This window comes from Vicia villosa, linkage group LG4, assembly GCF_029867415.1.
Source record: "Vicia villosa cultivar HV-30 ecotype Madison, WI linkage group LG4, Vvil1.0, whole genome shotgun sequence".
Lineage (NCBI taxonomy): Eukaryota > Viridiplantae > Streptophyta > Magnoliopsida > Fabales > Fabaceae > Vicia > Vicia villosa.
In genome coordinates this window covers 48,181,190-48,253,278 of record NC_081183.1, presented here as the reverse complement: position 1 = coordinate 48,253,278, position 72,089 = coordinate 48,181,190, and the positions used below count along the sequence as shown (strand labels likewise).

The 72,089-nt window shown below is 38.5% G+C and overlaps 2 protein-coding genes across 3 annotated transcripts; both read right to left on the bottom strand.

The window, feature by feature from the left end:
- Positions 1–41,335: 41,335 nt before the first annotated feature.
- On the bottom strand, positions 41,336–42,691 carry LOC131594787 (uncharacterized). The gene has a single exon (XM_058866990.1). The coding sequence runs from the start codon at positions 42,281–42,283 to the stop codon at positions 41,858–41,860; it is 426 nt and encodes a 141-aa protein (XP_058722973.1). The 5' UTR covers positions 42,284–42,691; the 3' UTR covers positions 41,336–41,857.
- A 141-nt stretch (positions 42,692–42,832) lies between these two features.
- LOC131594786 (uncharacterized) lies at positions 42,833–52,383 on the bottom strand. Of its 2 annotated transcripts, none has more exons than XM_058866988.1 (11): positions 52,225–52,383; positions 51,952–52,091; positions 48,687–51,849; positions 48,408–48,574; positions 48,185–48,253; positions 47,949–48,101; positions 47,676–47,839; positions 47,413–47,560; positions 43,656–43,778; positions 43,468–43,555; positions 42,833–43,380 (listed from the first exon to the last, which is right to left on the bottom strand). In XM_058866988.1, exons 3-11 carry the CDS (start codon positions 51,724–51,726, stop codon positions 43,163–43,165), a joined length of 4,170 nt encoding a protein of 1,389 aa, XP_058722971.1. In that variant the 5' UTR covers positions 51,727–51,849; positions 51,952–52,091; positions 52,225–52,383; the 3' UTR covers positions 42,833–43,162. The 2 variants fall into 2 exon arrangements, with proteins under 2 accessions (XP_058722971.1, XP_058722972.1); XM_058866989.1 differs by having other exon boundaries at positions 51,952–52,088; positions 52,225–52,381.
- Between the last annotated feature and the right edge of the window lie 19,706 nt (positions 52,384–72,089).

The following is a 72,089-nucleotide window of genomic DNA, read 5'->3' as shown; positions in this document are numbered from 1 at the left end:
TGAGTGTTTTTTTCTTTCTCAAACTTTTAGAATTTGTTCTTCACAAATATTGTTAAAGAGATCTAGCTCAAAGTTCTTTGTTAAGGTTCTTGAAAATTGATCTTGCATGATCCTGCAATGAAGTCTTTGTTATATATAATAATTTGATTGGGCCATGCATAAGATAGTCTATGACACAAGTGTGCAAGGTGTCAACCCGTATAACCGCACGAGTTTTGGTGTGGATTGTGGATTTATCACCAGTTAGATTTTGAAATTTAAATAAAATATAAAATATTTAAATTTAATTGTAAAAAAAGGAAAAATAGAAAAAAAATAGTTATATAAATTAATTAAATCAATCATTGTTTAATTAAATGATCAATAATTAAATATTAAGAAAAATGACAAATTGAAAAAGGAAAAATAATAAATAAATGAAATACCAAAAAGACAAAATTTTCTAATAAAAATAGTTTATTATTTTTAAAAGAGAAAATAAAATGGTTTTAATATTTTCTTCCAAAGATAAATATATTTTAATCAATAATATAATTATTTTAAAATGTAAATCAGAAAAATAAAACTTTTTAACAACAAAATTTATTATTTGTAAAAGAAATGTAAAAAAATATAATAACTCATGTGTTTGCATTGATTTTGAAATATTACTCGTGCGTTCACACGGTATTGATGTGTTACTCGTGCGTTCGCATGGGTACTGATGTGATGCGCATTATAATATATGATAATAGCCTATATCGCAGTTGTATTTTAATATATTTTGAACAATCTTGTAATTGCTAAGATAAAGATCGCAACTTCCATTCATGTCTGTTTCTTTTTTCTTATACCTTTAATATATGGCTGCTGCATTTTAAAAATATGTCTATTTTTATAATGTTAAAATCTCTAACAATGAATATCCAAGTTAATGAATATCAAAATTACTTTTTTAATCTATAAAAATTTAGTTTGAAATTGTTTCTACTATAAAAAATAAAATCTTTTTTTTAAAAAATTTGTTTTACAATAAACATGCCCATATTTGTATTGCATCAATCTATTCGTCATTCATACTATACCAGTACATCACTCCATCACATAAAAAAACATTTAAATAATAGCAGATAATTATTCAATAAAAGCCAATCAAAAACTACAAAATTCAGAAAGTGCCTTCAAGATTCAATTCAAAATGTTGGATAGATTAAAACTATATATTAGATTCACAGTTGGATAAATTTGAATTTAATGCTTGCAAGAACACAGATGCACTGTAACATCTCGAAAATTTTTATTTAATTAATTTAATTGAGTTTTAAATTAATTATTAAAAATAAATATTTTATCAAATTATGTGGAAAAATATAAATGTTAAGTTATTGGGCCATGCGGTGGAAATAGTAAAGTGGGGGTGTAATTGTGTAGGAGCCCATTTCTAATTTTATGTTTTTCATAAAATAAGGGAAAACAAGAGGAGAAGGAAAATTAGAACGTGAAAACCAGAAGCTGTGAGAAGAGGAACTGAAGAACGTGAAGGAGAACCAAAGAGGAAGAGGAAACAATTTAAGAATTTGGCTAAGGTAAGGGGGGACTTATCTGATTAGCATCTATTATCGGGTTAGGGGTTGATAATACTGAATAGATGTAGAACTCGGGCCGATTGAGTCATATGATAGATTTAGGGATTGAGTCAAATTGTATGATGTTTGATCCCTATGTTTGAATCCATGATGTTTGTGTTGTTATGGTCTCAATTGATGCGTAATTAGTGTGTTATGAGGTGTAATTCGTGTTGTTTGTGCATTCCATTTCCGTAAGTTCGTACTGGTATGAATTGAGTGAGTTTGCAATGTGTAGAATGCTGTTTTCTGCAGGTTAGGGTTTCTGAAATTACCGGTTCGCGCCGCGTACGTAGGTTGCGCCGCGAACAGATGGGCAGAAAGCCAGGAAGTTGTGATACGCACAGGTCGCGCCGCGTACCAGTGTTGGCGCCGCGAAGGCGTAACTTTTTCTCGTTTCGCGCCGCGTGCATAGGTTTGCGCCGCGAACAGCTTGGCAGAGAGCCAAGGATTTTTGAGACGCTCAGTTCGCGCCGCGAACTAAGATGGCGCCGCGTGCTGTTAGTGTTTGGGATATTTTAAGAAAAGTTCATAGATGCCTAACTTTTTAACCGTTGGTCCGTTTGAGGTGTCGTTTCGAGCTAAACGAACCTTATAAAATAATCTATATGATGATGAGTGATTGAATTTAGATTGATGAAAATACATGTATGCTATTTCTTATTGATGATGATGATTGGTGTAAATACGTGTATGTTTTCTATATGATGATGATGGAATTGTGATTGAATGATGTTAATATATATATGAACATACTTGATGATGATGATGATATTGATGATGATGATGATGATGATATAAGTATGTTGTATATGTTGCATTCATTCATGTTCATTGATGATACTGTATCCATGATGATGTGTTGGATCAGTGAAGGGCATGATTCCCATTGTGTGGAATCTGTGCTGGCAGGGCCGTATCTTGATGATGTTGGATCGGTCATGGGTTATTCCCATTTGATGATGTTAGTACCACATGAATAGTGTCAGTTCATACATATGCATAATTTTATAACATGATTGGATGTATTCCAGTGTTGTAAATTTGATGATGTGTTGGTTATTTGTTTGCGATGATGAGTGTAATACCCCAATTTTTACAAAAGCTTGCCTATTGGATTTTTGTGGAAATTGGAAGAAGACATCTTGATTAGTGATCTTAAGGGAGGTTAAGTTACTAATTTCACAAGTGGCTTAATTAGTAACTTAACATAAGTTGCAAGGGCAAAAGGGTGTTTTCACCCAAAAGCTGTATTTTGTATTTTAGTGGAATGGTAATATCTCATCACATCTTCTTCTCATTCTACTTATTAAAAACCAGAATTTAGAATATGAAGATAGAGTAAAAGAGAGGAGAAAAATTTGAATTGAAGAGGAAAGGAAGCAAGAAGGTTCAAGCTCACCATCATCATGCATGTGCAAAAGTGGTTGAAGATATTAAGGATTTGGCTTCAAGAAACAAGTTGGCTTAATCATCATCAACAATTCCAGTTTCTTCATCTTCATCAATTTCAGAATATGCTGCATCATCTTCACCAAGTTCAGATTTTGAGGTGAGTTCCATAGTTAGAACTTGGGATAGAATTTGGGAACCTAGCATGCTTAAGGGCTTAGATTGTGATCAATACTTTGCATGTTGATTTAATTGATGAAATCTGTGTTCTTTTGATGCTTTTGTATGCCATGGAATGTTAATATATGATGGGATTCGTATTTGGATTGTTGGGGAACCTATGGATGAGTTAGAACACTATTGGAATTGGTTTTATGCAAGAAAAACGTGATTTTTGCTTCTGGTTCAGTAAGCAATCGATTGCAGGGGTCAAGCAATCGATTGCACTGTGAAAAATTGACTTTCTGCGGTTCTGGTTCAGCGAGCAATCGATTGCACACCAGTGCAAATCGATTGCACCTGATAGAAAATCATCCCTTTACTGTTTCGACCACAACTGGAGTTTCGTAACTCAGAATTGGGCGCCGTCGGAGGCATTGGAAAGCTATTGGAAAGGGATACAACATGCTGAAGCTTACACAACACTATCATACTCTTAAATACTAATCAAATCCATGTGAATATTCTTGTACCTTGGTTACTAAGAGATAATACTCGAATAATTGATTCGTTAACCGTCCTAAGGGCCGCAGTGCCCAAGTGTCCCTTTAAGAGGGTAGTAGGCATCATGGAATGAGCGGTAATGGAAATCAAAGCCAGCAACTTACACCAAAGATGTTGATGACTAATAGCTTGCGAAGCTAATCATGTGAAACCAAAGGCGAGGAGGCCTTACAATTTGGTGTAACTTGTGTATGTCAGTTAACAAATATGAATATGGTAAGTTGAACCTTAGGATACCTAAACCAAGAGATATGAACATATTCTAAGCCCAATGTTCACTCTTTCCTATCAAGTGACTTCTTTCTAAAACCCTACAATCTAATGGTGTAGTAAGTATGAGACGAGGGGTTAGAGAACAGACATAAGGATAGTAACTGCGAGTAGGTATGTTACATATATGTTGGCTATTTCTTGTGAAGTATTTCCAAGGATGCCCCTGTGCCACATATATTGCAGGCATTCCTCGAGTGTGTGATCTCAGGAATGGGCCGTGCTCCATAGTTCAGGAGTTATTCTTTGGGGATGAACTCCCGGAGATGTGGGCCACACCTTCTCCTTTTGTCATCTCCTTGAGGGTGAATTTCTATGTGAGATTCGGGCCCTGGGATATTGGAGGAGTTGAATCGTGTGATGCGATTCAATGTCGATTCCATGGTTCTCTATAGTCATATGAGTTACTTACCATGTAGATTGAAAAGGATGATTTGGGGTCTTGTTTCGAGGACAGATAGGCAGGTAAACCCGGAAGACCAGACCTTGAGGGTAGCTCCCGACAGAAGGTTGGCAGGTAAACCCGGAAGACCTATTCTGGAGGAAACATGTACCTAATATCCGAACATGTGATATATTCTCAGAATATCTAATCGGATGGTCAGTGGACATTCAATCGTGGTGCTACGAGTTGACATGCTTTCCTGTACTGGATAGTGAGGAAACCTTAGGATCTGACATGGATTTGTAGTTGATGTATGTACCTTGTAGAGCCGAGAGAACCCATAAGATAGGGGAACTCACTGAGATTTATAAATCTCACCCCATTCATCTTATTATTTTTCAGGTACCGTGCAAGATCGAGTTTTGCTAGATGCTTGGATCAAGAGCTTTTGACCTGATGTCGTGAAGACTGTGCCTGATCTTTTCTTCCGCTGTATATTATTATCATTGTGTAGATATATTCATTGTATCCATCTTCAAGATGATTTTGAAATGTATACATCTTATGTTATTCCTGACTTTTGTATGTACTCAGTACCTATTATTAGTATTCTGCTGATATGATTCTAGACACATATTGGTAGGGTATTACAGTTGGTATCAGAGCAGGTCGACCCCCAACCTAGCTGTGAGGCATCATTAGCAAACTTCTTTCTTCCTCATAAGTGTGTGTTGCTGGCTCGATTCTACTGTCATGTTATTCAGTTGTTGAACGTGATCAACTCACCAACTGGGTACGTGATAGGCAGGATCGCGGCAGAGCCGCCACGAGGACGCGTTAACCCCAAAGTGACTCGTGTGGTAGCAGAAGTCTAGTAAGTGATTATGGAGAAGTGTTGGACTTGGATAATGTCACATATGCAAGGTAGATGCGATAACAGTCTACACGGGAGAAGTTAAGGAAGTTGGAAATTTCCAAAACACCTTTTGGGACAAAGTGATCCTTTTAGACAGAGTGTATGTTAGAGGAGTTTGTTGAAGTGGTAGAAGTCAGTTAAGTTGGGAGTATGTTGGGATTGTCAAACATAAGAAGAGCAATTGTCACGGAATAGTTGACAACCCAACTGTCGTGATATGGTTTAAGGCTACAGGAACTTCCAAGACTTCGATTGGATGTAGTGAACTTTCCCTGGAATCTCGGTAGTAGTAAAGTAGATCCATGAAGCACCTAAGTAGGAATGAGGTAAGGGAATTCCATGATGGAGTTAAGCTTGAATTCGTTATGAATTCGTTACTCGAATATGGTGACAGTAGCAAACATGGGTAGAGAAACGGTTGGATGGAAGACTTTGGGAGTTGAGCAGAGATATTGGATCTTTCTAATTACTCTGGCCTAGACAGTACTTTGAGGGACAAGATTATTACCTCCGACTTGTTCTGGTGTACCTTAAGATATGAGTAGTTATCTAGTGAATGGTTGATAGAACGAGTGGAAGTAGTGATCTCCAAATTGGGAAAATCTGGGATGCCTGACTGAGCGAAAGGAACTACTGCATCTCCTTGTTATTCTGAAATGCGTAAGTCCTAGAACTACGCTAGGCGACAACTGAGTGGATGGATATGCATAGTGTAGTAATCCATGTTCCCTGCTAGTTGTGAATCATTTATTCCCGAGTGAAGCCATCAAGTTACGCTATGCATTGGGTACTTAGGTGAAATACTCTAGTGGCTGTCTGAAGCATCGGTGAGTTAACCGCAGTAGGAGACTGTTATTCATAACCATGATATTCCTATATGGTGGGAGTTAACATTAGGAATCTCTTATGCGTTCCATGTGTGAGTGAGTACACACCTAGCATAGGAACTCGAATTAGATTCGTAGCAAGTTGATCTAGTTTGTTGCGTTCAGGGGAGGTAAACCTTGAACATGTGACTAGAAGGAACTAAGTAGCAATGACCTCAATTGAGACATGTTTGATTAGTTGTTCATGGCTATAGGATACAGGGGGAGATCGTTATACGCTACTGGGTAGGTTACTTGAGTGCATGGCCTCGGAGTTGGACCACCATGTTAGTACTACCAGACATGTATATCGCCACAGTATCGCTATCATGCACAAGACGTGTGAGTCATTCTTTCCTGACAGATGTGGAACATGTTGATCTGGAACTCAAGGTAGGATGAGATTGGTATTCGTGAGACGCGGATCCATATTCTCATAAGGTATGAGGGATAAGAATCCACATGTTGCACTCGATGATTGAGGATTATGCGAGTAGGCGACGACAAGGTGGATTAAGTTCTGATACTACACTCTGATGAGACCTTGGGTGGTCGTGATCGCGTGAGAATTTTAGATTCTACATCGTGGATGCTCCTTGTTCTGTTGGAGTTAGTGAACCTTTATGCATATTTCTGAGATGGGGTGTAATCATCATACTCCGACCAGCGCATTATGTGACTACTCATTAACATTGGTGATTAATGTTAGAATGGACGAAGTATGTCTTGGGTTACCTCGATGTGAGAAGTACCGAGGGGGGTATCTGTAGATCCTCAAAAGATAAATAATGTCAGTCCCGGTAAGCAGAGACACATTGGTTTTGGGAGTGTCGTGGAATTTCAAAGGGGAATATCCAAGGCACAAAGTTTGATTCCTTGCATTGTGATATGCACTTAACTGCTAGAAATGATGCATTGGAGAATGCGACCGAAGAAGTCAGTTTAGTGTCAGTTTCAGAAACGAAAAGGCATTATATGATAGTGTGGTTGAAGTGCGACATTGAAAGGATTTTTATATTGGTTAATCCATATGAATTCTGGGAAGTGTTGTCACGCCAACGGTATGAAGTCGTATGGTTGAGAAGATACTATGGACAGGTTGACAGAGTTATCGTTGCAGCTGTATGATGCGAGAATTAGTAAAGTAAGGTGGATTCATATTTGGCAAGTTTTTGGTTTCAGAATTTCTGAAAATGAAATGTATGACAAGGGTTGTATTCTAAGGAGAATTTTCCAAGGATGACAGAGTACTTAGTGACTTGATGTTAAGAACTACTCGACCTCGAATAGTAGTGTTGGTAAGTGTGATTAAGACTCTAGCACGTGTCATAATTGGACGAATGCCGAGAAGGAATTGTTGCTACCAAGGGATTGAAAGCAATAGAGTAATGAAGCCAAGTGGATTATGGACACAATATGGCTTAGAGGGTTCCGTGAAGTGGGTGATCGGTTGAGATCAGAATAGTGCAGCAGACAAGAATGAGATATGCCTGTAGTAGGTATGTATGGGGATACCTTCCAAAGATGAACTCGACAAAGTAATGTTTCGTTCATTGTATACTCAAGGATCCACCATAATCTAGAGAAACCCGCCGATGGACTGGTATAGAAGGACGCTGTGGTCGAGGTATAATCGGAAGTTTCATGGGCTAGCTTGTGAATATTGGAAGGAGTATTGTGACCATTGGAGATACCGGAAATAAGTAGAGGATTTTACTTGACGAAGTTTTATTTGACTATGTTGGGTAAACTTGTGAGCATATATGGAGAATTTGAGCGATGTTGCAGGTCAATCGTTAGAGCTTTCTCTTCATTGGCAAGACCTTGTGTGAAGTATTTAGCTATCAAGATAGATAGTTGCAGAGATTGTACTCTCTTTTGGATTTTTGGTGTCAGTTGTTCCGACCAAGATCGAAGGGAGGATCAAAGTGGGGAAGTGGTTGTTGTACAATGAAGGTGACATTGGAATCAATCCTCCTAAGCATTTTGGAATTAGAAGTCAAGACCCAAGGATTTAGCAGACACATGTGTGACTCCATATGGATTTGCGTAGTATTGAATCTGGAATATCGTTGCTAGATGTGAAAGTTGTAGCAGGGACTCCTTAGAGTGTAGGAAAATCAAGGAAACAAGACAAAAGACGTGGGAAACCAATGGCATACATGAGTAAGAGATTACAGGCTAGACGCAGATTGGATTCGCCGAGTGACCCATCCGAGTAAACGTATTGGTGTATAGAGCTATTAAGACTCAGTGCGAAGAAGTAACGGTTGCTAACATTGGAAGGATTTGTTCCAAAGCATATCAAAATCCGTATCAGAATAAGCATGTTTAAGTAACGACTAAGGTGATCAGTAGAGAGACTATATGATGCAAGTGTATCGAAGGGCTATGTTCTCTTGGATCGGATAACCTTCTACAGAGTCGTATGGTTACCCAAAGGAGGAACATTCATTCCCTCATTGGAAGAGAATAAAAAGGGTTTGTTTTCCTGGAAATTGGAAAAAATTCGAGGACGAATTTCAATTTAAGGGGGGAGGATGTAATACCCCAATTTTTACAAAAGCTTGCCTATTGGATTTTAGTGGAAATTGGAAGAAGACATCTTGATTAGTGATCTTAATGGAGGTTAAGTTACTAATTTCACAAGTGGCTTAATTAGTAACTTAACATAAGTTGCAAGGGCAAAAGGGTATTTTCACCCCAAAGCTGTATTTTGTATTTTAGTGGAATGGTAATATCTCATCACATCTTCTTCCCATTCTACTTATTAAAAACCAGAATTTAGAGTATGAAGATAGAGTAAAAGAGAGGAGAAAAATGTGAATTGAAGAGGAAAGGAAGCAAGAGGGTTCAAGCTCACCATCATCATGCATGTGCAAAAGTGGTTGAAGATATTGAGGATTTGGCTTCAAGAAACAAGTTGGCTTAATCATCATCAACAATTCCAGTTTCTTCATCTTCATCAATTTCAGAATATGCTGCATCATCTTCACCAAGTTCAGATTTTGAAGTGAGTTCCATAGTTAGAACTTGGGATAGAATTTGGGAACCTAGCATGATTAAGGGTTTAGATTGTGATCAATACTTTGCATGTTGATTTAATTGATGAAATCTGTGTTCTTTTGATGCTTTTGTATGCCATGGAATGTTAATATATGATGGGATTCGTATTTGGATTGTTGGGGAACCTATGGATGAGTTAGAACACTATTGGAACGGGTTTTATGCAAGAAAAACGTGATTTTTGCTTCTGGTTCAGTAAGCAATCGATTGCAGGGGTCAAGCAATCGATTGCACTGTGAAAAATTGACTTTCTGCGCTTCTGGTTCAGCGAGCAATCGATTGCACACCAGTGCAAATCGATTGCACCTGACAGAAAATCATCCCTTTACTGTTTCGACCATAACTGGAGTTTCGTAACTCAGAATTGGGTGCCGTCGGAGGCATTGGAAAGCTAATGGAAAGGGATGCAACACGCTCAAGCTTACACAACACTATCATACTCTTAAATACTAATCAAATCCATGTGAATATTCTTGTACCTTGGTTACTAAGAGATAATACTCGAATAATTGATTCGTTAACCGTCCTAAGGGTCGTAGTGCCCAAGTGTCCCTTTAAGAGGGTAGTAGGCATCATGGAATGAGTGGTAATGGAAATCAAAGCCAGCAACTTACACCAAAGATGTTGATGACTTATAGCTTGCGAAGCTAATAATGTGAAACCAAAGGCGAGGAGGCCTTACAATTTGGTGTAACTTGTGTATGTCAGTTAACAAATATGAATTTGGTAAGTTGAACCTTAGGATACCTAAACCAAGAGATATGAACATATTCTAAGCCCAATGTTCACTCTTTCCTATCAAGTGACTTCTTTCTAAAACCCTACAATCTAATGGTGTAGTAAGTATGAGACGAGGGGTTAGAGAACAGACATAAGGATAGTAACTGCGAGTAGGTATGTTACATATATGTTGGCTATTTCTTGTGAAGTATTTCCAAGGATGCCCCTGTGCCACATATATTGCAGGCATTCCTCGAGTGTGTGATCTCAGGAATGGGCCGTGCTCCATAGTTCAGGAGCTATTCTTTGGGGATGAACTCCCGGAGATGTGGGCCACACCTTCTCCTTTTGTCACCTCCTTGAGGGTGAATTTCTATGTGAGATTCGGGCCCTGGGATATTGGAGGATTTGAATCGTGTGATGCGATTCAATGTCGATTCCATGGTTCTCTATAGTCATATGAGTTACTTACCATGTAGATTGAAAAGGATGATTTGGGGTCTTGTTTCGAGGGCAGATAGGCAGGTAAACCCGGAAGACCAGACCTTGAGGGTAGCTCCCGACAGAAGGTTGGCAGGTAAACCCGGAAGACCTATTCTGGAGGAAACATGTACCTAATATCCGAACATGTGATATATTCTCAGAATATCTAATCGGATGGTCAGTGGACATTCAATCGTGGTGCTACGAGTTGACATGCTTTCCTGTACTGGATAGTGAGGAAACCTTAGGATCTGACATGGATCTGTAGTTGATGTATGTACCTTGTAGAGCCTAGAGAACCCATAAGATAGGGGAACTCACTGAGATTTATAAATCTCACCCCATTCATCTTATTATTTTTCAGGTACCGTGCAAGATCGAGTTTTGCTAGATGCTTGGATCAAGAGCTTTTGACCTGATGTCGTGAAGACTGTGCCTGATCTTTTCTTCTGCTGTATATTATTATCATTGTGTAGATATATTCATTGTATCCATCTTCAAGATGATTTTGAAATGTATACATCTTATGTTATTCCTGACTTTTGTATGTACTCAGTACCTATTATTAGTATTCTGCTGATATGATTCTAGACACATATTGGTAGGGTATTACAATGAGACTTGTTTTGAATGTTTGTTTATGAAACAAATGGGTGAATAATGCAACTGTGATGTGTTATTGCTTTATAACCTTATAACATTTGTTAATTATGATGAGACTCACCCTTACATGTTGTCATTTTCAGATTGAGGATAGAGGCTGTTCGACTCGGTGAGGATTAGCTCATGAGTCAGTTATTTAGTTAGCGTCAGGTGTCATGCTCTGATAGTTGTAACACCAGGGACGCAATGTTTAGAGTTTATGTTGGATAACTCTAGTTATGTTTTGATGTTTTGAAGGATAAGTTTTAAAGGTGTTAAACTTAGTCCGTTTGATTTAATTTCCGCTGTGTTAACATGAAACATTTTAATTTATGATGATTACCCCAGTGAATGCATGACATGACTGAATGATGTTTATTTATTATGAATTGTGGCACCCTTATTTTCATGTACTCTGAATACTTGTTAAAATTGCCGCGGGGTTAGTAAGGGGTGTTACAATAGTGGTATCAGAGCATAGTCGGTCGCTATGACCAGAGTCTTAGTGTTAGTTATGTTTTCCTGTGTATGCGACTAGTAAGAGTTAACCGTCGATACTTCTGTTCTGATTAAATTGGCTGTGATTTAAGCAGAACAATGGCTGGAAGAGGAGGAATAAACGACGATGCTATCGCTGAGGCTCTAGGCATGATTGCTGGTGTGCTGGGAGGAAATGCCAATGGAGCTGCGATTGGTGCTGACAGGCAACTGAATAGTTTTCAGAGGAACAATCCTCCATTGTTCAAGGGCACGCGTGATCCTGAGGGTGCTCAGAAGTGGCTTAAGGAGATCTAGAGAATCTTCAGAGTCATCGATTGTGCTGAGGATCTGAATGTGAGATATGGTACTCACATGTTGTCTGAGGAAGCTGACGACTGGTGGATGGCTACCAGGACTGAACTGGAAACTGATGGTGCGGCTATTTCTTGGGCTGTGTTTAAGAGAGAATTTTTGAGAAGGTACTTTCCTGAAGACGTAAAAGGTCGAAAGGAAATTGAATTTCTGGAACTAGTTCAAGGTAGCATGACAGTACCAGAGTATGCTTTGAAGTTCATTGAGTTGGCGAAGTACTACGTTCACTACAACAATGATGAAGCTAGTGAATTCTCGAAATGCGTCAAGTTCGAGAACGGCCTGCGTGATGAGATTAAGCCGGGTATCAGATATCAGAGGATCCGGAGATTTGTAGACTTGGTGGACTGTAGTAGGATCTTCGAGGAAGATAATCTCAAGCTGAAGTCATCTCACTCTCGCGAGTTAGTAGACAGAAAAGGGAAGAAGCCTATGGATAAGGGTAAGCCATATGGTAGAATTAATCCAAAGACTGGTGGTTGGAAGAAGCCTAGTGGGGGAGAATCCAGTGCTTTTGTCAGGTGCTATAACTGTGGTGAGGTTGGGCACCGTAAGAATGATTGCAAACTGAACCAGAAGAAGTGCTTCAAGTGTGAAGAAGTGGGTCATGTTGCCGCTGATTGTAAGAAGAAGGTTGTGACTTGTTACAATTGTGGTGAAGAAGGTCACATTAGCCCACAATATCCTAAACCGAAGAAGAACCAAGCTGGAGGAAAGGTTTTTGCTTTATCTGGATCAGAGACCACTCCGGAGGATAGACTAATTAAAGGTACGTGTTTTATTCATGGCACACCTTTAGTTGCGATTATTGATACTGAAGCAACTCATTCTTTTATTTCTTTGGATTGTGCTAAGAGGTTGAATTTGGAAATATCTGAAATAAATGGAAGTATGGTTATTGATACTCCTACGTCGGGTTCAGTAACTACTTCGTCTGCATGCTTGAATTGTCCGGTTGACATTTTTGGTAGAGAATTCGGGATGGACTTAGTGTGCCTTCCGTTGAAACAACTCGATGTAATCCTGGGGATGAACTGGTTAGAATTTAACCGTGTTCACATCAACTGTTTTTTGAAGACAGTAATCTTTCCTGAAGAAGTTAATTCTGATGATCTGGAAATGACAGCTAGACAGGTGGATGAAGCTATCAAAAATGGTGCAACGGTGTTTATGTTGTTTGCGTTGGCGAATTCGAAGGAAAAAGTAGTGAGTAGCGAACTACCAGTGGTATGTGATTTTCCATAAGTTTTTCCGGAAGAAGTGAATGAATTACCACCAGAAAGAGAAGTAGAGTTTTCCATTGAATTGATTCCGAGAACTAGCCCAGTGTCGATGGCACCGTATCGTATGTCACCGTCTGAGTTGACTGAACTGAAGAAGCAGTTGGAAGAGTTACTTGAGAAGAAATTCATTCGTCCTAGTGTTTCTCCGTGGGGTGCGCCTGTGTTGCTAGTGAAGAAAAAAGAAGGTTCAATGAGGTTGTGTGTGGATTACAGACAATTGAACAAGGTTACTATCAAGACTCGGTATCCCTTGCCGAGGATTGATGATTTGATGGATCAACTGGTTGGAGCATGTGTGTTTAGTAAGATTGATCTAAGGTCTGGGTATCACCAGATTCGTGTGAAAGACGATGATGTTCAGAAGACTGCTTTCAGAACAAGGTATGGGCATTATGAGTATTCGGTAATGCCGTTTGGGGTTACTAATGCACCTGGTGTATTTATGGAGTATATGAATAGGATATTTCATCCTTATCTCGATAAGTTCGTAGTGGTGTTTATAGTGTTAGAACAAGATTTGTTCTGATCAATATTCTTAGTTTTGATTATAACAAGGATATGAATTTTGTGTGAGATAATGTGGTACTCTAATACATTGCAATTTCTCTTTCAGGAAATACATAAAGAGTATGCACAAATCAGCGCTCAGAAGCTTTGTCTCAGAAGGTTCAGCATGCAACATCAGAACATGGTCTGGCAAGACATCAGAAGATGGTCAAGGCAGAATCAGAACATGGGTCTATGGAAGCATCAGAAGAACTTGAGATCAGAAGCAGAAGCACTGAAGTTCTCATGGTATCACGCTCAGAAGCACTTCAAGGTCAGAAGACAAGAAGATGCTATGCACCAAGCTGTTTGACTCTGATGATATTCAAATATTTTATTCACAAACATCAGATCAGAAGAAAGTACAAGTGGCAGGCTACGCTGACTGACAAAAGGAACGTTGGAAGCTATTAAAGGCAACGTCAGTAGACACAGCGTGAACAAGGCTCGAGGTAGTTGACAAAAGCGTGAAACATTAAATGCAATGCTGTACGGAACACGCAAAGCATTAAATGCTCCCAACGGTCATCTTCTCAAACGCCTATAAATATGAAGTTCTGATGAGAAGTAAGGTTACGAACTCTTAACAACTCTGAACAAATTCTGTGAATATTAACTTGCTGAAACGCTGTTCAATTCAAAGCTCAGAAACTTCATCTTCATCAAAGCTCACTACATTGCTGTTGTAATATATTAGTGAGATTAAGCTTAAACGTTAAGAGAAATATCACTGTTGTGATTATAGCTTTTCAGAAGCATTTGTAATACTCTTAGAATTGATTACATTAAGTTGTAAGGAACTAGAGTGATCGTGTTGATCAGAATACTCTAGGAAGTCTTAGCTTGTGTCTAAGCAGTTGTAATTAGAGTGATCACGTGGTGGTCAGGATACTCTAAGAAAGTCTTAGCGTGTGTCTAAGCAGTTGTTCCTGGAGTGATCAAGTTGTGATCAGAATACTCTAGAAGACTTAGTCGCGGGCTAAGTGGAAAACCATTTTAATCCGTGCGATTAGTGGATTAAATCCTAAGGTGAGGTAAATCACTCCGTGGGGTGGACTGGAGTAGTTTAGTGAACAACGAACCAGGATAAAAATAACTGTGCAATTTATTTTTATCGTCCAAGTTTTTAAACTACACTTATTCAAACCCCCCCCTTTCTAAGTGTTTTTCTATCCTTCAATTGGTATCAGAGCGCCGGTTCTAAGGTGCAAGCACTTAACCGTGTTTAGAAAAGATTCAGGAAGAGAAAAACGCTTCAGTAAAAGATGGCTGGTGAATCTCTATCAAATCCAACTGCATCTACATCTGGCTCTGCTGAGCAATACAACGGTAACAATGGTTATACTAGACCACCAGTATTTGATGGTGAAAACTTTGAATACTGGAAAGATAAACTGGAAAGTTACTTTCTTGGTCTGGATGCTGATCTATGGGATCTTCTGTTGGATGGTTACAAACATCCTGTTAAAGCTACTGGTGTAAGGCTCACGAGAAGCGAAATGACTGATGATCAAAAGAAAGATTTCAAAAATCATCACAAATGCAGGACTGTTTTGCTGAGTGCTATCTCTCATGCTGAGTATGAGAAGATATCTAACAGGGAAACGGCTCATGACATATATGAGTCATTGAAAATGACTCATGAAGGAAATGCTCAAGTCAAGGAGACCAAAGCTCTTGCACTAATCCAGAAGTATGAAGCCTTCAAGATGGAGGATGATGAAGACATTGAAAAGATGTTTTCAAGATTTCAAACTCTGACTGCTGGATTGAGAGTTCTCGACAAAGGCTACACCAAGGCTGATCATGTAAAGAAGATTATCATAAGCTTACCCAGAAGATGGGGCCCAATGGTGACTGCATTCAAGATTGCGAAGAATCTGAATGAAGTTTCTTTGGAAGAGCTGATCAGTGCCCTGAGGAGTCATGAGATTGAACTTGACGCTAATGAACCTCAGAAGAAAGGTAAGTCTATTGCTTTAAAATCTAATGTTAGAAAATGCACTAACGCTTTTCAGGCTAGAGAAGAAGATCTTGAAGAATCAGAATCTGAAGAAGAAGATGAACTGTCCATGATCTCCAGAAGGGTAAACCAACTCTGGAAGAGCAAGCAAAGGAAGTTCAGAGGCTTCAGAAGTTCAAAGAGATTTGAACGTGGAGAATCTTCTGGTGACAGAAGATCTGACAAGAAGAAGGCTGTCTGCTATGAGTGCAATGAGCCTGGACATTATAAGAATGAGTGTCCAAAACTTCAGAAGGAGAATCCCAAGAAGAAGTTTCATAAGAAGAAAGGTCTTATGGCAACATGGGATGATTCAGAAGATGAATCAGACTCTGAAGATGAGCAAGCCAACTTTGCGCTGATGGCTACAGAAGATGATGGATCAGAATCTACATCAGAATCAGATTCTGAAGAGGTATTTTCTGAACTATCTAGAAAAGAGTTAGTTTCCAGTTTAACAGAACTTCTGGAACTCAAAGCTCATCTTAGTATCAAATACAAAAAGCTGAAGAAGCAATTTGAATTTGAAACTAAGAAGCTGGAATTGGAAAATTCTGAACTGAAGGAAAAAGTTTTAAATCTATCCAAAAATAGTGGATCTCCTTCTGAAACAGAAAAAGCCATTCCTAGCATGAATCATATTCTGAAAGAATATGACTTGAGCTTCAGAAAATTTCTATCTAGAAGCATAGGCAGAAGTCAACTTGCTTCTATGATATATGCTGTGTCTGGAAACAATAGAGTAGGCATTGGTTATGAGGGTGAGATCCCATACAAGCTTGAATCTGTGGATGATATGAAAATATCATACAAGCCTCTGTATAACCAATTTAAATTTGGCCACTCCCATGATATTAAGCACACATCACATGCACAAAGTTTTCACATAACACACACCAAGAAGCATGTGACACAACCTAAGAAATATCATCGAACTCAGAATAAGAAGTATCATACTGTTCCTCCTGTTAAATATTTTGCTAAACCCAAGTTCATCAGAACTTGAGGAGAACTAACAAAAAAGGACCCAAGAAATTGTGGGTACCTAAGGAGAAGATAATTTCTGTTGCATATATCCTTGGCGGCAAAGAGGACAGAAAGCAAAATGTCATGGTACCTGGACTCTGGGTGCTCGCGACACATGACGGGAAGAAGGTCTACATTCCAAGACCTGGTGCTTAAACCAGGTGGAGAAGTCAAGTTTGGAGGAGATCAGAAGGGAAAAATCATTGGCTCTGGAACCATAAGTCTTGGTAACTCTCCTTCCATAACTAATGTACTTCTTGTTGAAGGATTAACGCATAACTTATTGTCCATAAGTCAATTAAGTGACAATGGTTATGATATAATCTTCAATCAAAAGTCTTGCAAGGCTGTAAGTCAGAAGGATGGCTCAATCCTATTTACAGGCAAGAGAAAGAACAACATTTATAAGACAGATCTTCAGGATCTTAAGAATCAGAAGGTGACTTGTCTTATGTCTGTTTCTGAAGAGCAATGGGTCTGGCACAGAAGATTAGGACATGCTAGTTTGAGAAAGATTTCTCAGATTAACAAACTAAATCTGGTCAGAGGACTCCCTAATCTGAAATACAAATCAGATGCTCTTTGTGAAGCATGTCAGAAGGGCAAGTTCTCCAGACCTGCATTCAAGTCTAAGAATGTTGTTTCTTCCTCAAGGTCGTTAGAACTCTTGCACATTGATCTGTTTGGCCCAGTCAAAACAGCATCTGTCAGAGGGAAGAAATATGGATTAGTCATCGTTGATGATTATAGCCGCTGGACATGGGTAAAGTTCTTAAAACACAAGGATGAGTCTCATTCAGTGTTCTTTGAATTCTGCACTCAGATTCAATCTGAGAAGGAGTGTAAAATCATAAAGGTCAGAAGTGATCATGGTGGCGAATTTGAGAACAAATTCTTTGAGGAGTTCTTCAAAGAAAATGGTATTACCCATGATTTCTCTTGTCCTAGAACTCCACAACAAAATGGAGTTGTAGAGCGAAAGAATAGGACTCTACAAGAAATGGCCAGAACCATGATCAATGAAACCAATATGGCTAAGCATTTCTGGGCAGAAGCAATTAACACTGCATGCTATATTCAGAATAGAATCTCTATCAGACCTATTCTAAATAAGACTCCTTATGAATTGTGGAAGAACAGAAAGCCCAACATTTCATATTTCCATCCTTTTGGATGTGTATGTTTTATTCTGAACACTAAAGATCATCTTGGTAAGTTTGATTCTAAAGCACAAAAGTGTTTCCTTCTTGGATATTCTGAACGCTCTAAAGGCTACAGAGTATACAACACTGAAACATTGATTGTAGAAGAATCAATCAATATCAGGTTTGATGATAAGCTTGGTCTTGAAAAACCAAAGCAGTTTGAGAATTTTGCAGATTTTGATATTGATATATCAGAAGTTGAAGAATCAAGAAGCAAAGCTGCAGAAGCTGGCAGTCTCAGAAGCAATGAATCTGAAGATCAAGTTGCTGCATCTTTAGAGAATCTTAGGATTTCTGAAGAACCAACTATCAGAAGATCACCTAGACTTGTCTCAGCTCATTCAGAAGATGTGATTCTTGGGAAGAAAGATGATCCTATCAGAACCAGATCATTTCTTAAGAATGACGATCAGAAGCAGTGATCAGAATCTGAAGGCGTAAAGTCTATTCAGAAAATTACAGCTGTCATCTATTATCTGATGGTGAACACGTGTCTGTACGGTTAGTACAAAGCGTGCAGTTGAAAAGACGCCGACCTAGGTAACTGTATTAAATCATTTCATTTACTGTGTTCTCTCTCCTAATGTTATTTCTCATTAAATGCATAATGATTTCTTTTTTAAAATCTTTTAAATAACCCGCTTCATCTTCATTCCCTCTTTTTCTCTCTTTCTCTCTCTTTTGTGCATTCACTTCGTTGCATTTCTTTTCAAACCCTAGTTTTTGATTTGATCTCAAAGCATAATCATCATGAACTCATCTTCTTGTTCATCAAATTCAAAAGAAAGGCTCACTTCTACACAGATCCTTTTACGCAAATATGGGTATGCTCCTTTGAAAACATGCTTAATACCCACGAAAGAACTGGAAGTTCTATGTGAATCTGCTGTGGACATCAACAACCTAAAAGCAAATGGCTTTAAGTGTGATGCAAGAATCTTTGAGCAAGGATGGTCTAAATATCTTGATAGATTGGTTGGTCCAATTTATCCTGAACTTGTGAAGGATTTTTGGGTACATGCAACGGTTACCCCAACTGCCATCATTTCATTCGTGCTAGGGCATGAAGTGGTTATCACTGAAAAGCTCATCAGGAAGCTGTACAATCTTGATGATGAAGAAGGTTGGTCTGGTCTTCAACCCAATACAGTTGACTGGACTCCAGTTGAAAAACAAATCTCTACGGTTTTTGGAATTGACTCTCATAACACGGGAACCTTAAGGCCTTTTTATAAAGCATGGGCTGAGATTATTCTGGGTTCCCTTCACCATAGAAAAAGGATGCTCTCCTCCTCCTACATCAGTCCAACTCACAAGTATACTCTTTTCTACATTGGCAAAAAGATAGAGATCAACATCTCTCATATTCTGTTTGAGAATCTGAAAACTTCTATCTTTGAGTCAAGAGAAGATGAAAGGGCGAAGTACCCTCATATTTCAAGAACAACCATTCCATTCGGAAGGATGATTTCAGACATTCTGATTGAAAGCAAAGTGGTGGACTCCATCAGAAAACTCAATGCATCTCATTTTCTTGGAGTAATTCAAGGTCCCATCTTCAATGGTGTTGATTTGTTCAGACTGGAACTCATTAAGAATGTACCTTTTGTGTGCACAAGCTTTCCTGACATTCTGTCAAGAAGAATTGCTGTTGAAGGATTCATCTCCTTGTTTCATAAAGAACTTGATCAAGTTGTCAAGCTTTACCTGGAAGATTATGTTAGAAAGCAATCAGATGTTGATCCTGCTTGGATCCGTGGCAGAGTACTCCCGTCCAAAGCTGATATTCTGAAGAAGGATAAGAAGGAACGACAGGCAAGGCTAAAAAGAAAGGCCCAAGAAGATGAGGCTGAGAGAGCCAAGAAGTTGAGGGTCACCTATGATCCTGACAAGGTAGGCTCTTCTGAACGCAGGAATAAAAGGATCAGAGACTCCTTTCACAAAACCAGATCTTCACATGCTTCTTCTGAACACTCCTCCAGGCAGGTTTTTACTCCACCTCCTTCTGTCCCTAAACCTTCTCCCCAATCACCTCCTTCTGAACCAAAAGTAAACTTCACCTTACCAAATCCTTCTCCATCATCCTTCTCCTCTCCCATTCTAAACCCCACACCTTTAAGTATTCTTCCCCCAACTCCTTCTGATAAATCCTTCTCACCAATTCCCTTTACAAATACTCCATCCTCTTCTCAATCCATCCCTTCTGATACTCCACCCTCATCAATCATTCTCTCAGATATCCCTTCTTCCTCATCCACCGCACCTCCACCTTCTATATCCCATCCATTACCTACTAGAGAATCCCAACCCTAGTGTCTTCTCTACCCTGACTACAAATTCACCTTCAATCCGCCTGAACCTGAACCCTATACCTGCTTGGAACTATTCAGACATGAGGTAATTAGCAGTCTAGACCTTCTGAAGGATGCTTTTCTAAATGGTCTGGATGACGTTTCTACAAGAAATCTTTGGAAAAGATTTCGCAAGGATTTTCAAGTAGAAGCAATGGGAGTACAGAAGAGATTAGTGGCTGTTGCCCCTGGTTCCCCTGGATATCTTCTGAAGGATAATAATGGTATATACTACCATCCTCTCAGAAACTGTGTTGCTGCTAAGGAGAAGCCCTTTGTGGACGAACTGGAAGTAGCAAGATTGGCTGCTGCATTGGAAGCTAATCCTTGGAGGGAGATTGTGGTTTGGAGACCTCAACATCCAATTGTGCTCGGGGATTTCAAGACTCTCTTTGACTTTCTGAGGGAAAACTCTTCTAAGGAAGACCCAAGCTTGGTCATTCCAGAAGTTGTTGACCCACCAGAAGTTGAAGGTCCTTCTGCCCCCAGGAATCTAGCTGCCATTCTTCAGGCACTTGAGAATGGAGATTTTGAGATTCCGGCTGCAGATTATGGAGTTGCTTCTATGCAAGAAGCAGTTGCAGAAGATCATGTTGCTGAAACAGTTCCTGTTGAGGAAATCCCTGAAAATGATCTATCTATGGAAGCTGCAGATCATAATGCTATTCCTGTGGTTAGAAGCGGTGAAGCTTCTTCTGATGAATCTTCTCGTCTTGCAAGGACTCTGGAAGATATTCAGAAGAAACAGGATGAGCAAAGCTCAGTCAATGCTGAGTTTAGAGCTTTCATGGAGAGGCAAGATAGATACAACAATGTGGTTCAAGAGATGCTGGCTAAGATCATGTCAAGGCTAGGGCCGTCCTAGATTGAGTCTATGCTGCTTTCTGCTTTTCTTTTTTGCTTTTGCTGCATCTGTTTTTGTGCATCTTGTCTTCCTTCTCTTCGTGTACTTCTGTACCTGTTGTTTGAACTTCAATGAAATCATCCTTTTTCCTCCTTGTGTTTCTTTTTGTTTGTATCTGAATCTTTTCTGTTTTTTTATGATATGACAAAAAGGGGGAGAAAATATATGATAAATGATCTGATTAATATTATCAGTTACCGAGTAAAAAGGCTCCACATTTACTAACAGAACTTGCAAAGTTCTATGTTTTTAAGTTGTGTTGTTGCAGGAATCAAAGATTCAAGATCAACATAAGAAGCAACAAAATGAATCAAGCTCTTGGATTCTTGAAGCAAGCTGAGTGCTAGGAAGCTTCAGAATCAGAAGCAAGAAGGAAGAATGATCAGAAATAGCTCTTGGATTCTTGAAGCAAGCTTAGTGCTAGGAAGCATCAGAATCAGAATCAAAAAGGAAGAATGATCAGAAATTCTGATAATAGAATATGATCCAAATCATTGTCTATTTGCTCTGATACATTGTCTATTGGATCTGATATATTCTATATGGCTTATATGGCTCTGATACATATTTTGTGTTCTGATACATAGTTTATGTTCTAACTCATTCATGCTGACTTTTGTCGTTTAGTTTTGGTTTGTAACATTTCAGGATGTAGAGATGCTCTGATGATGCTCTGGTACATTCAACAATGTTCTGATACAATCTAGCATGAAGTGATGTAAGAAGAAATTCAAAGCTCTAAAGCTATCCGAGGGAAGCAGAAATCAGAAGCTGTGAATGTTCTAAAGATCCAGAAAACTCAAGTTCTGAAGCTGTCCTAAATGGAAGCATGAATCAGAAGCTGTGAATGTTCTGAAGATCAAAGAAATTCAAGTTCTGAAGCTGTCCTAAATGGAAGCAGGAATCAGAAGCTGTGAATGTTCTGAAGATCAAAGAAATTCAAGTTCTGAAGCTGTCCTAAATGGAAGCAGGAATCAGAAGCTGTGAGTGTTCTAGGGATCTAAAGAAATTCAAGTTCTGAAGCTGTCCAATGGAAGCAGAAGTCAGAAACTATGAATTATCAGAAGACAGAAGCTTATGTGATCGTCTCTACCGAAATAATCAGGGAAGTCTTTTATTATTAAAGTTCTTCGAGTATTTATTTCAGGGGGAGATTATTCATCTCAGGGGGAGATTGTTAATCTCAGGGGGAGACATATTCACATGCTTATGTTATAGTTGTGTAATTTGTCTTTAGCCGTCTGCTCTTTCTGATCGCAAATTCATATCATTTATATATGTTTTTGTCATCATCAAAAAGGGGGAGATTGTTAGAACAAGATTTGTTCTGATCAATATTCTTAGTTTTGATGATAACAAGGATATGAATTTTGTGTGAGATAATGTGGTACTCTAATACATTGCAATTTCCCTTTCAGGAAAGACATAAAGAGTATGCACAAATCAGCGCTCAGAAGCTTTGTCTCAGAAGGTTCAGCATGCAACATCAGAACATGGTCTGGCAAGACATCAGAAGATGGTCAAGGCAGAATCAGAACATGGGTCTATGGAAGCATCAGAAGAACTTGAGATCAGAAGCAGAAGCACTGAAGTTCTCATGGTATCACGCTCAGAAGCACTTCAAGGTCAGAAGACAAGAAGATGCTATGCACCAAGCTGTTTGACTCTGATGATATTCAAATATTTTATTCACAAACATCAGATCAGAAGAAAGTACAAGTGGCAGGCTACGCTGACTGACAAAAGGAACGTTGGAAGCTATTAAAGGCAACGTCAGTAGACACAGTGTGAACAAGGCTCGAGGTAGTTGACAAAAGCGTGAAACATTAAATGCAATGCTGTACGAAACACGCAAAGCATTAAATGCTCCCAACGGTCATCTTCTCAAACGCCTATAAATATGAAGTTCTGATGAGAAGCAAGGTTACGAACTCTGAACAACTCTGAACAAATTCTGTGAATATTAACTTGCTGAAACGCTGTTCAATTCAAAGCTCAGAAACTTCATCTTCATCAAAGCTCACTACATTGCTGTTGTAATATATTAGTGAGATTAAGCTTAAACGTTAAGAGAAATATCACTGTTGTGATTATAGCTTTTCAGAAGCATTTGTAATACTCTTAGAATTGATTACATTAAGTTGTAAGGAACTAGAGTGATCGTGTTGATCAGAATACTCTAGGAAGTCTTAGCTTGTGTCTAAGCAGTTGTAATTAGAGTGATCACGTGGTGGTCAGGATACTCTAAGAAAGTCTTAGCTTGTGTCTAAGCAGTTGTTCCTGGAGTGATCAAGTTGTGATCAGAATACTCTAGAAGACTTAGTCGCGGGCTAAGTGGAAAACCATTGTAATCCGTGCGATTAGTGGATTAAATCCTCAGGTGAGGTAAATCACTCCGTGGGGGTGGACTGGAGTAGTTTAGTTAACAACGAACCAGGATAAAAATAACTGTGCAATTTATTTTTATCGTCCAAGTTTTTAAACTACACTTATTCAAACCCCCCCCCCCTTTCTAAGTGTTTTTCTATCCTTCATATAGATGATATCCTAATATATTCTAAGAGTGAGGAAGAACATGTGGAATATCTCAGGACTGTGTTAGGGTTGTTAAAAGAGAAGCAACTTTTTGCCAAACTGTCGAAGTGTGAATTTTGGTTGGAAGAGGTCAGTTTTCTAGGACACGTGATTTCTAAGAATGGTATTGCTGTTGATCCTACGAAGATAGAAGCTGTGTCTCAGTGGGAAGTGTCGCACCCCAATTTTTGACCCACGCATTTTCAATTATTTAGACATGTCGCATTTCATTTGTATTCATCGTTCAATCATCACATCATTGCATATCGTTTTTTAAAGTTAACTTGCATTCTGTGTCTTTGCAAATTTCTTATTTTTTCATTTTTTTACACTTTATTTCAAAAATCTCAAAAAATATATATTATTAACATCATTCTCTTTTTTTCTTTTCTAGTCCATGTTTATGGGCATTATAAGTTTAGTTTCTTTCTTGAATATTAATCTTAATTAAGTTTTTGATTTTAATTCAACTTATTTAAGTTAAGTTATTATTAAAAATTAAAATTATTTATAAATCTAATTTATTTTTATTTTTTATTCTTTTGATTTTTATTAGTTTAGTTTTTTTTTTTATTTTATTACTAACATTTTAGTTATTCTTATTATTATTATTATTATTAGATTTTTTTTTAAGAAAAAGTACATAACACAAAAATTTGTCCTCTGCTACCTCTCCACCATGCCATGCCTCAAGTCAAGTCCTTGTCATGCTGCTACACACAAATGGTCCAAAGCCATGCCAAACAATAGAGTCCAAATACCCTGCATTTTCTGCACAAAGACTTGCACCAACATCCTGCTCCATCACTTGTGTCCAACTCTGCTATCCAGAGCCAGCTTCAAAACACTCCAAATCTTGCATTCAAATGGCTCTAAAACAAACTGCATCCAAAAAGAACAAAGAACAGCATCCATAATTGTTCAAATTTGATACCAAACTTCCCCCCATTTTCCCTTCATTCCATCTATAAAAGCAGAAGACAGCAACATGCAAAAGGGGAGAAAAACGTTAAAGAAACTCTGCTGAAATCAATTTCAAAACTCTTCCTCCAAATTTCCCTACAATAACACACAACCACAAACCTCAACACACCACCAAAATCATTCATACAACCTGCTTCAAGCATTACCTTCACTCAATAATTCCATTACATAGCAACCTCATTTTCATACCACTAACTTCCTCGACCTTCACACATGCACAACAATAACCATAATCATAACCCTCAGCGTTTTCATCAACTTCATTAGCGCCGACCAACAACACTCCTTACGCTGATTCAGAATCGAAGCAGTGTTAGTCTTCATCATTCAACGCAATCATTAAACAAACATCTTCACCAACATTCCATTCACAACACGCAGCAACACATCGCCGAATCAACAGACTTCTCAGCGTAACCAAACGCATCAGTGGAGCAATCTTGTGGAAACTCTTTCCCCGGTAACTTGCGGGCGGTAACTTCCCTTATCTTAACATTGTATGGCACTGATGGTTTTTTAGTGGTTGTTCGATGCTGGTGTTGTTATTTCAATTGTTCATGAATATTAGATGTTGTAGCTTGATTATTTTGAACCTGTGAATCGTTGAATGTTAGCTTGTTTGACTTGTTTGTTGGTTGGATTGTTGTTGAGAGAGTTTAGTATTGTGATACTAGGTTAGAGTGAGAGTAGGAGAGAATCAAATAGAGTGAAAGAGGCGAGAGTTTCGTTTGTTGTTTCTTTCCATTTTCTTCGCCGGTGATATAAATAGAGTGAGAGCACGCAAGAGAGGGATCGCGTGAGGGAGGCGAGATTGAGAAAATTGTATTGTTGGTGTTCTGTTTAGATGCAGATTGATTGAGAGAAGGAGTAAACGGCCGTTTTCAATCCTTCAGACTATAGGGTTTATTTTACTTTTGTCAAATGAATTGAGCAAATGGGCCATTGGATCTGGGCCCGAATTAGTCTTATTGATATTCCCACCAACTACTCTGAACGCTGCACCCCTCTTCGGGTGTGTCTCTTTACCTCTTGGGCCTTCTCCATGATGGGCCATCAGCTTTCTTTTTGTTGGCACCAATCTTATTTTTGTTCATCTAATTGTTTTTTTTATTTTCTATTGTTTAGTTTATTTCTTTAATGTTAGTTTTTAGTTCCTAATAAATTCATAATTTTTAAAATACCAAAAACATTAAATTAATCTCAATCTAAAAAAATAAATAAATCTTGGTCCAACGCCAAGTCGTCAAATAAACTTCTCGATCCAACGTCGAGTTTTCTTCTTTACAAAATTCTATTCTTTAAACCATACTGAAAGATCGAGTGACAAGAAGTGTACACCTCTTGAATACCTCGATTCTTTTGGATCAAAACTTTTTCTTAATCAAAAAGATCAAGTGACAAGAAGTGCACACCTCTTGAATACCTTGATCTTTTGAAACTAAAACACATTAATCAAACCAAGAGATTAAGTGACAAGGGGTGAACACCTCTTGAATACCTTGATCTTTTGAATCAGAACATATTAATCAAACCGAAAGATCGAGTGACAAGAAGTGAACACCTCTTGAATACCTTGATCTTTTGAATTATAATACATTAATAAAATCAAAGTGATCAAGTGACAAGAAGTGAACACCTCATGAATACCTTGATCCTTTGAATCAAAATACTTTAATAAAACCAAGAGGTTAAGTGACAAGGGGTGAACACCTCTTGAATACCTTGATCTTTTGAATTAAAATACGTTAATTAACAAGGACAACAAGTGACAATGGGGCTCACTCCTGTTCAATACCTTGGGTAAAGACGCGCTAGGTGAACACCTATGCTCAATCCTTTGCTAAACGTCCGTAAACAAAACAACTTCAATTTCATTCAAACCTTTTTGCCTTATGGCTTTTCATTTTAAAACTCTTTTCATAAAGGAGACACTTAATCAATCTTCAATACGAACATACTTCCACATGTGAAGATCGAATATCTTCCACTCGAATGCGATGATGGCCAAAATCTCGTCTTATCCTTGATTTAGTCATCCATTCTTGTAGTGATCTCATATCCATGTGCGCGTAGTATTTCCATTTGAAAGCGATCGAGTACCTCTCGCTAAAGTCAACCAACAAACATTTCGTGGTTCTAGTCCGAACTACGATTGCTCTGACTTTCCCATTGCACTAGGGAATACGTAGGCACAAGATACAAACGTCTTGGCGAGCATAATAATAATAAAATCTTTTCTTTTTTCTTCACAATAATAAAAATCCTAAAAAATCCTTCCTTTTACCTTTTCTCGATCAATAAGCAAGAAGAACGCAAACAACACGCTAACACTCAAACACAAAACTAACTAAATGGGTCCCATCGAGTACGATGGAAGTGAGGGGTGCTAATACCTTCCCCTTGCTTAAACGACTCTCGAACCCTAATTTCGTTGTGATGACCATCTTATCCATTTCTTTTCTCTTTGTGGGTTTTATCGATATTTTCCCTTTCCTTCTTGGAATAAATAAAGTTCGGTGGCGACTCTGTTGATGCTTCGAGCGCGCGAAAACGCTCGAGTAATTTTTTTGCCGCTACAGAAAGTGGCGACTCTGTTGGGGACATACAATCCTTAGAGGGTCAACCCTAGTTTAGTTTGTTTTATGCTTGAGTGTTTACTTTTGTTTGTTCTTATATTCTTTATGCTTATTCTTATGCTCTTTATGTTTACTCTTGTGTTATATTTCTTTACTCTTGCTTTACTGCTTTTTATATATTTCTGTATATACTCAATTGTGGGTATGGGAATAATACTTGAGTGAAGCTCTCAACCCGAGCTTTGAAAAACAAGAGAAAAACATAAGTTAGGAGGTGGTTGTGTAGTGCTAGTCCCCAAGGTGAACACCTTGAATGGCTAATACGAAAACCCCACTTTGAGGAGACTTAGTCATGAAATTTGTCATAAGATGGTTCGCCCGTTGCATGATAGAAATCTGATTTTGTCGTTAACTCAGAGGACCTTTAGAACCCGTTCCATTTATGGTGATGTAGACATCTCTACTATCAAAAATCTTAGAGCCATCATGTGAGGGGATTCTTGGGTAAAAGAACATAGAACTGTCTTATTATAGGAAGCTTTCCTCAGTAGGTTATGTTATCCATTTACATTTATCATTTTAATTTAGCCTATGTATAGCATCGTGTTGCATTCCATATCATATGACATTGCATCATTCCTGCATGTAAAAAAAAACATGCATATGCATTCCTACATTCAAGTTGTCAACAAAAGACTTATTTCATCTGTCTTCACCCTCAAGTGGCCTGTCTACCGTCATGTTGATTCCTCAACACATTGAACTGGAGGCGTGAATCTGAAGACTATGGAAGAACCTCAACGAGGCCAAGATTTGCTAAGAGTAGAAGTTATCAAATTGAGGAGCCAATATATCAGACAAGGCAACTCATCCTCGTCATTGATTGGTCACTAGGCCTTGTTTCCTTCTGTTTGCAAATTCCTTGTGTTGTATTGTGTACTGCATTAGACTTTGTTTGTTCTTGAATGTTAATTTTAATGAAATGAGCATTACATATTTGAGTCAATTCATTTGCATCCATTGTGTTTATCTTTATACTTTATCTTTCAAAAAAACAAAAATATATCTCTTGTTGTCTTTCTTTATCAAACTTGTGTTTTATGCAAAGATTGGAGGGAGGATGATGAAAACGAAATACCCAAGTTGTTGAATTGTGTGGTTTCAAATAAAACTCTGCTGATGATGTACAGGCATTGTTTTAATTCCCAAACACTGGAGAAATAAGGAAGATAATCCCTCGTCAACCCCTTTGAGCCTAGAAGTTGGTGTTTCTTTCTGTATGAAAACCCACAATTCTAACCTGGGGCAGGGTAGTTCTCAGTTAATTTATTTGTGCATTTAAATTCAAGAGAATCATTAAGTACACCTTTCAATTAAGGGTTTCAATCAAAAGTGACCAAGATGGTTATCGTTAATCATTATCAAGGCAGTCACTATCTTTCCAATAACGGAAAATTCAAAGAAAAAGCCCGCTAAGTCAAAACCTACGAAGGAGACTTAGGCAAAACTGGGGCATCCCGCTGACTGTGATCTCAAAAGAAACAGTTCAGGCAAAAGTTAGGGATATAAAGCAAAAAAGAGAAGTCAATAAATTCCTTGAACAACAATAAAACGTTGTGACTATCGAAAGGAAGAAGTGACTGTCATCGCAAAGATTTCCTTGGCCTTTAAACCATCATCATTATCATAGGTGCAATTCCAAAGCCTCTTGGAACCTGAATGCATAATTTAAATGATTTGAGCGTAGGATTGGAGATCATTACGAAGAATGGGGTGGGTACAAATATACTTTGAGCCTATATCCTTTGTTTCATGAACCGTGAACCAAACCACGTTACAACCCTCAAAAGACCTAATTGAAGCAAGGTTTATTTTGAAAGCATACTACAACAAGGTTGCGTTAACCTGACTCCTAAAGATCTTTGCAAATTGTTTGTTTTACCATACCTTTTGCTTTATCCATCACTTTCAATGTCTAGACAACTGTGTTTTGACCTTTGATTCATTTTCTTTACATCAATAATATCATTCCTAAATGACTTTGATTTCAAAATATGTTTTGAGCATTGCTTTAAAATTACCATTTTTGAATGAACATTTTATCTGCAAGTACTCATCTTTCAAGGAAGTTCAAACAGTCAAGAGACTTGATCAGTGATCCTATCAGGGGGCACGTTACTTCAAGATCGTATTGTTTAAGACTTATATTGGGGGCATGTGTTCCCGACATCTATTTCCAAGAACTGAAACAACGATCAGATAACAATCAGTCAATCAGGGGCAATTTTCTTCAGGGATCCCCAAGCGTTTTATCAATCCTTCTCAAAAAGATCATCCGTGTAACAAGACCATGTTGGTAATGTTCTTGTGTTGAGGAATCAGAGTTCCAATCTAACCTCACAAAAGAGTATACCTCAGTTATCATAGCCAATTTCATTACATTGATCATATCATGCATTGAAAGAATCATATATCATACATATTCATGCAAACTATCTCATGTCTTGTTGTTTTTAGCATCTTACCTTATGGTCTAAATCCAACTTGTTTGGCATTTATCAATCTTCTCTTCATTTATGTTTTACCTTGAGTGTCCCGGATACTTTGTTCTCGAAGTCCAATCATGTTTTACCTCGATTGTCTTTGCTGCTTCAATCACGTTTTATCTTGATACTCTCCAGTCATGTTTTATCTTGATGTTCTCCAATCATGTTTTATCCTGATGTTCTTCAATCACGTTTTACCTTGATTGTCCTTTGTTATTCTTCAATCATGTTTTATCTTGATGTTCTTCAGTCATGTTTTATCTTGGTTGTCCTCGATCATGTTTTTTCTTGATTCCCATCTAATACTTGAGTCAATCATGTTTTATCTTGGTTGTCTTCATTCATGTTTTATCTTGATGTTCTTCAGTCATGTTTTATCTTGGTTGTCTTCATTCATGTTTTATCTTGGTTGTCTTCGATCATGTTTTATCTTGGTTGCTATCTAGCACTTGAGTCAGTCATGTTTTATCTTGGTTGTCTTCGATCATGTTTTATCTTGATGTTCCTCAGTCATGTTTTATCTTGATGTCCTTCAATCATGTTTTATCTTGATGTTTCTTCAGTCATGTTTTATCTTGATGTCCCTCAATCATGTTTTACCTTGACTGTCCTTTGATGATGTTCCTCGATCATGTTTTACCTTGATTATCATTTAATACAACCTCGATCATGTTTTACCTTGATCGTCATTTAATGCAGCTTCGTTCATGTTTTATCTTGGGCATCTCATGTATCATTTTCCCGAAGTTCAAACAGGCTTTACCCTGATTACCTTTGTTAGATTCATCTATGTTTTACTCGTGAATGTCTTTCGTGTGATTGCTTGTTTCAAGCCTTATTCCCCACAGAATTCAAAGTGTGTCATATCACATTGCATTAAAAAAAGTGTCCATTGCATTCATGTCATAGGCATTGTTGCGGCGATCTTAAGACAAAAATTGTGTACTTTGTATTTAAGTCTCTTCACATCCTCGATAGAAGAAACTTAAATAGGGGCATCTATCGCACCCCAATTTTTGACCCACGCATTTTCATTTATTTTGACATGTCGCATTTCATTTGTATTCATCGTTCAATCATCACATCGTTGCATATCGTTTTTTAAAGTTAACTTGCATTCTGTGTCTTTGCAAATTTCTTATTTTTTCATTTTTTTACACTTTATTTCAAAAATCTCAAAAAATATATATTATTAACATCATTCTCTTTTATTCTTTTCTAGTCCATGTTTATGGGCATTATAAGTTTAGTTTCTTTCTTGAATATTAATCTTAATTAAGTTTTTGATTTTAATTCAACTTATTTAAGTTGAGTTATTATTAAAAATTAAAATTATTTATAAATCTAATTTAATTTTATTTTTTATTCTTTTGATTTTTATTAGTTTAGTTTTTTTTTATTTTATTACTAACATTTTAGTTATTCTTATTATTATTATTATTAGATTTTTTTTTAAGAAAAAGTACATAACACAAAAATTTGTCCTCTGCTACCTCTCCACCATGCCATGCCTCAAGTCAAGTCCTTGTCATGCTGCTACACACAAATGGTCCAAAGCCATGCCAAACAATAGAGTCCAAATACCCTGCACTTTCTGCACAAAGACTTGCACCAACATCCTGCTCCATTACTTGTGTCCAACTCTGCTATCCAGAGCCAGCTTCAAAACACTCCAAATCTTGCATTCAAATGGCTCTAAAACAAACTGCATCCAAAAAGAACAAAGAACAACATCCATAATTGTTCAAATTTGATACCAAACTTCCCCCCATTTCCCCTTCATTCCATCTATAAAAGCAGAAGACAGCAACATACAAAAGGGGAGAAAAACGTTAAAGAAACTCTGTTGAAATCAATTTCAAAACTCTTCCTCCAAATTTCCCTACAATAACACACAACCACAAACCTCAACACACCGCCAAAATCATTCATACAACCTGCTTAAAGCATTACCTTCACTCAATAATTCCATTACATAGCAACCTCATTTTCATACCACTAACTTCCTCGACCTTCACACATGCACAACAATAACAATAATCATAAACTTATTTGACTTGTTTGTTGGTTGGATTGTTGTTGAGAGAGTTTAGTATTGTGATACTAGGTTAGAGTGAGAGTAGGAGAGAATCAAATAGAGTGAAAGAGGCGAGAGTTTCGTTTGTTGTTTCTTTCCATTTTCTTCGCCGGTGATATAAATAGAGTGAGAGCACGCAAGAGAGGGATCGCGTGAGGGAGGCGAGATTGAGAAAATTGTATTTTTGGTGTTCTGTTTCGATGCAGATTGATTGAGAGAAGGAGTAAACGGCCGTTTTCAATCCTTCAGACTATAGGGTTTATTTTACTTTTGTCAAATGAATGGAGCAAATGGGCCATTGGATCTGGGCCCGTATTAGTCTTATTGATATTCCCACCGACTACTCTGAATGTTGCACCCCTCTTCGGGTGTGTCTCTTTACCTCTTGGGCCTTCTCCATGATGGGCCATCAGCTTTCTTTTTGTTGGCACCAATCTTATTTTTGTTCATCTAATTGTTTTTTTTATTTTCTATTGTTTAGTTTATTTCTTTAATGTTAGTTTTTAGTTCCTAATAAATTCATAATTTTTAAAATACCAAAAACATTAAATTAATCTCAATCTAAAAAAAATAAATAAATCTTGGTCCAACGCCAAGTCGTCAAATAAACTTCTCGATCCAACGTCGAGTTTTCTTCTTTACAAAATTCTATTCTTTAAACCATACCGAAAGATCGAGTGACAAGAAGTGTACACCTCTTGAATACCTCGATTCTTTTGGATCAAAACTTTTTCTTAATCAAAACGATCAAGTGACAAGAAGTGCACACCTCTTGAATACCTTGATCTTTTGAAACTAAAACACATTAATCAAACCAAGAGATTAAGTGACAAGGGGTGAACACCTCTTGAATACCTTGATCTTTTGAATCAGAACATATTAATCAAACCGAAAGATCGAGTGACAAGAAGTGAACACCTCTTGAATACCTTGATCTTTTGAATTATAATACATTAATAAAATCAAAGTGATCAAGTGACAAGAAGTGAACACCTCATGAATACATTGATCCTTTGAATCAAAATACCTTAATAAAACTAAGAGGTTAAGTGACAAGGGGTGAACACCTCTTGAATACCTTGATCTTTTGAATTAAAATACGTTAATTAACAAGGACAACAAGTGACAATGGGGCTCACTCCTGTTCAATACCTTGGGTAAAGTAACATGAATTCATTTTAGCGAGTATTCAGTTTCAGAAGTTCGGAAAATGAAATGTATGACAAGGGTTGTATTCTAAGGAGAATTTTCCAAGGATGACGGAGTATTTAGTGACTTGATGTTAAGAACTACTCGACCTCGACTAGTAGTGTTGGTGAGTATGGTTAAGACTCTAGCACGTATCATAATTGGAAGAATTATCATAGTTGTATGATGTGGAAGTTGATAAGGAAAGACAAACTCCTATTCATTAAGTATTCAGATTTAGATGTTTTGTAATCGTAGCATGCGACCAAGTTGTGTTTAAATGGACCTAACACAAAATGATGAGGCAGTTAGTGATTTGGTCTTTGAGAAATGAGTATTCGACAATGATACAGCCTGCAAATCGATTTGCATGAGGTGCAAATCGATTGCTATCTGACTGGTAGTGGAAAATCGACAAGTTGTTGCTTATGATGACTTTATTGGTTTGACCCTAGCTTGAGCAACACTATCAGATTGGCATATGGTTATTATTATTTCAACTTGAGGTATACGGTGGGTGTATTAGTGAGTATCCGAAATGTAGAACGGTGCCACTTTAACAGAGTTGAGGATGTGACCGAAATTTGGAATAACAGGGATTTTATGAGGACTATTCGAGAAATAGCCAACATACAATATCATTAGGATTTGACTCATGATATGAGAAATACTACCTCATAAGATACGCCATGAATGAGAGATTACTCGGAGGAGTTAGCTTAGTGGTAGAATTGATAAGATTTTAGGGGTTTCCATGGAGATATGTTGTAGTTTCAAGTTGGGGCAACAGATCAGTGGAATTCTCAATGAGTATAAGAAACTAGTGACCAAGTGAGTAGCAACTTCATGATCAACGGGAAGATATGAGACTTGACATAGTATTATTGCGACTATGTCTGGTACACTTGTGAGCGTATGTGGAGAATTTGAGCGGTGTTGCAAGTTAACCATTAGAGCTCATTCTTCATTGGCAAGATCTTGTGTAACGTAGTTATCTATCAAGATGGATAGTTGCAAGAATTGTACACTCTTTTGGATTTTTGGCGTCAGTTGTTCCGACCAAGATCATAGGGAGGATCTAAGTGGGAAAATAGTTATTGTACAGTGAAGGTGAACTTGGAATCAATCCTCCTAAGCATTTGGGAATTGGAAGTCAAGACCCAAGGACTTAGCAAACACCTGTGTGACTCCATATGGATTCGTGTAGTATTGAATCTGGAATATTATTGCAAGATATGAAAGTTGTAGTAGGGATTCCTTATATTGGAGGCAAATCAAGGAACCAAGAGAAAAGATATAGGAAACCAACGGCGTACATGAGTAAGAGGTTACGGGATAGACACAGATTGGAGTTGATGAGTGACCCATCCGAGTGAGAGGTATTGATGTATAGAGCTATTAAGACTCAATGCGAAGAAGTAAGGGTTGCTAACCTTGGAAGGATATATCCCTAAGAGTATAAAAGGGCATATCAGAAGAGGCATGTTTATGTAACGACTAAGGTGACCAATAGAGAGACGCTAGGACGCAAGTGTATCAAAGGGTTGTGTTTACTTGGATGAATATGAAGAGTTTGTTGTCTTGGTGATTGGAAGGAATTCGAGGGCGAATTCTATTTAAGGAGGGGAGAATGTAACATCCCTATTTGTCTAAGCATCATTTTATATATTAGAAGTTGGTAAGAAGAATTAATGGACTAGTTGGAATCAAAAGTTATTAGTTAGGATGAAACTAAATGGCACATTGGTAAATGTTATTTAGTTAGAGGGCAGTTTGGTCATTTTCCCTTAAGAACTTCTTTGGTGGAAGAACATTAGGGCCTTATAACAAAAGAAAAATCAGAATTTTGAGGATGAGGAGAAACAAGGACACGTGAATGGAAGGAGAAAGAGTCCATCTTACTTGATCAAGTGGTTGCATGTGGAATTGAAGAGGGAATCAAGCTTAATCAACACCATCTTCATCAAGTTCTTGCATGTGTGTGTAGCTTTATCAACTTTAGAGCGAAGAACCATGGTCAAGAATGAAGATCAAAGCTGTAGTCATCTCTGTTATCATCATCAAGTCAGAATTTCTCATCATCAACAAGGTGACTTCCATTAGCTAGAACCTTGGGTAGGATTTTGGGAGCAATACATGATTTGGGAAAACCTGTCTAATCATGGGTTAGATTATGATTACTATGTTGCATGTTTGATTAAATGGTAGAATATGTGTTCTTGAAGTGTTAATACATGTATTGAATTGATTTTACATGTTAGGGTTCGGATTGGAATGGATTAGAATGTGTTATAACTGGTCTTATGCAGAAAAAATGTCATTTTTGGCTCTGGTTCATTGAGCAATCGATTGCATACCAGTGCAAATCGATTGCACTATGAAAAATTGGCATTCTGCGCTTCTGGTTCAGTGAGCAATCGATTGCACACCAGTGCAAATCGATTGCACCTGACAGAAAATCATCTCTTTACTGTTTCGACCATAACTGGAGTTCCGTAACTCAGAATTCGGCGTCGTCAGAGGCATTAGAAAGCTAACGGAAAGGGTTATTAGATGCCTAAGATTTTACAACATTATCATACTCTTGAGTATCAACCAAATCCATGTAAATTTCTTGTACCTTGATTAGTAAAAATAATTCTCGGATAATTGATTTGTTAACCGTCCTCAAGGCCTTAGTGCCCAAGTGTTCCTTCAATTGGGTTGTAGGCATCATAGAATGAGCGGTGATGGACGTCAAATCTAGCCACGTACACCAAAGATGGTGAGATCTTATAGTTTGTGAAGCTAACCAAGTGAAACCAAAGGCGAGGAGGCCTTACTACTTGGTGTAATTTGTGTACGTCGATTAACAAAATATGAATATGGTAAGGTGAACCTTAGGATACCTAGGCCAAGAGACATGAATGGATGCTAGCCTAATATTCCTTTTTCCTAACAAGCAACTACTTTCTAAAATCCTACAATCTAGTGGTGTAGTAAGTATGAGACGAGGGGTTAGAGGACAGACAAAAGGACAGTAACTGCGAGTAGGCACGTTACATATATGTTGGCTACTTCTTGTGAAGAAATTCCAAGGATGCCCCTGTGCCACATATATTGCGGGCATTCTCGGGCTTTGGTCTCGGGAATGGGTTGGCTCCTTAGTTCAGGAGTATTCTTTGGGGATGAACTCCCGGGGATGTGTACTTCACCTTCTCCTTTTGTTGTTTCCTTATGGGCGAATTTCTATGTGAGATTTGGACCCAGGAAATTGGACGAGTTGAATCGTTGTAGCGATTCAATGTCGGTTCCATGGTTCTCTATAGTCATATGAGTTACTTACCATGTAGATTGAAAACGTATGATTTGGGGTCTTGTTTCGAGGGCAGATAGGCAGGTAAACCCGGAAGACCAGACCTTGAGGGTAGCTCCCGACAGAAGGTTGGCAGGTAAACTCGAAAGACCTATTCTGGAGAAAACATGTACCTAATATCCGAACATGTGATATGTTCTCAGAATATCTAATCGAATGGTCAGTGGACATTCAATCGTGGTGCTACGAGTTGACATGCTTTCTAGTACTGGATAGTGAGGAAACCTTAGGATCTGACATGGATCTGTAGTTGATGTATGTACCCTGTAGAGCCGAGATAACCCATAAGATAGGGGAACTCACTGAGATTTAGTAATCTCGCCCCATTCATCCTATTATTTTTCAGGTACCGTGCAAGATTGAGTTTTGCTAGATGCTTGGATCAAGAGCTTTTGACCGGATGTCGTGAAGACTGTGCCTGATCTTTTCTTCCGCTGTGTATTATTATCATTGTGTAGACATATCAATTGTATCCATCTTCGAGATGATTTTGAAATGTATACATCTTATTTTATTATTCCTGAATTTTGTATGTACTCAGTACCAGTTATTAGTATTCTGCTAATATGATTCTAGACACATATTGGTAGGGTATTATTGGAAATTAACATTTTATCAAATTATGTGGAAAAATATAAAATGTTAAGTTATTGGGCCATGCGGTGGAAATAGTAAAGTGGGGGTGTAATTGTGTAGGAGCCAATTTCTAATTTTATGTTTTTCATAAAATAAGGGAAAAAAAGAGGAGAAGGAAAATTAGAACGTGAAAACCAGAAGCTGTGAGAAGAGGAACTGAAGAACGTGAAGGAGAACCAAAGAGGAAGAGGAACCAATTCAATAATTTGGCTAAGGTAAGGGGGGACTTATCTGATTAGCATCTATTATCTGGTTAGGGGTTGATAATACTGAATAGATGTAGAATTCGGGTCGATTTAGTCATATGATAGATTTAGGGATTGAGTCAAATTGTATGATGTTTGATCCCTATGTTTGAATCCATGATGTTTGTGTTGTTATGGTCTCAATTGATGCGTAATTAGTGTATTATGAGGTGTAATTCGTGTTGTTTGTGCATTCCATTTCCGTAAGTTCGTACTGGTATGAATTGAGTGAGTTTGGAATGTGTAGAATGCTGTTTTCTGCAGGTTGGGGTTTCTGAAATTACCGGTTCGCGCCGCGTACGTAGGTTGCGCCGCGAACAGATGGGCAAAAAGCCAGGAAGTTGTGATACGCACAGGTCGCGCTGTGTACCAGTGTTGGCGCCGTGAAGGCGTAACTTTTTCTCGTTTCGCGCCGCGTGCATAGGTTTGCGTCGCGAACAGCTTGGCAGAGAGCCAAGGATTTTTGAGACGCTCAGTTCGCGCCGCGAACTAAGATGGCGCCGTGTGCTGTTAGTGTTTGGGATATTTTAAGAAAAGTTCATAGATGCCTAACTTTTTAACCGTTGGTCCGCTTGAGGTGCCGTTTCGAGCTAAACGAACCTTATAAAATAATCTATATGATGATGAGTGATTGGTTTTAGATTGATGAAAATACATGTATGCTATTTCTTATTGATGATGATGATTGGTGTAAATACGTGTATGTTTTCTATATGATGATGATGGAATTGTGATTGAATGATGTTAATATATATGAACATACTTGATGATGATGATATTGATGATGATGATGATGATGATATAAGTATGTTGTATATGTTGCATTCATTCATGATCATTGATGATACTGTATCCATGATGATGTGTTGGATCAGTGAAGGACATGATTCCCATTGTGTGGAATCTGTGCTGGCAGGGCCGTATCTTGATGATGTTGGATCGGTCATGGGTTATTCCCATTTGATGATGTTGGTACCACATGCATAGTGTGAGTTCATACATATGCATAATTTTATAACATGATTGGATGTATTCCAGTGTTGTAAATTTGATGATGTGTTGGTTATTTGTTTGCGATGATGAGACTTGTTTTGAATGTCTGTTTATGAAACAATTGGGTGAATAATGCAACTGTGATGTGTTATTGCTTTATAACCTTATAACATTTGATAATTATGATAAGACTCACCCTTAAATGTTTTCATTTTTAGATTGAGGATAGCGGTTGTTCGACTCGGTGAGGATTAGCTCATGAGTCAGTTATTTAGTTAGCGTCAGGTGTCATGCTCTGATAGTTGTAACACTGGGGACGCGATGTTTAGAGTTTATGTTGGATAACTCTAGTTATGTTTTGATGTTTTGAAGGATAAGTTTTAAAGATGTTAAACTTAATCCGTTTGATTTAATTTCCGCTGTGTTAACATAAAACGTTTTAATTTATGATGATTACCCCAGTGAATGCATGACATGACTGAATGATGTTTATTTATTATGAATTGTGGCACCCTTATTTTCATGTACTCTGAATACTTGTTTAAATTGCCGCGGGGTTAGTAAGGGGTGTTACATGCACCTCCCTTGATGTGCTTTGAAATGTGAGGTAAAAGAGTTTAAATAAACATTTGCCACTCGTGAAGAAAACTATTCACAAGTGCAATGAAACACTAAATATTCCAAATTTGTTACTACAAAAGCATTAGAAATCCTCCTAATAGAGAAGATATTTGAATATCTCTTAAATACCTTTCACCACCTGGATCAACACCACTGCCTGAAACTTTAATTATGTGAGTATTCTCAAGAATTTAATCAAAGACATCCCAAAATTTTAAGCTAGAAAAACAAACATAAACATAGTGAATTTTTACCTCCATAAATTGTCAGACCAAAAGAGGTTAAAGAATTGAAAGATTCTTTCAGAGAGTTGGACACGACATCAAGACCTTGATGGAACATAATAATACCAAAACTCTTAAGTTAATACAAAATCGGTGTTACCTAGAGCCTACACATCAGAACTTCTAATGACACATCATCAGAAGATTTACAAAGTTACAAATAACTGCTTATTAATTTCCAAAAAGAGGGAAAATCGTCGTTTCTTTTTACAAATTTAACTTAATAATTAACCTGTGCCTGGTCACTGGTTGTTGATTAGTGAAATGTTTTCAGAAGGTGGCACATATTGTATTCACAAAATTTTTGCAGAAAATAGACACGCGTTGTGTCAAGTTAGCTGTAGCCGGCCATAGTCCTTGTCAAAACAATGTTATTGAAAATCGGTTATTAGTTATTACGGGAAAAAATGACACGGAACCAAACTAATTCATGAAAAACAAAGTGCAAGTAATGTTACAGGATTAAAATCTCACAAAAGCTGTAGTCCATTCTTTTGATGTGTGAGTTGTCACGAATTTTAATTTGGAAGGTGGGGGCTTTATTTTCGGAGAGTTTCAGAAATTATTTGCCTAGTTTTTGTTATTGGATGAATCAGATGAGAAGAAATTTTAATTTGGAAAGGAGGCTGTTTTACAGGCTTCAATGCTCCATAACCACGAAAGAGGAGGGAGAGAGAGATCCAAAACCTTAAGACATCGAATATATGGATATTCTCTCTTTTAAATCTAGCATTTCACTCATTTATAGGCGATGTAACATTTAACCACTCACATTTGTACCCAACATATTCTATCACAAGTATGACTCTTCTATATCCTATAACAAGAACTAGCTCTCGCTCTCCCACACTAAGCTAAACCAAAGACTCTAATACTACTTCTTGGGGAATTAGGGAAATACGGCAGCAATAACGAAACCAATGCTCCAAGACTACAAGAAAGGAAGATGACATATCTCTACTCAAAATCTTAAGGCATCAGATATATGGATTATATGCAAAAACGGGAGCAAAAACAGGATCAATGTTTCAAAATCACAAGAGAGACAGACACAACATTTTTACCCAAAAACTTAAGGCCCGTGTATATGGTCTCTCTTATAAATCCAACATTTTACTCATTCATTAGCAATGTAGAACTACACCAATTATACTTGTATCCAACAATATCTTTGTGATATGAAAATTCCTTGCATTGAAGATGGTGTGAAAAGGGCTTGATTCTTCATTCTCATGTGGTACCTATAAATATTTGGAGATTCTAATGAGGGCCATGCCATATGCAGAAAAGTGGATTTCTTTGAATTTTCACCTGCATCTGTATGTAGTTGAGATTCAATAGTTTCTTGTTCGTGAGATGATAGCTAATGAGTTTGCATGTGTCAACTACTCTCTTGTGACCTCCAACTTAAGTGTTAAGGAATGAACGCTCATGTTTTGAATTATTTTTTTTGTAATATATGAAGCTTTACAAATCTCATTAGGATTCTTTGTAATTTCATAATCAAAGTCATACTTGATTACTTGAGCTTGATTCCTTGTGCAATTCCATTCCTCGTCGATTTTTCGGAATCTTTGGAGATTTTTCAATGAACTTGGAGGTGAGATTTAATGGTAATTCCTTTGATATTAGGAGATAAAGTATTTTTATTTATCAAAGTTGACTTTAGCACCACTATAGAAAGTTTTCATCAGGTTTCTAACTGCATAACTGTATCATGTAAGTTCATTCTCTAGATTTAAGTACTAGATACCAATAATTTTATGTTTAAATTTAAAATTTGTAATGTTAGTTATTTATAAATTTGAGGTTCAATTCGACATATTTGATTACTCAAAAAGTCAAAATAGTAATTTATATGATATTCATTCTATAGGCGACAAAATTAGTTTGCGCATTGTTGTATGCTGAGAAGATACCTTACAGTTATAAATTCAATTTTTCCGCATCGTATAGGTGTGAACAATGACAACTTCCAAATTCCAATAGCTATAGTGAATTTGTTTTCAACGTCTTTGTCTTAAGCATGTTTATCCCTAGAATACATCTACTAAAAATATATATTCTTATGCATCATTTCATATTTCTCCATCTTCCAATTTTGTCTTAAAAAAAACAGAATTGTTGTAAATTGTAATCTTACCATGCTACATGTCCTAGTTCTTCTAACTTTTTGTTGGGTTCAGGAAAAAGTTGTATTATTTAAACATCAATATTCTAATACCAATATATATTTATCTTTATCTTATTTTTTATCCTCTACAATTTACATATATTTCAAAACAATAAATACAAAAATGAGGACAGTTACACATATTTCAAAAAGATACAAAAATCAGAGGACAGATATTTGACATCAAAATTTTGAAGTAAAAATATCATTTCTCTGTAGAAAACTTGGGCAAGGGAAAATAAAAGTCGAAAACAGTGGCATATTAACATAACGACCTTTACAGAATGAATGAGGAATGATTCTACAAAATAGAATACCACGTGAACAAATTTAAGCAATAAAACCTAATAAACAATATATATGAATGAATCATAGTTCATTCTGGCGACGTCCAGAAGGAAACGGAGCACTAAACCTAGCTGAGAAACTGTGCGGTAAGTCACCATCTTCATTCTGAGCTCCACTACTGAAATTGAGAGCATAGCTGTGTTCATCATACTGGAATCTACCCTTCTGCTGCTTCTTGCCATACATGCTAATCTTTCTAATGAATGTCTTCCACTTAGGACCTGCAATCACTTCTGAAACCTCTTTCATCTTCCTCAACTTGCAAACCCACCAAGAATCCTCCCTTTGCTCCAGTAGACCTTTACCCTCATCATTGCCTTGACCCCATCTCAACCCTAAAACACGAAAGCACCCATACCCACATCCAGTAACCTCTTGATGATCATTGAATTCTTCTTCATTGTGTTCCACAGCCTCAACCAATGGCCTTCCCTCAAAAGCAGACATATTTTCAGAGAAATTGTAGGAAGTTTTTAGAGTTAGAGTTGAAGGGATTTATTTGTGCAAATACTTTTATAGGTGGTTATCATTAAAAAGAGAGATGCAAAGGAGAAAATGACAAAGAAACTGAAGCTATAATAATAATAATAACAATATTAATAATTTGCAAATAAAGCATCCTATGCTGGTTGGTAATGCAACTAACAACATTACGTGATGTATCTGGCAAATGGCAATTTCAACTGCCAAGTCGGTCGCTCAAGACACTACAATACAATTTAATATTAGAAAAGAAAAAGAAAAATCATATAATATAAGGATTCTTTTTAAAGAGGTATAAAGCAAACTCCAACGGTATGCTGTGTCATGCTCAGCTGTAGGTGGCTCCCACGTAAGAATTTAATTGTTGGGCCGGCCATAAGTCAAACCCAGTGGTGGTATATGTTGAAGAAAAGAAACTCTTGTAAACAGTTTCACAATCAATCGCCGTAATGCAATCAATTTTTACAATAGCATTAGTAAAACACATGGAAAAACATTAACAATAGCAAAACATAGTTAAAAGTGCTGCTACTCTTTACCAATTTTTACAACTGTAAACAGTCTAGAATATGAACAAACATTTTTCTTTATCTTTTTTTTTTCTAGTAATGAACTAAAATTTACGATGTCCAGTGAAGTTTGGGTGTATTACAAAAATAGGTAGTAGTAGTACTACTACTACTATAGACGACTTGGACACTTAGTAACAACCATGGATGGGAAACATTGCAAAGATCTTTATAAGAAAAACATTGCAAAACGTATTGATCCGCAAAATGGATGGGAAACACAAACCATAGAGGGACATAGGACTAAGCATCTTGCTCCTGCAGTTGCGGGAAATTACTTCTGCACTTGAGTCTGAGATGAAGTAGGTTGTTGTTGTTGATTTTGTCCTTTGGGGGAGATTTTGGCAGCCATGGAACGTAAATCATTGGCAATCTCTGTAAATGAAGGTCTTTCTGATGGTTCTGAAGCCCAGCACCTCTCCATCACCACTCTCCATTCTGGATCACAAGATTCTGGAACTAGAGGTCGCAGAGTGTTGCTCACAATGCCACCTGAATTATATTAAAAAAAAATCACAGCTCAATAACCAAATGCATACAAACAGAATCTACATAGTATGGATCCAGCCTTTTGATTACCTATTATGGCCCCATAGTGCAAATCGGCATACGGCTCTTCTCCAGTAAGCAGTTCCCACATGACAATACCAAATGAGAACACATCAACCTGTGAGAACAAATATTAGAACAAAACTAGTTGACTTAGAGAATGACAAAATGTGCAGGAAGCATTAAATAAATTAATGTTTAAAATAAGTAAAATAAACCTTTTCTGAAACAAGGCTACTACTCCCATTCAGCAGTTCAGGTGCCATCCAAGGTAGGGTTCCTCTAACACCACCGGATATTAGAGTCTGGCATTTTACTTTGGACAGGCCCAAGTCCCCAACCTGGTATCAGAATCAATGTGTGAATAACAAATATGGAACACATATTCAGTTGCTCTGTCGTAAAAGTTTAACTGTTTAGATCATGAAAGGAAGAATTAAAGACCCTAAATTCAGTTCCAAAAAAATCGGAAGATACGGTGCTTAAAGTCGAGTGGGAGAGCTTATTCTAAATCATTAGTAGATTACTGTGTCAACTGCATTGATTATGTAAACAGTAAAATTAAGGATAAGGCATAGGCAATAGGCATATTTTAGCCATTAAAACTAAGAAACTGCAAGTACGGCCGGTTAATAGAACAATTGGACAGGACAAAAAACATTTCAAACTCCTCATCTACTTCATGTCAACGAGCATCATGTGACTTACGTCAATGATCCCATGCAAACTCCATAAAGTCTAACATTATTAATTTGGTAAGACTATGAGGTGTCCCAGCTGTGGGACAGTAATCACAGGGTAATAGTGTTATTAACCTCAGAATAGTCACCAATTCAGTCAGGGTATTGGTGGGTCACTGGGTCACTGATTCAACCAGTGGGTCACTAGTAGACCACAATGTATACAATAAAATTGTAGTTTTATATTGTAAATGCTATTAAACTCTTTTAGGTCATTGCTTTCGGAATTAAGAGGTAAGCATGAGTGACAATTTTATGTATTTATTATGGTGACAGGTGTTAAACATTCTCGAGACAAACTTTTCCTTTTATTGATTCCTTACCCAACCAAATATAAACTTGTCATAGTGTGCTTTGGTATGTTGCATTGCATATGCCAGATTTTTGTTTCAATTCTAAAAGTAAAATGCTTTCTTACTATCCCGAGAAAACGATACACATTGTCCTATGTTAGATATCACATCACTCTAAAATTGATGGCAAAAACATCCAAGAAAAACCGACAGCACATAACTTGTACAAAAACCATATGCAATCAAAGCTAGCTGGCTAACTATAGTGATGGAGCAGATGGTTTTGCCTATCCACATTTCCAAACAGACAGGCACAGAAATTTCAAATACAGCATCATCAAAAATTAATCTTTGTCCCAACCCATGACTCTCCTTGTTATGGGCATCAAAAAGAATGACGCTACAAGATATAAATGACTCCACAGATTTAACTTCTGTATTATTATTTTTTTTAATAACTCCTTTTTTAACAAGTTGGACTGCCAGAAATTTGTAGCGAAGGAAAATGGAAAAATGAGGCGGGGAGGATAAGAAGACAGACTACTAGACATAAGAGTGATATTAATGAATGAAAGGAAAAGTTATAATTTGTTTTTCAATTTAGTGTGTAAGAACCAGAATATTAATAGCAGCCTAGAGCGGCACTATACCGGGATGTTGAACCCACGCGGAAACCCTTCGCTACGGAGTAGCTGTGCGCGTCTCACTTTGAGATCACGGCCGCAAAATGAGGGATAGCGGGTGGCGGGCGGTTCCCGGTCCGGGCAGGTTTTTTACCCATTTTGGGCTTTTATGTTTCTTTTTGGTGCAAAATGACATTTTTGCCCTTAAAAACTAAAAAAACTGGAAAGCTATTTCAGATCGTGTTTCTCTCTTCGCTGCTTCTCTCTTATCTCTTTGTGTTTCTCCTTTCTTCTGCTTGTCCTAAACCAACCTGGTTCTCCTTCCACTTCAACTGCTTCTCTGTTTCGCTGCTTCAAGTTATTTTTCTCTATTCTTCTTCTCTACTTCTCTATTCTATTTTTCTGTTTTAAAATCTTCTCTATTCTTCTTCTTTTTCTTTTTTTCTTCTCTATACTTCTTTTCTTTGTTCTTTGATATTTTATTTTATAAATCTTTTTATGGGTATTGTGTTCTTATATGATTATATAGTCTCTTATATAATTTCTCATATGATGATATGATTTGTAGATTATGTTTTATACATGAAATAAATTTTTTATGGGTGTTGTGTTGTTTGATATTTGTTATTAATTATATGTTTTATGATAATTCATATAATCATCCCGCTATGCGCTATCCATTTTTGGGGTCGGCCACTCCTCTCCGCTATCCGGGATTAATAACTCTGGCAAGAACCACAAACACAAACCAATTTCAGTGATGATGAGTAAGACAACTTATCTCCACACTAACCCTTGGGACAAGTTATCCTATACTATCATAATCCAATATTTGTTGAGTCAGCCAATAGGCCGTGTGACTCTTTTGGCGTATCATATTCTATTTTATTCCTTAGTATTTAAGGACAGTGACATGGGAACTGAGAAACTAAAGAGAACTAGTGCAAATCAATGCAAAGTAACTCCAACAGAGACTCTAAATGTGTGAAGATACTGCATCCGTTAGAAGACAAACATTTAAATGATTAACCAAGGCTGAATCATAAGACAAAGCAAGAAAAGACATGTATGTCTGGTGTGATAGGAAGTTTGGACAAGACATCTATATATGAACAAACAAACAATTACACAACTTGATAATGGAAGTGGAAAGAGAAGAGAAGCAGAGCCTGGAGCAAGAGGTGACAATCCTAACCAACAAAACCTTATCTCACTAAATGGGGTGGTGTCACCTACATGGATCAAATTACACCATAATGTTCTATCAAAGACCATGATTCTATCCAACCTTTTAATCTTGAGATCCTTCTTAATAGTCAAATCCAGGGAAATCCAATATTCATGTAATGGTTACTGATAATGAATGCAGCTCGAGAAATTTTCGCATTTTCTACTGTTTGTTCAATTTTGTATATGAAAGAGCAAAATTTTGGGGAATTCGAACTGATGTTATGTACCACAAGTTATATGTTATTTCAAGTCCATTGCAAGACAGCAAGTTTAGACTCATTAATTACTATTTGGTTCACAAAAGAATGAATATTTCGTGTGGCTGTAGGAATGGAAATTGAAACCACTTCCAACCCTGAGGACAAGGTTGTTCATAAAAGGGTGGCATTGATAGGACATCTAGACACATATGCCTATTCTAGAAGGTTGTAGAAGAAGTGAAATAAGAGTTGGTTAGTATATTCCCCGAGTTTTAGGAATTTATGTTATAAGTTATGAGAGGGGGGAAGCTGAGAGGCATTCAGAAATGTTGTTTAAAAATTTGTTAAGAAAGTTACTTTCTGATTTAGGAGCTTAGCTCTAGTTTAGGAGTTCATAGAACTTTGGTTTATGCATATCCATTATGTTCTCCACCATTGTAAGAGCTTGAGGCTCACCATTTCTAATCAATAAAATTCAGTGTATCATCTTAAAATTCTGAGTCCTATTGCATCCCCTGAAGTCATTCATGCATGGCAAATAAAAATATTACACTCTTTAAATCAGTCTTTCGGAAGATTCAAATACCATAAATCCGGCAAAAGCAGCAAATCGGCAATCTATCTCACCACGCTACCCCAACATATCCAACGACATTTATTGAAGGATCTTCTCAAAAAGAACGCAACAGGGGTTATATGTTGACACACTCTGGACTTTCACACAATTAAATAGAATTGCTAAGAACCCTAGAGGGATAGAGTATATGGAAGTTGGTGCACTAATTAATCAGCTCCATATATACAAAATAATGCGATGAATGTCTACCACAGGTGAATGCTGCAGAAAAATATTTTAAATATGATACTATCCATCAGAAACATTTAAAACCTTGCATATTGGGCGGTGTGGATCACGGAGATTCACAAGCAAGTTGTCACTTTTCAAGTCAAAGTGGACTATGTTTTTTCCATGGAGGTACTCCATACCAAAGGCCACATCCATTGCAATCATAAGACGCTTGCGCTTGTCAACATTCCTGATATGATCAAATAAGTATCAAACATTTTTAACATGAAACAGTGATATTTTAAATCAGGGTAATGCAAAATAACCAACATTAGAGAGTGTAATCATGCAAGACATGCAAATACCTCCCATTCTTCTCGAAGGCATTTCTTAGAGAACCATTAACCATATACTCTGTTACTGTTGCCACAGAACCTCCTGGGCCATCAAGAACGACACCATAGAAAGCTACCACATTTGGGTGGTGTAAGTCAGCAAGCTTGATTGCCTCATTCCAAAAATCAGCTCTCTGCTTGATGCATAAACCGTGAACAATTTAAGCTACTTCACTGGTAATGAAGAAAACTATGAGACAATGGAAATCAAAATCATTAATCGTTCATTATGAGAGGACAGACCAAGCGTTCTTGTTCTGGAGGCTTTCCCGCAAAACACCTATCATTAATCCGCTTTATTGCAACATCAGTACCTCTCCATTTTCCATGATACACAGTCCCGAAGGTCCCAGATCCCAATTCTACTAGCTCTTCAAGGTCGCTATTCTTTATAATCTAGCCACATTCCCACAGCAAGGTTTTAGTTTAGCAGGAAAAGAATTTTTAATAAGAGAAACATGCAATAGAAAACAATCAACCTGTAACGCTCCAACATCTGATGCTGGAAAGCCAAAATTTGCCTTCTCTGAAAGCTTGCTTTTGTCATCCTAAGGGGGAAAAGAACAGTTCTATTTAAAATAGTTAAAGTTCCACATTAAAAAGAGCAAGATTGGGAGAGGAAGAAAGCATTTTATTTTGGGGACAATTCCTGCGACTGCAAGGAATAAAATATAAATAATAAGGAACGTTTATGTAAATCACCTGAGTTTTTTCTCTACACTGTATATTTAGTATATTATTTCGAACATCTCCATCCTCAGTGTCTTCATGATGGGATACATCTCGGGCATGTAAGTCAGGATTTGAAGTGCTTGAGTGCAGAACGGATGCAGCTAAACTTTCAGCAACAGCTTGAAGTTGTTGCTCTTCTGGTGATCATTCAAAGAAGAAACCAAAATACAATGAGTATGGCATACGAGATCTAAAATATTTATGATTGAAAAGGAAAACTTATATGTAAGATATTAACACATTACAGACCCTGGGCATATCGAGCTTCTTCTAATGTTGAATTTTGTTTGAATGTCTGACAGAGACCGCCATCCAATTGAGCATCAAACTTGTGTTCACCACCGTTGCCTGAATTCTCACCAAACTGGTCAATAAAAGAATAGGTTTCTTTTTTTGATGTGACTTTGTCCGGTCTAGGTGGTGGAAAGTAAGTGCCTTGTAGATTCCAGGGATCCTGATTGCTAAAAAGTGAGTTTGAAGAATCCTGCAAATGTCCAAACCCAACAGATTGCGAAATTGAAGATAAAACTGCTTCATCCTTCTGATGGACTCCATTCTTAGATTGAGGACTTACTCCAGGAATGCCCCAAACGGGTGGGTGTGCAGCCTCATTGTACTCCACTTGCGTAGAATTATTACCATACGCAATTTCTACATTGGAGTTAGGAAGAGTACCCATCATCTTAATTTGATTTCCATCAGCAATCAATTTTGACCTGCCAGTGTTGTTATCCATAACCAAATCTTGCTTCTCTATAGCATGCTGAGTATTGTAATCAAAATTATCATTATTTACAAAAGTTTCAGGGTTGCTTATCTTGAGGTTGTCCATTCTTCCATCGATATGTTTGAGCAGGTCCTGTGCAATCCAATTCTCCACAGCATCTGCTTTTGAAATTGTACTAGCAAGCTCATTGGTATTTTCTGTTGATGATCCTTGAACCATGCTCTCAGAAGTTTCAACAGATGTGCCACCAACTAAAGGTATTTCGTTAACAGGCTTATTCACAACCACGTCCTCTTTGGCCAAGTTTTCAACTGGCATCATGTGCTGGCTGCCAAAATCATCTAGATAAGACGGTGGCGCTGTTCCTGTCAGCCCATCCTGTGACGACTGTTTTTCACCTGTTCTTCCCACATTTTCCGGGATAACTACTGCGTTTCTGGGAAGATCAGGCCTATCCACTATAAAGTTTCTCTCACCTTCAGCCTCCACAGAAAGACTACTTGTGTCACTACAAGGTATGATGACCCTGGGTCTAGTCCCAACTGCTTGTTCAACATTAAGATTGCCTTCCTTCACTGGTGCAGTCACCAAAACCCTATTTGTTGGTTGAGGTCTTAAAGTAACCTCAACTGGAAGACTATTGTAGCTTGGCATTGAATCAGGAATTAAACCTGCACTATGCTGATCCTGTACCACTGGATCTGAATGTGCATGAGGTAGTTTTTTCTGACACATATAACAGTCCTCCACTCTTTGAGGCACCCCTACCGGTTGTTGAGGTAACAATCCATCATGAAAAATAACATGCTCCGATGGAGAAACCTGAACCCAACCATAATTACCTCCGAAAGGGACTTGATGTGGATATGCTTTGTAACTTTGCTCAGCATGAAGCTGGTGGTGCATCCTTAGCCCTGAAGTATTTTCATCATAATATTGCTCAAAATCGATCGGTTGTCCTTGCATGACTGGTCGTGGTTGAATAACACACGGTCTTATACCGGCATGAGATGATGGCTGAGCCATTGTCATCTGCACTGCAGGGATTACCCGTGGGGATACATAACCAGCAGTATGATCATGAAAATTATGCTGAGAGTAGATAGTTCCAGGCCTACCTATAAGCTGGGAACTTGGGAATCCTATATGGGCAGGCATCTGGACATAATCTGCATGGTTCACAAGTTCCTGTCGAGGATCAACGAAAGCCTGCATAGGCGCAGATGGCTGGATTTCCATTCCAGACTGATGCGACCCAAATTGCTGCTGGGAAAAAGCAGTGGGTGGAGACTTTTCTACCTCAACCTCATTCTGGAAAGGTAGAGTGTGAGTTGGACCTGGATTAGCCACAGGTATGCCCAATGAAACTGCAGAAATATCTGGGCATATTGATTCAACAGGCTCAGAAACCATAATGTTTGAAGTAGTAACGTCATAAGATGTGGCAACACTCATATCGGGTGATAAAGTGTTGGACTTAGGAGGGCCGTTGACATCTACTTGAGCAGCATTTGAGCCATCAGGAGCCTCTATCCCGCCCAAATCAGAATTTTGAGTAGAACCTGCACTTGTAATACTCCCTTTATTTGTGAGTTTGGCACTAATCCTGTCAGCAATTCCATTTACAGCTTCAACATATTTCTGTCCACCATCATGTAAATTTACAAACTGCAACACACCAGAAGGATCAAATTCCAAAGCAGAAAACAGAAAGACCCTTAACTTTGGAGAACCATCTGAAGACCTCTCAATCAACCTTTCATATTCTTCCATCATATTATCCAGATCATCGGCACAGGAAACCGAGACCAATGCATCAAGATCCTCACCAGGAAGCTGATATTTGATAACCACAGGTTGCCCAAAAGTATTAACCATCTTTTGTGCCAAATCATTAAAACTCACATCTCTCTTAACACTTATTATCCTAGTCTGCCCACCAACATACCTCAACATTCCATCACTAGGTCTAGGCAAAATCTTCCCACCATAACTGCACATAAATTTCATTTTCCGCCCCGAAACCGAATCATCCCTGCCGTTTTCATCAACCCGCTGGCTAGCAGGGGGGCTAGAACGAGACCCAATCAACCCAGCACCACCAGCACGATCATCACCATTGGCAATTACTCTGCCACTCTGAAGATTATTATTATCCAAACCATTACCAGTAACCCAATTACCCGAATTCAAAGGATATCCATTCGCAGTTGCAACAAAACTACCCGAAATATCACCAGCATTGCCACCAGCAACACGACTGGGAAAACTAAACCCAACAGTAGGGTTCAAAGCAGGATGAGGAAGGGGATGGGGAACCCCAGGGCGAATGCACCAGGTGGTAGAAGCAGCACCACCACCACCGCCAGAAGCCACATTTCCATATCCCACTCCAGCCAATCCACCATCAGGATAATAAACAGGAACCCCACCGGAGGCTCCATTGTCCCTAACAGCCGCCGTAGTAACTGGCAATACAAGTGGCGGCTCCTCCGATCGAACTACATTCGGCGGTGGTGGTGGCCGCATATCTCCGGGACTTGAGTTTTGATCAAACGCCATGAAAACCGAAAATGACAAATTCAAAAAAATAAAACCGAAATAGAGCAAGAAAAAACCGTAAATCAATCGATGAAGACGGAAACCCTAGGATCGCTCAAGCAGAAGATTCACGCATTGAAGTACCTAGAAACACAAAGAACAATTCAAAACCCTAGTCAAATTAATTGAGCAAAACGAAAAGAGAAATTACGAAGAAGAGAAAAAGAGAGAAAAAAAAACCAGAACCTGAAGGGTGCACAGTGTGAGAGTGATGAGTGATTGATAACGTTTTATAGTTGAAGTCGGCGCGTAGAATCAATCTATCCCCAAAGAAAGAGGGTTTTCGAAAGAAACGCAATTCACAGTCTTCACTTTTCTCAACACTACTGCGATGGAATTTTATTTTATTTACAATTTACAATTTACAAATAGAAAAATGAAAATATATTGAGATGAAGCTGAAACTAATGAAAGAGTGAGTGAGAGTGCAGTGTGGAATATTAAAGCGCGTGCGGTTACGTTAATTTGCCGGGAATGTGATGGAAACGGCGGTGGAGAAGAGGGAAATGGTAGTAAAAGAGAAGGCACGTGGATTCGACCGCTTCATGCAAAGAGTGTTGAATTAGGGAGATGGATAGAGATTTGTTGTGTCATTTTTTGTAGCTTAGCTAAATGGGTGGGGTTTTCTATCTCCCCCACCAAATCTTTACTCTCACCGGTCACCAACATCACTTTTTTTCAATTTTTTTTTATGTTAAAAAAAATAAAGAAAATTTATTCTTTTATCTAAAAATATTTAAATGAGATAGTGACTTTTATTAACATAAATTTTCAATTCGAATTCTCGAATATTCAATTGTATTAAATTTGACAATTTCTCAATCCATCTCATGGATCTTTTAGATACCACGCGAAATTCTATTTTTTTCCTTGCTTCTATAGAATCACATCCGAAAACACCCTTATTTTACACTCTTTTCGTAGATACATCTACAGAACCGTTAAAAACATAGTATAGCAGAGTTAAATTCAACTTATTTCAGTTTAGCAATCCTTCCATAGATGTACCTACGGAACGTGGTGAAAATAAAGTGTTTCATAGATACACCTATAGAATAGTCTGCTAGATTTTCAAATCATGTTCATTTCACTCCAAAATTCAATATTATTGCAAAAATGTAAAATTAAAGTAATCCATTTTAAAGATAATAGTAAGTAGACAAAAAAATAAATCGTATAAATAATGTCGGTCATAATGTCGAATATATCATTAAAATAACTTACCTAAACGAAATAAAAATATAAACATAAAAAAACAACAAGCATCACTATTGTGCATGTTGGACATCAACCTGCGCCTCTGCCTCTACGTCAATCACGCCCTCAGCTGACTATGTCTCTAGCGTCAAGTGCCCCACTAGTCCTGGCACGATGTCTACAGTACAGAAATGGCGCATGTGTCAGCCTAATCATAACATCCACCACAAGCCTCTGCTCAAAACCGTCAAAGAATAAACCATCTACAATGCCTACCATGCCCGTGCAGCTATTTGACGATACCTAGGAAGAAGATCCTGAGTGTGGTCCAACTCAGTCTGATGAGTCTGCAGAATCTCCTCGTGGGCTGGTCTGGGAGGATCTCCAGGTGCAGCGGGAAGCATGTACGGGCGTGACACTCTGTAGTACTAGGTGATGTACCCCCTCAATGCAGCTCCAATCGTGCTCTGCTATGTCGCCCGAGTCTCCTCAGGAACTATGTGATGCTCCCAGTCTACAAATACCTCATCTAACTTGTAACATCCCTAATTATCTAGGCATGATAATGTACATATGAGGAATTATTGAGAAGAGACAAGTGGATTAGTTAGAAACAAAAGGGAATTAGTTAGAATGGAACTACATGGCAAGAGTGTAAATATCTTTTAATTGAAGGGTATTGTGGCCTTTAAACATGAGTGCATGGAACTTAAGACATGTTTGGTAAGATAGTGTTCATAAAATCAGAATTTATGAGAGGAAGAAAAGAGGAGTAGCTTAAGAGCAAGAGAAGAAAGGAGTTCATATCTTCATTTTCGTATTCCATGGTACAGCTCCACTAAATCAAGTATAACTCTCTGCTCGTAACTCCGATCGTAACTATTCTAGTCTCGTTGGAAAGCTAACGAAATTCACTTCGATTTGCATATATGGCTCGCGTTTATATCTTCTGTTTTGAAGAAGATATGTGAGTTTGAAGTTGGATGATGCATGCTGAAATGAGTTATAAAGGGGTTACGGGTTTGGTGAGCTTGGAGATGAAGCTTTGGCTATGGTGCAAGTCCAATGGCAGCAAGAGCATCCTTCTAACTTCTATTTAGCCAAGGTGAGTTCCATAGTTAGGAATGTGGGTAGGATTTAGGAAATAACATGTTCAAGGGTTTAGCTTGTGATCAATGTGATACATGCATAATTAGACAATAAGTTTTGAATTTTAGAAATAATTGATGTTGCATGTAGACACTCTATGCTTATTCCTGCTAAATTATGATATATGTATGTATAAACATGATTTAAATTGTTGTGGCATGTTGGGATTTATTTGGAGTGAAGTTGGATTAGAGTTGGAACTTTAAAATGCAGATTTTTGGGGTCTGTCAGTCATGTAACCGGTTACATGGTTGATGTAACCGGTTACATATGTGAAAAAGGGTGAAAAACGCAGTTTTTGGGTCATGTAACCCGTTACATGATTCATGTAACCGGTTACATCACTGTTGGGCAGATTTTTCAAATCTTCAGAAATTCATAACTTCTGTTCTGTAAGTCCGTTTGACGCATACTTTATATCGTTGGAAAGCTAGCGACGTGTACTTTCTAATAAAATTGGTCGCCAAACCAGAATGTTTGATTTAATCATACTTAAACCCCACTTAGTGTGTCTTGTCGAGTGAAATTGCATGTGACTATTTCCCCCGAGAACAGTTTCGTTCCGTATAGGGAACCGAGTGTCTCCTTAGTCATGTGAGACTTGTTTAGTTGGTATTTAAACATGCTAATGCTGTATATGATCATGGATATGTCAATTTTAACATGTGAATTATGCATGATTAGAATGAATTAATCTCATTGCACTTAATTGCTATATTTTGTTTAAATATGAATGCTATGTTGTGATGAGATGTGAATATCTTGTTAATGCCCGTTGTTTCGGTTAAACAATTGGGATTGTGTGCTTGTGTGATTTGGCGCTTGATATGTGTCTATGCTTGAATCGAAACGGGCCGGGGGCTAGGTTGCGCTGTGTCCCGGGCTTTGTGATCAATGGGACAGCCCACGATCGTGTGATCCTGGGCTCACACCTGAGCTACCGTTGTAGTGTGCTTGTGAGGGTCTTGAGACATTTCCACTTGCCGTTAACACACTTGCGTGCTCGATACGGTGGAGTTATGCGGCCAAGTAGGCCTACGCATAACAGGTAAACCATCTCTAGTGGTTCCATGTAGGCTACATCACTAGGCTTTCGCCCGATGGACCCAGTGTGTCAAGATGGTGTATTGTACTCGGTGTTAACACATGTGCGTGAAGATGGTTAATAGGACAATGACGCTAATTAGGCTAAGGTCATCTCGCGGCCATTAAGGCTTGTGCAAACCCGTCTAATCATCTTGCGGTGTGCTTGTACAAGTCTCTTGACAATAGGCATGGGCGTGATTCATCAAGGGTGTGTTTTTATAACCTAGTCGAGGCATTAACGCGTTTCTGGATTCCTTGTATATGGATGCGGGTTTTGCATACTTGTTTGCATTAATTGAGGACAGCTTCCGAGAGCATAAAGGCAAGTAAACTCGGAAGACCTGACCTCCAGGGTCGCGCTCGACAGGAGGCAGGCAGGTAAACTCGGAAGACCTTTTCTGGAGGAAACCAGTACTCATGATTGTTTGTTGATCCTATTGGTTAGTCAAGGGACTTCCAATATGGATTGTATTCTTGTTGTGTGTTTGCACCTGGCCGTAAGGATAACCCCGAATTAATGGTGGATTCGGTTTGTTAATGCATATACCCTGTAGAACCGAGTGAACCCGTAAGATAGGGGAACTCACTGAGATTTAGTAATCTCACCCCAATCAACTTATATTATTTTCAGGTGCAGTTTAGTAGCGTTTGGTCAATAGCAGGTTTGGACTGAAGACTTGGAAGTTGTGATGGCTCAGAGACCTCGTCAGATCTCATTCTCCGCTGTGCAGATCCATTGAAGACACGTGTTTTGCTATTCCTAGTAGAATTTCATGTTGTACTCAATATGGATCTTTCTATATCTATAGCTTTTGTATGTACTCAGTGTCAATTTTTAACGTTTCATGCATAATATACTAGTCAGTTATGTATGGGGTGTTACAGTTGGTATCAGAGCAGGTCGATTCTCGGCCGAGCCATGAGACATCACTAGCAACTCCCTTCTTGCTCACATGTGCGCGTTGCTAGCTTGATTTTACTGAAATCTCATTTAGTTGTTGAACTTGATCAACTCATTGACTGAGTGTGAGACAGTAGAATTACCGCAGAGCCGCCACGAGGACTCGTAAACCTGTAAGTGTCGTGAACCCAAGTAGAAAGGATCGGTTGGGTGATGAATTGTATATGGAAGCTGGATTTATTGGACGATGTAAGTAGAAGGAATATTGGAGTTGTCAGACTTAAGAGGAGCGTTTGACGCAAATAAGTAATACCCGAACTACCAAGGTGTGGATTGAGACAGCTAGAACCCCCAGGATTTTGATTGGACGAAGTGAAAATTTCCTATAAGTCTTGGTAATAGCAAGGAAATCCAAACAAGATTGAGTCGGAGCCTTGTAAGTAAGATTCTCCGAAGGTGTTGAGCAAGGAATTAGTAGGATTCAGTACTGATGATGTTGTCGGTGTTAGGTGTGACTGATGAGCTGATAGGACAGAATAACCTTTTGAAGTGCGGACACAGAAGTCAGACCTTTCTGATTACGCTGGTACGGACAGTGATTGGATGGGCAAAGTATTAGATCCTGATCCAACTTGAAGTACCCTAAGTGAGAGTAGTTTCCTAGTGAAGGTTGGTGGAATATACGAACGTGGTAACTTACGATTGGGCGAGGCTTGAATACCCAGTCAATAGAAGAGGATGTGTATATCTGTTCTTATTATTTTATATTTAAAGTTCTAGAACTACACTAGATGGAATATGAAATGATGTAGAAGTGTGTAATGCAGTAACCTAAGTTCTTGTTAGTTGTTGTTCGTCTGACCCCGAGTGAAGCCATAGAACTACGCTTGGCGTTGGACGTTCAGGCGAGTAAGAACTAAGATCTATCTAGAACGTCAATAGGATGATCGCAGTTGCGTTGGTTGTTAGGAACCATAGTATTACTATTTGGACTGAATTATCCTTGGAATCCCATGCATGCGTGGGACGAGTGGGTACGCGCACGACATGGTAATCCGAAGTTGAACTTCAAGTCTTCATGCTTTGCGTTTTGGCTTTCTGAGTAAGTAAACCTTGATGTGTAGAACTCTCAAGCTTTAGCATCTTGAGGAGTGCGATTCGAAGGACTTGAGGAACGATGAGACTATTGGAGGCCTGTTCAGACACTTATCTGTTGCGACTATAGGATACGCGTGGGGATCATTATACGCCACTAAGGTAGGTTACCTGGATACATGGCCTCGGAGTTGGACCACCATGTTGGTACTACCAGACGCGTATAATGCCACTATATCGCTATCGTGCACAAGATGCGTGAGTCATCCTTTTTCCGACATGTGTGGGACAAAGGTGATCTGAAGCTCCAGGTAGAATTCTGATTTGGCACTCTTGAGACACATATCCAGACTCTCATAAGGTAGGTGGGATAAGGATCCATACGTCGCGCTCGATAGTAGAGAAATAACTAGACAGGCGATGGTGAGATGGATCAAGATCCGATACTATACTTATAGAGACTCTGAATGATCATGCTCACACAGGATTAGAGTCAGATTATACCTTGCAAACATTCTCGTTTCATGAAGTGTTAAGTTGGCAATTTTGCATGAGTGTCTAGAGTGAGACTCATGTGCGGTCATGATATCCTGGTCAGCATGATGAGTGGCTATCATGTACCATTGGCGACCGGTGATAGAATATGCGAATTGTATCTTGGACTAGTTTGATGTGTGACGGATCTGGTAGAGTGTCTGTAGATACTCCGAGCAAAGAAATGTCAATCTTGGTAAAGCATAGGCATTTTGGTTTGAGAATTGCTAAAGAGTCTATAAGAGAGATGTTCGAAGTGCAAAGTGCAATTTCATGCATTGTGGCTACACTCTGAATATTAGAAGCACTGTAATAAAGGATGCAGCCGCCGAGGAAGTCAGTTTAGTGTCAGATTCAGAGGCGAAACAGACATTAGATGACTGTGTGAGTGGAGTGTGGCTATGGGAGGATTGTTATATCAGTAAGTCGCACGAGTTATCATAGGTGATACTACACTAAGAGAATGAAGATGTATGGTTGGGTAGAAGTTGTGTAAACTGCTAGAGTTTTTGTAAGCTGCAAAGCGTTCATGAAGGGATCGTTATACCGGTTAAGTAACAAGATTGTTGTAAGGGGAGACATAACAAGTTCTGCGCTGTGGGAATCAATGGCGAGAGACGAATATCTAAGTCAGGGAGAATTCGACTTTCGACGTCATGGAACAGTAGTGTGTGTATAACACCCAAAGCCGAAGAAGACAAGGTTAGTCGCCACATTGGAATGAGAGGAATCCTGATGCTGTGCAGGTATGGGACTGCATGGTTGAAGGAAAGCTTATAAGGATTGATGTGTACTACCTATACCAACAAGATGCATATTCTTTTCGGTAGCCCGTTCCATAAGAACTCCACAGTTAAGCGTGCTTGACTTGGAGCGATTTAAGGATGGATGACCTTCTGGGAAGTTTCCCAGAAAGCGTGCGAGTGAGGTCCAGGCGTGGTGAAAAAACCCGTGTTGGTTTATGGGGTCAGTTGGCCGTCCCGAAAGCATTCTGGGAATTACTGTGTGAGTGGTTGAAATCAGAATAGCGCAACGGGTAAAGGAAGAACCAGATAAGTCTGAGGTAGGAATGAATGGACTATTTGTAGGATTTTATGTTGGGATGAAAATATCTTCCTGAGGGAAATTGTCAAAGCAAAGTTTGGTTCATTCTAGTCTCTCGAGGATCCACCATAAACTCGAGAGGTGTTGTCAATAGGCCAGCTTGGGAATACATTTTGTGGATGGCATGCGGTCCGATGTTCGTAGGTCATCAGTTTAGCTTGTAAGTCACAAGGGTTGGACATAGTATCGTGATCGCCGAAATGCTGAAGGCTAGTGAGGACATTCAGTTGGCGCAAGTTCTTTGTGGTTATGTCTTGTGTACTATGATCGTGCAGGAAGACTTGGACAATGGTTATAGGTCAGCTGTTGAATTTCGCCTCTCATCAGTAGAATCTTGTGTGAAGTTGTCAAATGTCATGGCTATAGTTGCAAGATGATTACACCTTCGCGGTTTACGGTGACAATTGTTATGTCTAAACTGGAGTAAGGAGATTTAGTTGTATAAGTAAAGGTAAACTTGGGACAACCATCCTAACACTTTGGAAACCGGAAGTTAAGACCAAAGAAATTGGCGATCACCTAACGACACTGTATGGATTATTGTGGATAATAAATTGAAGTGTCTTTGAAAAAAGGAATTCTTGAATGGGAAGTAATTCAAGGAGCCTGAGTGAATCAATAGTGTGAGTTGAATAAAGGTGAGCACAACAGAGTTTGAACAGCAGGTATCCAACATGAGTGGATTAGTCGGGTTTCTGAAGTTTTGGAGATTCAGTGCAGAGCAGTGAAGGTCAAAGACCCTGGAAGGATCTTTCCCCAAGTATGTCAAGATGAAGTACCTCAATAGACGTGTTGCCTGACGGTTAAGGTTCCTAATCATGTATGGTGGGACGCAAGTATTTTGGTAGATTATGTTTCTTTGTATGGAATGACCCTTAGAGAGAGTAGTGAGATTATCTAAAGAGGAATGTGAGTAACATTCTTTCCCTTGATTGGTTAGATATGAGGGGTTGGTTTTCGGGTTGAACGGAAAGAATTCGAGGACGAGTTCTATTTAAGGGGGGAGAATGTAATATCCCTAATTTTCTACGCATGATAATGTACATATGAGGAATTATTGAGAAGAGACAAGTGGACTAATTAGAAACAAAAGGGAATTAGTTAGAATGGAACTACATGGCAAGAGTGTAAATATCTTTTAGTTGAAGGGTATTGTGGCCTTTAAACATGAGTGCATGGAACTTAAGACATGTTTGGTAAGATAGTGTTCATAAAATCAAAATTTATGAGAGGAAGAAAAGAGGAATAGCTTAAGAGCAAGAGAAGAAAGGAGTTCATATCTCCATTTTCGTATTCCATGGTGCAGCTCCACTAAATCAGGTATAACTCTCTGCTCGTAACTCCGATCGTAACTATTCTGGTCTCGTTGGAAAGCTAACGAAATTCTCTTCGATTTGCATATATGGTTCGCGTTTATAGCTTCTATTTTGAAGGAGATATGTGAGTTTGAAGTTGGATGATGCATGCTGAAATGAGTTATAAAGGGGTTACGGGTTTGGTGAGCTTGGAGATGAAGCTTTGGCTATGGTGGAAGTCCAATGGCAGCAAGAACATCCTTCTAACCTCTATTTAGCCAAGGTGAGTTCCATAGTTAGGAATGTGGGTAGGATTTGGGAAATAACATGTTCAAGGGTTTATGTAACACCCCGATATCCGCTGCACGCATCAACCGTGTCGGCCAACCGAGCATGTTACCGGCTTAATCAATAATCCCCCCTAGGTCCGCTTATCGGCTGCCCAGGAAATATTGTTTTTGCCTCCCGCAGGAATCGAACCACGTACCTAGGGGTTAAGTACGTATTCATAGCAATTCCTGCTACCAATTGACCATATGGTCAAGTGGTAGCAGGAATTGCTATGAATACGTACTTAACCCCTAGGTACGTGGTTCGATTCCTGCGGGAGGCAAAAACAATATTTCCTAGGCAGCCGATAAGCGGACCTAGGGGGGATTATTGATTAAGCCGGTAACATGCTCGGTTGGCCGACACGGTTGATGCGTGCAGCGGATATCGGGGTGTTACAGTTTAGCTTGTGATCAATGTGATACATGCATAATTAGACAATAAGTTTTGAATTTTAGAAATAATTGATGTTGCATGTTGACACTCTATGCTTATTCCTGCTAAATTATGATATATGTATGTATAAACATGATTTAAATTGTTGTGGCATGTTGGGATTTATTTGGAGCGAAGTTGGATTAGAGTTGGAACTTTAAAATGCAGATTTTTGGGGTGTGTCAGTCATGTAACCGGTTACATGGTTGATGTAACCGGTTACATATGTGAAAAAGGGTGAAAAACGCAGTTTTTGGGTCATGTAACCCGTTACATGATTCATGTAACCGGTTACATCACTGTTGGGCAGATTTTTCAAATCTTCAGAAATTCATAACTTATGTTCTGTAAGTCCGTTTGACGCATACTTTATATTGTTGGAAAGCTAGCGACATGTACTTTCTAATGAAATTGGTCGCCAAACCAGAATGTTTAATTTAATCATACTTGAACCCCACTTAGTGTGTCTTTTCGAGTGAAATTGCATGTGACTATTTCCCCCGAGAATAGTTTCGTTCCGTATAGGGAACCGAGTGTCTCCTTAGTCATGTGAGACTTGTTTAAATGGTATTTAAACATGCTAATGCTGTATATTATCATGGATATGTCAATTTTAACATGTGAATTATGCATGATTAGAATGAATTAATCTCAATGCACTTAATTGCTATATTATGTTTAAATACGAATGCTATGTTGTGATGAGATGTGAATATCTTGTTAATGCCCGTTGTTTCGGTTAAACAATTGGGATTGTGTGCTTGTGTGATTTGGCGCTTGATATGTATGTATGGTTGAATCGAAACAGGCCGGGGACTAGGTTGCGCTGTGTCCCAGGCTTTGTGATCAATGGGACAGCCCCGATCGTGTGATCCTGGGCTCACACCTGAGCTACCGTTGTAGTGTGCTTGTGAGGGTATGGAGGCATTTCCCACTAGGCTTTCGCCCGATGGACCCAGTGTGTCAAGATGGCGTATTGTACTCGACGTTAACACATGTGCGTGAAGATGGTTAATGGGACAATGACGCAAATTAGGCTAAGGTCATCTCGCGGCCATTTAGGCTTGTGCGAACCCGTCTAATCATCTTGCGGTATGCTTGTACAAGTCTCTTGACAATAGGCATGGGCGTGATTCATCGAGGGTGTGTTTTTATAACCTAGTTGAGGCATTAACGCGTTTCTAGATTCCCCGTATATGGATGCGGGTTTTGCATACTTGTTTGCATTAATTGAGGACAGCTTCCGAGAGTAGAAAGGCAGGTAAACCCGGAAGACCTGACCTCGAGGGTCGCGCCCGACAGGAGGCAGGCAGGTAAACCCGGAAGACCTGACCTCGAGGGTCGCGCCCGACAAGAGGCAGGCAGGTAAACCCGGAAGACCTTTTCCTGGAGGAAACTGGTACTCGTGATTGTTTGTTGATCCTATTGGTTAGTCAAGGGACTTCCAATATGGATTGTATCCTTGTTATGTGTTTGCACATGGCTGTAAGGATAACCCCGAATCAATGGTGGATTTGGTTTGTTAATGCATGTACCCTGTAGAACCGAGTGAACCCGTAAGATAGGGGAACTCACTGAGATTTAGTAATCTCACCCCAATCAACTTATATTATTTTCAGGTGCAGTTTAGTAGCGTTTGGTCAATAGCAGGTTTGGACTGAAGACTTGGAAGTGGTGATGGCTCGGAGACCTCGTCAGATCTCATTCTCTGCTGTGCAGATCCATTGAAGACACATGTTTTGCTATTCCTAGTAGAATTTCATGTTGTACTCAATATGGATCTTTCTATCTCTATAGCTTTTGTATGTACTCAGTGTCAATTTTTAACGTTTCATGCATAATATTACTAGTCAGTTATGTATGGGGTGTTACATAACTGCTGACGAGTCATGGTGATAGGAGCAGAGACAGTAGGGTCGCGAGGTATCGTCTGTGCGTAGCCAAATTGACGCATGATGCACTCTAGAAGATAACGTACAATAATGGTTGAGTGATGAGTGCTAAATTTTTGTAAATTTGAGTGTGAATAATTAGCACTCATCGGCTTAATTCATTTATTGTACATCAATAAACCTCAACTTTAGCCAATATTTGGTATAGTTTACGTTATGGTGTATATATTGCGTTATCGTGTAAATATCATTGAGTTTAATTGTTTTTATCTCATTTTTGTAGGTACTCAAACATTGATATTTATTCATAGTTAGATAGAGCATTGAATAAGTTTTCCAATGCTTCGAACCGGGCGCAAATCGGAGTTACGGTTCTCAAGTTATGGCCGAAACAGTGCATAATTTTTGTTATTTTTGGTGTGTTCCGCCAGGCGAATTTTGGGCTCGCCGGGCGAGCTTGTCTGACCAAAAAACGTGAATAATTGTTGTGTTGAGCCGAGCGAAGCCGTGCTGATAGAAACACGTTTTAAGGGCGAAAAACACAATTTTTAAGTTATGTTTTGGGTATTTTTGAACCCCAACTCATCAACCTTCCATTTTTGGTAGATTTAGCTGGGAAACAACATTTGGGACTTGCAAATAGATGATTCGGAAGTTGATTTCTCAACAATCGGCGATGATAAACCGTGAGATGTTTGGTTTTCTTCTTTTCTTTTCTTTGTATTTCTCTTTTGTTGAGTTTGTATGTAAATTACTCTAAACAAATGGATGTTTGTTACTCTTTCTACTAGTTGTATAAAGTTTGTTTTACAAATCTTAATCGGTGTTTTTCTGATCTTTTTGCTTAATCGCTTCGGATTTATGCTGTATTAGAAATATGCTTCGTGAATCTTGAGACACCCTAACATTATATGGAATCATACCTAGAGTTCAACAACTCAACCACAAGATTACTAATCGAAAATCAATACCAAGGCATCCATCTATTCCCGTCCCCTTCTACGTCTAGGAGGTGGCACGAGTCATGGATCCTTTGGAAAATCTTGACATACGAAATGGATTCGGATTCATGAGCTTTCTCCCATGAATCGTCACTTCACATGGCCCGTAAACCATCACAAGTCTCTACCCTTAGGTTCCATTCGTACACAAAAGCGGGAATCAAACCTGCCAAGATTAATAGTGCCTCTCTGCACATAGAATGCCTGTCAGCATTCAAAAGAAAAAGAAATAAACAAAAACAATGGTTCCGACTAGTACATCATACAATGGTGATTGCTCACGCAAATCACTAGGCCTGTTAGCCTTTTCTCATAAAATTCTAAATAAACGTATGTTCCATATAATGTCTCATCCTAGGTTTTCTTTGTTAAGTTACTCAACCTAACAAATCCTAGTTTTCCTCACTTAATCTCCTATTCGTATAACCCATGTAGTTATTCGAACCTCTGGATACCTTTCCGTATACGATGAAGTATACCAATCCACCTGCAATATGATTCACCCAAACAAATACAATATACTAGGTTTATACCAAAAGTAACCAACAATTATCATCATTGTCATGTAAATAATGGCAATTATTCATTACGCCAAAAATATACCGTTCACCTGATTCCGAACGATAAACAACTCGAGGAAATCAATCATTTTCCTGATTCCCGATTAAATAATTCTTCTTTCGATCCCAAAACCTACACTACTAGAAAGTACACGCTTCTAGCTTCCTACCACTTCGAACGGTGATTAAAACAGAATTTTGGTTCAACAGTTATGATCGAAACGGATTATCTCATTAAACTAAAGAATTGGTTAAGAAAGCTTCAGTTCGCGCCGCGCAACAGCTAGGTCGCGCCGCAAACCCTTGGAAGTAGCTAACCCTAACAATTTCCCATAGTGATCGCGCTGCATACTGATGGCAGAACCAAACCTCAGAATTATCTGCAAGGTTCGCGCCGCCACCCCCCTTGTTCGCGCCGCGAAGCGCGCGAAAACAGAATTCCCAGATTTGATTTTTGGTTCAACAAAGACTAAAACCAACCATCTCCATACTCAAACCTGTTCCAGATTCATACTAAAGCATAGGACAACATAACCATGATATCCCTATAGTTTACAACTCATATCCATGAACATCCAAGGTTTAATTCACAAACCTAGGTTTTTATATAGAAAACCCCCAAATGCAAAACTATGATTTTCATCCATAAATCAAAAGTTATAAGTTTCTAACTAGAACCCACCTCGATTACGAGTCGTTGATGTTGAAGATGAGTCGATTCGACGGAGAAATGATGAAGATCCAAGCCCTTTCCTCTTTTCTCCTCTTGCTCTTCCTTCTGTCTACTTCTTCTCTCTATCTTTCTCTTCTTGTTGCAAAATGAAGAAGAAAAGTAAAAAAGGAAAATGTTATAAGAAAATATCTTAAGTTACACTACTAACTCAATGTCCAAAAGTATCTCTAATGTACCAATTAATAAAACCTCGGTGTCAGCTAATAACATTAGAGCATTTAATTTAATACGGGGTATTACATCCTCCCCCCCTTAAATAGAAATTCGTCCTCGAATTTAAGAATTACCTGAAAAGGTGAGGGTAAGCATCCTGCATTTCCGATTCAAGTTCCCATGTAGCATCACCCGGATGTGTCACATCCCACTGAACCTTAGCAAGAGGAATCACCTTATTTCGTAACACTTTAGTCTCTCTTCCCACTATGCGGCTCGGTAAGGGTTCAAAAGTCAAATCTGATTCTATCTCAATTGCATCTGGTAACACCGGCTGAAGAGGATCGGGAATAAACTTCCGTAGTTGAGACACGTGAAAAACATCATGCATTTCTGATAGAGAAGGTGGTAAGGCTAAACGGTAAGCTACTTCACCAATCCTTTCTAGAATCTCATACGGTCCCACGTATCTCGGACTTAATTTCCTCGACTTAAACGGTCCTTTCAACCTCAACCTCGGAGTAACCTTCAAGAATACATGGTCACCTTCCATAAACTCCAAAGGCCTCCTACGGTTATCCGCATAACTCTTCTGACGATCTTGTGCTTGCTTAACCTTCTCACGAATAATTCTAATCTTGTCCGTGGTTTCTTGAATAATTTCGGGTCCCAAAATTCTATCATCACCAACTTCTGAACAACACAACGGTGTTCTACATTTTCTCCCATACAATGCCTCATAAGGTGCCATACCGATACTTGCGTGATAACTGTTATTGTACGCAAATTCAATCAATGGTAAAAGCTCCTTCCAATTTCCTCTACTTTCAAGCACACAAGCTCTTAACATATCTTCCAAGGTTTGTATCGTTTGCTCCGTTTGACCATCCGTCTGAGGGTGGTTCGACGTTCTCAAACACAATTTAGATCCCATAGCTTGTTGAAAAACTCTCCAAAACCTCGAAGTGAACTTTGGATCTCTATCCGACACAATACTAGAGGGTACACCGTGCAACTTCACAATTTCTGAAATAAATAATCGTGCAAGATGACTTGCCTTGTAAGTAGTCTTCACGGCTAAGAAATGTGTAGATTTCGTCAACCGATCTACAATCACCCAAATAGAATTATATCCACCTTGAGTACGAGGTAATCCAACCGCAAAATCCATTGAAACACTATCCCACTTCCATATTGGAATCTCTAGTGGTTGTAACAATCCACCTGGTCTTTGATGTTCAATCTTTACTTGTTGGCATACCGCACACTCCGATACGTACACTGCGACATCTCCTTTCATTCTGGACCACCAATAATCTCTTTTCAAATCTTGATACATTTTTGAAGAACCCGGATGTATAGTGAAAGCACCCTTGTGAGATTCATCCAAAATCCTTCTTTTAAATAACGCATCGTCCGGAACACAAATCCTCTGCTTAAACATAATCACTCCATCTGTAGCTCGAGTAAACCCTGATTGAACCAACACCTCTTGTAACTTAGCATCTGACACTTGTGCTTGTCGAATGTCATTTCTCAAAATAGAATTAACATTCAAGTTTCCCATAAATACTCCATTTTGGGTCCAAACAAATTGAAGGTTGAGATCTCGAAATTTTTCCAATAATGCATACTCTAACATCATCAATTCGGCCCTCTTTAACACCTTCCGACTCAAAGCATCCGCCACTTTATTTGTCTTGCCTGGATGATACTTCAAGTCAAAATCATAATCCTTCAAGTATTCCATCCACCGCCTCTGACGCATATTCAACTCTTTTTGATCGAATAGGTACTTTAAACTCTTGTGGTCACTGAACATTTCAAAATGAACTCCATACAAGTAATGACGCCACACCTTTAGGGTAAAAACAACTGCAGCCAATTCTAAATCATGAGTTGGATAATTCTCTTCGTGAACCTTTAACTGTCGAGATGTGTAAGCTACCACCTGACCATCCTGCATCAATACTCCTCCTAATCTTTTCTTGGAAGCATCGCAAAATACTTCATAGGACTTATTTGGATCAGGAACGATTAAAACAGGAGCAGTCGTCAATCTTTCCTTCAAGCCCATGAAACTCTGTTCACACCCCGAATCCCAATCATAAGGACACTCCTTTCGGGTAAGTCTAGTCATTGGTAAAGCCAATTGAGAAAACCCTTTTATAAATCTTCTGTAGTAGCCGGCTAAGCCCAAGAAACTTTGGACTTCGGAGACATTACCCAGCCTCTCCCAATTAATCACCGCTTCAATTTTTGACGGGTCCACTGCCATACCTCCTTGAGATATGACATGACCAAGAAATCTTACCTCCGTCATCCAAAACTCACACTTGCTTAACTTAGCAAACAATTGATTTTCTAGCAATACCGACAAGACAATCCTCAGGTGTTCTTCGTGCTCTTGTGGAGTACGAGAATAAATAAGAATGTCATCAATAAAGACTACCACAAATTGATCTAAGTAAGGATGGAATATCCGATTCATATAATCCATGAAAACAGCTGGAGCATTCGTAACACCGAAAGGAATTACCAAGAATTCATAATGACCATAACGGGTTCTACATGCAGTCTTTGGCACATCTGAGCTCTTCACACAAATTTGGTGATAACCCGACCGCAAATCAATCTTCGAGAACACGCAGGCTCCTTTCAATTGATCTAACAGGTCATTTATCCTTGGTAAAGGGTATTTGTTCTTGATGGTGGCCTTATTCAACCGACGATAATCAATACATAGTCTCATCCCACCATCCTTCTTCTTTACTAACAACATTGGAGCTCCCCGCGGTGAGACACTAGGTCGCACAAAATGTTTAGCCATCAGCTCCTCCAATTTCCCCTTTAATTCTCTTAATTCAAGCGGTGCCATCCGATACGAAGAAACGGATATAGGAGCCGTTCCCGGTATCAGGTCAATAGAGAATTCCACTTCCCTTTCCGGAGGAAGAGAAGTGACATCCTCGGGAAAAACATCAGGACAAACTTCTCTTTCTCAAACAGCAATTTGCGAAACCTCTAACTTGTCACCCGTCTCCTCAGTAAGAACCAACAGAACAGACTTCTCTTTCTCAAACAAGAAATTAATCATACCTACCGTACCTTCTAGTATAGTAGTCAAAACATCTTTCGGAGTAGCTTCTTCAGATGGAATAATGATTAACTTCTCTTCACACCCAATGAATACCGAATTAGCAGAAAGCCAATCCATTCCCAAAACAACATCTACCTTCTTAAATAAGATCAATCTGGAAATTCCTACCACCCACAGATAACACACAATTCTCACACACCAACGGTGTCTCGACCATCTCATCCATAGCAGTAGTAACCGCCATAGGAGGAAATAAAGGAGTAGCTTGCAACCCAAGTCGCTTCATACATTGCAATGACACAAAAGAGTGTGTTGCTCCACAATCAAATAGAACAAAACAAGAATGCCCATTAATGAAACATGTACCCGCAATCAAAGAGTTATCACTCTTGGTCTTCTTAGCATCCAAGGTATAAACTCTACCAGTACCCCTTCCTTGCACTTGATTCCTATTCTGAGGACAATTCCTAGCCATATGCCCTTCTTGCTGGCAATGAAAACATTTCACCCCTTCAAAGTTACACCTTCCAAGGTGATTCTTACCACAGCTACGACACACCGGAGGTGCACTAGATCGAGAACCTTGCACTTACTTCCCTATGAAAGCTTGTGGCCTAGGTCGAAATTGTTGGCTTGGCCTTCCTCTCTCATGTTGATTCTTCTTCTTCAAATCTTCCTCAGTTTGAACTTTCTTCAAACTGGTCTCAGCCACATAACATTGTCGCAACAACTCCGTATAAGTAGTGAACTCCCTCTGGGACACACTATGTGAGATATCAGCCCTTAAACCAAACAGAAACTGGTCCACCTTCCAACTCTCATCAGGAGCATACGCGGCCTGCCTAGAGTAAGCAGCCAAAATTTCAAACTTCTCAGCATAAGTAGCCACTGACATATTTTCCTGCCTTAACTGTTGGAACTCCAACTCCTTCTTAGTCCTCAGCGAACTAGGAAAGTATTTCTCCCTAAAAGTGGTCTTGAAATTTTCCCATTCCTTAGGTACTTCCTGAGTAGTCATCAAAGCAGAAGCACCCTTCCACCATCTCATAACTGGACCCTTCAGCGAATGAGAAGCAAACACCACCTTGTTCTCTTCACTACAATGCACGATCTCAAAGATTCCTTCCACATTGGCCACCCACTCATGCGCTTTTATAGGATCTAATCCACCATGAAATTCCGGAGGATTCATGCGAATGAAATCCCTATAAGTCCCACCTACAGCTTCGGGCACAACCACTGGAACATTATGACCGCCATTCATCTGTTGCATCATCTGCAAGATGAACTGATTCTGCTGCTGTTGCATCTGTTGCATGAACTGGGGCCATGGAACATTCGCACCGCCATCCGGTGGATTCACTTGTGGGGGTCGTGTGGGGGGTCGACCACGAGTCATGCGTCCGTCCGCCATGTTCCTGGAGGTCATCAAAATGGGATTAAGTTGATCAGGCTCAATACCATAGTCATAACACAACAAAATTCATGGAAACACAACACATCTTGGACATAAGAAGCACTTACAATATCTCATGGCTAGGTCGAGGATACGACCTGCTCTGATACCAACTGTAACACCCATATATAAAAACATACATCAAAACATATAATTATATATGAATCCAAGTATTTGGTACTGAAATACCAATAAGTTCCTAGTCAACACATTATACATATTAATGCCCTAATACAAATATTCTACACAATGGCATAATACATACAAGATGTTCAAAATGAAAATACTAAGAACTAGATCAAACAATGATCTCAAAAGAACTCCACAACGGAAGCTTCGCCATGTCCAAAATAACAAGAAGCTTAAGGAAGTCAAACTGCCTTCTCCTTACCCTTAGCGGAATCTGAAGTACCTGAAATCAATATATAATGGGGTGAGATAAAATAATCTCAGTGAGTTCCCTATCTTATGGGTCCTCTCGGCTTTACAAGGTTCTAGCCAATAACTCTCAATCAGAACAAGGAACTAGACCTTGAGTTCACACCCTAACATTATATGGAATCATACCTAGAGTTCAACAACTCAACCACAAGATTACTAATCGGAAATAAATACCAAGGCATCCATCTATTCCCGTCCCCTTCTACGTCTAGGAGGTGGCACGAGTCATGGATCCTTTGGAAAATCTTGACATACGAAATGGATTCGGATTCATGAGCTTTCCCCCATGAATCGTCACTTCATATGGCCCGTACACCATCACAAGTCTCTACCCTTAGGTTCCATTCGTACACAAAAGCGGGAATCATACCTGCCAAGATTAATAGTGCCTCTCTGCACATAGAATGCCTGTCAGCATTCAAAAGAAAAAGAAATAAACAAAATCAATGGTTCTGATTAGTACATCATACAATGGTGATTGCTCACGCAAGTCACTAGGCCTGTTAGCCTTTTCTCATAAAATTCTAAATAAACGTATGTTCCATATAATGTCTCATCCTAGGTTTTCTTTGTTAAGTTACACAACCTAACAAATCATAATTTTCCTCACTTAATCTCTTATTCGTATAACCCATGTAGTTATTCGAACCTCTGGATACCTTTCCGTATACGATGAAGTATACCAATCCACCTGCAATATGATTCACCCAAACAAATACAATATACTAGGTTTATACCAAAAGTAACCAACAATTATCATCATTGTCATGTAAATAATGGCAATTATTCATTACGCCAAAAATATACTGTTCACCTGATTCCGAACGATAAACAACTCGAGGAAATCAATCATTTTCCCGATTCCCGATTAAATAATTCTTCTTTCTGTCATACCCCAATTTTTGACCTAAGATACCACCTCATATCATTTGCATATGCATCATTTGCATCTCTAACAAATTGCATAGCTTGTGTTTGCTACTTGTGACTCAGCAGGGTTTAATCAAGAAACCACTCATCAGTACAAGTAACAATCAACTAGGGTTTTGTTCTCCCTTCATTTCAAATGAATCATCTTCATCAACAATCAACATTTGGTCCTCAGAAATCCATCTCAACAGGCTCAGAGGCTCTGAACCAACCAGATTAGGGTTTTGACTGAAGACAGCATACTCCTGACTTTTGCTCAGGATTTGACCTAATGACTTGGGACATGACCTCAAGACCCCAAGTGCATCATTTTGACCTAATCCATTGGCTCAGAACATCTCCTACACAAAGATTGATCAGACAAATCCTCAGATCAGGGTTTTTTGAACTATCAGGGACTAAAATCAGGGATCACATTTGGGAAACCCTAAAAACCCCCAGGAAGTCAATCAAAGGTTTCAATCATCCTCAAATAATCCCTATGACAATATACAATGGAAATTACATCTCAATTCAAGACCTACAGGCATCAATTTCATCAGGTCGACAATTAGGGTTTTTGACCTAATTCACTGAGCAACTGACTTTTTAATCAGGACATGGTGCCACAACTCAAATCATGGTTCAATATCCTCTAATACCTCAATATGATCCATTCATACTATTCATTTGATGAGGATAGCCTGTTTCACTTGAAATCTCAAGAAACGCGATTCGTCTGAAAAAGTCAACTGTACAAGATCACCATTGACTTTTGGGGAATTTTGGTCAACCATGACTTTTGAAGTTTTAAATCATCAATATATGATATGAGAAGTCATTTGATCAAGGAAAATCAAGAAAATCAATCAAGAATCAAAAAGTCAAAAGTTTGACTTTCATACTTAGAAAATTTTCTGTGTTTTTCAATGGTTTTTTCCAAACTTTGGAAG

What these genes read in the sequence shown, in the direction of transcription:
- LOC131594786 (XM_058866988.1), bottom strand. Translation starts at nt 51,726, where the DNA reads ATGGCGTTTGATCAAAACTCAAGTCCCGGAGATATGCGGCCACCACCA. An exon ending in CACACCGCCCAATATGCAAG is followed by an intron (nt 43,779 to 47,412) that starts GTTTTAAATGTT and finishes TTCTGATACCAG; the next exon opens with GTTGGGGACTTGGGCCTGTC. An exon ending in GCACTATGGGGCCATAATAG is followed by an intron (nt 43,381 to 43,467) that starts GTAATCAAAAGG and finishes AATATAATTCAG; the next exon opens with GTGGCATTGTGAGCAACACT.
- LOC131594787 (XM_058866990.1), bottom strand. Translation starts at nt 42,283, where the DNA reads ATGTCTGCTTTTGAGGGAAGGCCATTGGTTGAGGCTGTGGAACACAAT.